The following is a 72089-nucleotide window of genomic DNA, read 5'->3' as shown; positions in this document are numbered from 1 at the left end:
AAAAAGATACAATCATTGCACATATCAAGAAAACATTATTGCACTTCACTAAATATGAACAGTATACTACCAGAAACTCCATGATTATTTCAGATGTTAGGTGTCTCTATCCTGTTAAATGCACATCTTCAACATAGCAAAAACTGCATCACAATGAGATTAAAAGAATGAAACAAGAAAACAAACTGAAATTTAAATTTAAAATCACAAAAAAATATTATTATATTTAGATATGCTTGAATTTTATCTTCACCCAATCATTTTTATATAGGGAAATACTTCGTCTTCATTTATTTGAAATTTCAAACCGAGACAAAAAAAGTTTAAATTGATAGTGAAATTTTTTTTTTTTTCAATTTTTTTGAGGTTACCCTAGTCTAATGCATGCCTGCATTTATGGCCAGCTATCAACTGTAAAAATCCTGTGCAAAAATGGTGCACTCTATGAAGATTATGATTTGGGTGGTACTACTCCATTGCATTATGCCATTGACAGCTGCAACTGTGATCTCATTGAGTGGATGATTGGAGATGGAGCAAATGTGAACATTCAAGACAAAAATGCTGGTTGGACTCCATTGATGCGATGTGGTGAGTTCTGAATTTGTAGTTGTAAATCAGAAACAGTTGTTAAAGGTAGCAAGCTGACAGAATTGTTAGAGATTTGGAAGAAATACTTTGAGGTATTTCTTTCAGTTCTTTACATTCTGAGTTCAAATCCTGCCAAGATCAACTTTGCCTTTCATCTCTTTCGGGTCAGTCAAGTAAAAGTCTAGAACTGGAGCAATGGTATTGAATAACCCCCTTCCTTAAAATTGTGCCAAAATCAGAAAAAGGAGGTGAAATGGCATGATTGTTAGAGCATTGGATAAATGATTTGCCAATGTTTCTTCTGACTCTACAATCTGAGTTCAAATCCTACAGAGTCTACTTTCATCTTTTGTGGTTGATAAAATAAGTACCACAACTTTAGGGCCAATGTAATTAACCTGCCCTTTCCCCAAAAAATTTGGCCTTGTGCCAAAGTTTGAAACCAACAATGGTGAACAAGCAGAATCATTAGCAGTATTTCATTCATCATTACATTCTAAGTTCAAATTTCACTAAGATTGACTTTGCTTTTCACCTTTTCAGGGTCAATAAAATAAGTACCAGTTGAGCGCTGGAGTCAATGTGATCAACTTATATCCTCCCACAAAATTCAAAACCATTATTATGATCATCATCATCGTCATAGAATTTTAGAACACTGAAATGCTTGAAACAGTGGATCATCACCAATCTGTCAACTGTTAACATTTTGTGGTCTAATTTCACAGATTTAACTGGAATGTTGTACCAGAGTTCTTTTAAAGAAAGAATGGAATGCATCCTGTTTCTGATGTATCTCTAGTATGATTATCAAGAGCATTTCTTTCTAGAGTTAGCACTGTATATAGTTTTTACTGTATTGTTAAGTCTTATTGAAAAATAATGCATTGTGAGCATTTCAGGAGCATCAGCAACTGCTCCAAACGTGTAAGTCTTACTTTGTAGAGAGTCAGCAACTGATAAGAACTAAAGTATTTTTTGTCCTTAAAGCAGAATGCTAGTTTTGGGGATAAAGTATTAACTAAATTGTGGTCATCAGGGAAGACCATCAGAGATGGTGAGGCTTAATTTTTGTAGTATGTTTGAATGTTTTAGTGGTGTGTTGTTCAAGACTTGACAGAGCAAAGTACACAATTGCTTCCTTGACATGAACAGTGATTGAGTTCTTGTGCTGTTGAAAGAAATAAGATTATCTTGTGCCAGTTAAAATATATGTACCCATGAATAAGCAGCATGTTTGTTAAATTAAGTAATCTTTCTACTAAGAAATACTTATCTATGCATATTTGACATGATGCTTACTATTTTTTCTAATATTCTCAGCTTCTCTCCATGGTAACAAATTAGTTGCTTATACATTGATCCACTGTAAAGCCGATATTGATGTCAGGGACATAAATGGGAAGACCTGCTTAATGATTGCTGTCGTCAATGGCCATCTACAACTTGTGGAACTGCTCTTGGAGTACAATGCTAATGTTACAATATACAATACAGTTAGTAGACTGCCATTCTATTTATTTTTCATGTAAGATCATAATTATTGTTGTTGCTATTTAGTGATGCAAAGTATTCCAGCTTGTCCAGCCCAGCATTTTGTATGTCAGGGACTACATTATTCATCTTCCCTTCTTTATATCAGATGGTAGAGTCTAATTTAATGAAAATTTGGCTATTACTTCTAGCAGTTCAACTAACAATATAGAATCCTTCTCACATATTAGTCAATATTATTGCTGTACTAGAGAATTGTAGGAAATGGAACTTAAGATTAAATATGCACATTACATCATCTAATTATTTTTTAATTTTCTAGGCCTAGTCATTAGAAATTTTTTATTAATTTCTTCTACTATCTTACAACCATTTTCCTGCCCATGATCCCATTTGTGGGTATGACTCCTGTTGGAACAATTTTCACAGCTAATACTACTCATACTATTAACCACTCAACTGAGAAGTAGACGTGAGAACTGCTTTCTGTTTTGTTCAGTCAGGCAACCTGATGCTAGGAGAGTTATGTACCTTGCTCAAAAGCATAACACTAAGGCTACACTAATTTTCATTTGAACGATAATCATGTGGTATAGCTTACATTTATTATATGTAATAATAATAATAATAATAATAACTGGTTGTCTCTTGAGGTCTCTGGGTGAGACTTCGAATCAACTTGTACAAATACAAAGGAAAAGTCAAACATATACTAATAATGATAATAATAAATGCCTTGATGCAGTACCAGACACTGGCTCTCATGGCTTCTGATCTTAACTGATTGGAAGTTTTTGTACATGTACATGTTTTGTCTTGGTATAAAAGATGGGCTGCAACAAATATTCTGCTCAGTACCACAGATTTGCTTGTCAGTTATTTGACCTTAACCATTTGAGTGTGTCCCTTAGTGGCTGATGGTATGTGTATCTCTGATCATGTGCAAGAGTAGTGGGGGAGCATCAAAGCCATGTGTTGAGAGGAATTATTTGGGGTTTGAATAATTCACCTCTGGAAACATGGGTGTTTTGTTCAACATCCTGAAACAACCCTTATTCAGGGACCTTTTGAACGGGATGGGCTATTTGACCTAAAGAAAATTCTAACTGGGACTCCCACCTGCAAGGTCATGCACTGTTTATCTTGATATGAGATCACCATGTTGCGCACATATGGTTGTGATGCATGTGCCCGATGTACCCTTATCAGACAAGTAGTCATGATGAGTATACTGGGCTTTGTATATTTTACCCCAGTGTCTCTTTGATGGCATGCACTGCTCTCTCTCACTCAATAATAATAATAATAATAGTGAGAATTACATAAACACAGGGAGTTCAGGTGGTTGCATTTCAACAAACTAGTATATGACTGGTTCTTTATTTTATTGATCCCAAAAGGAAGAAAAGCTAAATCAACTCTAGTAGGATTTGAACTCAGAATGTAAAATAATATAACTAAATACCTGCAGTCTCAATTAGTGAGGGTGTCAGCTGTGGTATTTAAAAGACTGTCACTATTAAAAAATATATACTGAATTACAGAAAACTCAGTTTAGTTATATAAGTGATAGGCATGGCTATGTGTATTACTGAGTTATCTTTTACACATATCACTGTAAACAGCCTTCCATTGTCAATGAGTTTTCCGATACTTAATGATGATGCATATTATCTGTGACAGGTGGAGACAAACTGACTATCCACACCACTGATTACCATATGGCATTTTTGTCTGGTGTTTTGATACTCATTTCCTCACTAATAATACTTATTTGAACCAATAAAATTATAAATTGTTGCTGTTATTATTATTGTTGTAATTGTTGCTGCAGCTATTGTTATTGTTGTCAATTAGTGTAATGGAATGGTAGACTTAATACCTTCATGGATTTCCCTATGTCCCTTTATTTAATAACTTCAAATAAACTCAATGTCAAGACTACTGTTATTAAATCCAAGGCCTATAAAATCAGTGCTAGTCAAATACTGAAGTTGGTTTGTTGACTGTTCCATCTCCTGAAATGTGTGGCCTTGTGCCTATGGTAAAAATCATTATTATCATTATTACTATTATGGAAGGGTTGATTCAACTGATACATTACCCATTCTGCTACTAAAGATGGCCTTAACATTTAGAAAAAAATCAATATTATATATGAACAACCGTTATCTCTTGTATTGCATTTTTATCCTTATCTTTTTCAGAGTGGCCGTACTGCATATCAAATAGCTGTTTCCCTTGAAAGAAGAGTGAGTAGATACATCATTGAAGTTAAATTTTACTGGTGGATTGGATCATAATTGTCATGGTTCTTCTCAACTTCAAATCTAACTCTGGGAAAGTACAGCTGCTGCACATACACTGATTACCAAATATTCACTCAGCCAATATTCTGTTACCTCTAGCACACTGAGGTACTCTATCCTCTCACTCTCTACATATATTTATGCTCTGTCCCTGTCTTTTCTACTGAAATAGCAAGATATGTACAACTTCCCTTGTTCTGATACTCTTAACACTCTTAATGCAACCTTAAATGTCCTACTCAGATTTATAACTTTTTGAACCCACATTTTTCAAGACAAACATCACCACATTGATTTAACCTACATCAGGAAGGCTGTTAAAGACAATGATTACTGTCTCTTCTTCCTTGTAGTTCATAATAATAATAATAATAATTCTTTTATTAGCTACAAGGGCTCACATACAATAACATTAAATGACATAACACAGACATTAAAGACAACACGAGACAAAGGGTTTTACAGCGTGTAAACAATATATTACAATAAAAAATTAAACAAATTAAAACTCCTAATAGGGGAGGTGCTTTAAAGTCCTCATGGAAAAACCCACAAAACGCATGGGTGTTTGATCAACAGGGCAAGAGCCCTTCCCTTTTAATTTTTTACTGGTGTATATTCAGAACCGGTCCCTTCACACTGGCCATTCTTCCAACATTCACCCACCTTTCAACAAACTTGCTAGAAGGCAACACATCTCTCTCCACCCTCAACTTCCTTTTCAAGTGAAATTTGAAAAAGTCGTTGAGGGCTTGGCCAAAGAGGAAAGTGTCTGTCTTTAGCCCTTTCAAGCAGGTCTGCCATACTACCTCTTTCACTACAGCCACTAGACAAAAAAAAATTGCTTGCCCCTCTCAGCTAAAAGAGGGCAGCGGGGCAATCTTCACAATGGATTCAACTGATAGTTGGATCCATCCTATATGTGACAGTAGGTGGTCAACATAAACCCACAGGTCAGCAATACTTAGACACTGGACGAGGGCATGTAGAGCAGTTTCATCATTCTGCATACACCTCAGGTAGGCCCGGCTGATGGCATTTCCGTGCCTGTACAGTTTATCTCAAACAGGAATAATCCTTGGTAGCACTGCCAGGCAAGGAATTTCAGAAAGTTATCCATAGGCTCAGGCCTGAAAGTTCTCCGAAACAAACCAGTTAGTTGATCTTCATCAACACCCAGTTTCCTCAAGAATGTTGACACACTTTCCCTCCACTAGCCCTCTATAGAAAGCTAGAGTGGAACTACTACCAATGACATTGCACGCCTGGCAGAGAGCTGTGAGCGCTTGACAGCACTCAAGGTGCCAAGTGCACCTCCTCAATCTACGCCTAATCCAGGTTTGTAGCTCAGTCAAAGAGACGAGCTGTAGAAAAGTGTGCCTGACAAACGGTGACCACACCTGCTTACCATTAAGGAAATGCTGGAGATGCTGTAGCCTGAGTGCATGAACAACTACAGCATGCCCAACCCTTCATTCAGCCACTGTTGACAGCAGATGGAGCGCTTAACCAGTGGAACGTTCCCCTTCCACAGAAAGTGGAAGAGTAAACACACCAGCCACAAGGCAAGTGACGATGGTCAAGCGATAATAGATGATGGATAAGATGTACACATTTGCCACCTTGGCTTGACCTTTCAGCAACAGATTCCTCTCAGCCCGTTTCTGGGTGAGATTAGCTACCCTGCTCATCACTTTGTCCCAGTTTTTCTCCACCTGGAGGTCTGGACCAAAGCAGACTCTGAGCAATTTAACTGGACCATCTGTCCAGTGCCCCATGATGCTGTTGGACAGCATGGACTTGCCTCTCCAAGTGCCGAGTTGCAAGCCCACTGACTTTTTCACATTAATTTTTGCTTAATGTGAAAAAGTCATATTCTTGTAGTGTGTTGTCAATTCTTCATATTCTTGTAGTGTGTCGTCAATCAGGTTTATATGCCTGTGGCTCAGCACTATGATGGTGACATCGTCAGCGTAAGCAGACACACACTCCCACATCCTAGATCATGTGGGACACCCTTCAAAGTCTCTGACCTCCTCAGTAATGGCTCAAGAGTCAGTACATACAGAAGGGAGGAGAGAGGGCACCCTTGATAGATCAAACGCAAGATGCTGAATGGCTCTGACAGGTGACCATTCACCCAAACAACCGAGCAGATGCCACTATACAAAGCAGCAATCCAACCGCAGGAAACTAGACCAAAACTGGATACCCTGAGGACAGTTGCCAAGTCTTGATGGTTGATTCTATCTGATCAGAGCTCCACCCATGCCAACTTCGTTACCCTACCTCTCTATGATGTAGCGCATAAGACAGAGGTTGTCCTGAATAGTCCTGGTTGGGATGGTGCATGTTTGCACCTCGCTAACCAGCTTGTCCACAACAAGCACCAACCTCTTGGCTAACACCCTGGCCAAAATCTTCAACTCTGCATTGAGCAGAATGATGAGCTTAAAATTTTCTATAATGTCCCTCTTGTTTGAGTCCTTTCTCAGCAGTGTCACTGCCCCCCACCCCCGACATACAAAAGTAGAAATTCTCCTATTATGCTGCTAGTTGCAATAGACATCTGCTAAGAGTCCTGCAAACAAGTCCGGCATCGAAATATAAAGCTTGTAGGGCAGACCATCCAAACCCGGCGATCTGCCTCTCGTGGATTCATATAAAAAAGATTGGAGGTGGTACAGGATAATACAATACATATAGAGCGGAACTGAATCATGCAAGAAAGGGAATAACAATAAAAATTATAACAAGTAAATCCCCAAAGGAGAGAGACTTCCAAGGGCTGCTTGTAGAAACCCCACAAAAACCATGATCACCCTGACCTCTAGAGCAAGTGCCTTCACCACTTCATCTACTTTCTCTAGAGGCACAATGCTCAGAGCAGGCTCATTCACTTGGCCATTTGTACTACATGTGGGATGGGTCTGGTTATCAGCTGAGTCCATCACAAAGATCTCCTTGCCACCTTCCTTTGGCCAGGAAGGGCAGGCAGTATTTTTGTCTGATGGCCTTAGTGAAATTGGTTGTATGGTGGACTAGGTTGAAAGGGCTAAAGATAGACACTTTCCTCCTTGGCCAAGCCCACTTTTTCAAGTTTCCCTTGGAAAGGGAAGTGCTACCACCCAACAATTTTGTGCTTGTGATAGTGGTGGTGGAGGCAATGGGAATGATGTTGACAGTGCTGGGGCAGGTATTTGAGAATTTGTTTTGATGGTGTCTCCAGCTGTTCTCTTTTCTTGATGACCAATTGTTCCTTTCAGTGGACAGACAATTCTCATTCACCATCTTTTTTTTTAGCAAATATCAGAATAGTCCCCAAGGGCTACAGATGGAAAAGAACTAACCAGCTCTCCAAGGTCCTGGTTAGTTTACCTAAGTAACGAAAACAAATGTACAATGCATAACAATGTGTAACAATATGAATAACAACAAAACTTACAGAGTGATGTGCAACACATGTCGGTGAACGTATAATACTAATACTACTACTACTAATAATAATGATAACAATAATTATAATGATTTCTAATCCAGGCACAAGGACAGCAATTTTGACGAGGAGTTAGTCAGTACCTTTGATCTCAGTATTCTTGATATATTATTTTATCAGCCCTGAAGGTATGAAAAGCAAAAATGACCTTGATGGAATTTGATCTCAGAATGTAAAGAATATAAACAATGTTGTTTTTTAGTCTCAGGTCAGTGGTGATCTAGCAAACCTTCGATGAAAGGTATTTGAAGATCTGACTACAAATTTTACCAAGTTGAACAATCACTAAATGCTGTCTTTTTGGCTTGCATGGTTCCTGTATATGTTGGTTTATATTATGATTAACTACTTATTCAAATTTCAGAACTTTATTAAATCATCTTTTTTTTATTATTTTTTTTTTTGTAGACCATTAGTTTATACTAATTCTGGTTTTTATTTGTTGCTAGTCAATGTTAGTTTTAGTTGATATGGTTTTCCTCTTCATTTGTCAGACAATAATAGAATGCATGAAGAAGTATATGAAAAAGAAAGGAATAAAGCATGTATAAGTAAATCACTAATGTTAACAAGCATAACTTATGGTATTTTGGTATGTGCCTGCTTACATATTTTCCGGTGTGTCTAACAGCTACTAACATCTTTTTTTTTTCTTCTGTAAGTTGTATATTATCATCATCCCCATCATTATTTAATGCTTATGTTTCATGCTGGCATGGGTTGGAAGCTTTGACGGGATCTGATTGGTCTGCAGAATTGGTATGGAATGAGAATGAGACCCACAAGGAGGGGTTGAGTGTTGAAGTCACCAAAGGTGACAACTTCAGAGGGGGCAGAGGTGAGATATATGCCTTTAATGCTGGAGGAAGTATTGTCAAAGAATTGCTGATAGTATGAGGAGTTGGGAGAGTGAAAGAGGGAACAGATATATTTGGGAGAAAGTGGAAGGGAGACTTTGACCCAGAGTAACTGGAAAATGTTATTACTGAAATCCAGGTGAATAACAAGGAGAGTGGAGTCTACATATATGCTGACACTATGTATTGGGCAAGCATGGATAAGTCTTGGTAACCCTCTACCAGAAGCCTTGTTCAAAATTTATGAACACAATAAACTCCAGCAAAGTTACGCATAGATCAGGTGGTTAAATATGACCAGTATATGTGTCCTTAAGCAAGACACTTATTTCATGTTGCTCCAGTCTACTCAGTTGTAAATCAGTAACTGACATGAAAGTTCATTTTTTTGCTGTTATTGTTGTCGGTGTTGTCAATGCTGATAATGTAGTTGATTGTTATGTATTGTAGCAAAAGATTAAATGATTTTTGTTTTTTTGGTTTTACCCTTGAAGGAAACTTGTTTGTAATGAGTTCATCATTCTACTCCATCATTTTCTGTAACTGTTCATTATTTTTTCTTTCTTTTTTTTAAATCTCTGTTAATACTTTTTTCACAGGTTTGTATCTGAGAGGGGAAGAGGTATATCTGTTTACACTAGTGTTATTACTGCTACAGCAACTACCTCTTCACCTTTCCCTATTCCTCCATAAGATGAAGCTATCTGGTATTTCTTGAGAACTTTATTTACAAAATAAGAAAACATAGATGTTAAAATTGTTTTTTTTTTTTTTACCAACCCAAAGAAAGCAATGTGAACACTGGAATGCTTCAAAGTGTTCTGATCAGTAAAATACACTGAAAGTAACTATTTCTATTGAGTACCAAGACCAGTTGGTTATTGAAGTGACTTAACATAACAGCTTGCTGTCACCCTTCAGCTAAAGTATACCATCGTTCCTGAGCCTGAAGTTGCAATTCATAGCATAAAACTTAGACTGTTATAAACATTCATGGTAACAAGTTGGGTAATAAAATATCCATAAAGTGGACAAATATATTTTCATAGATGTTGATATTTCAAATAAAATTAAAAATAAGTGTCACAATTGAATATCAATTAAAACTTAATTTTACAAAGTAATCGCTGGTTGCCAGCTACCAGGTAATGTATACCATAGTACCTCAACTGGAAGTAACATTTCATGACACTAGTCTAAATCTGTTATAAATACACAAGCTGAAAAGTTAGGTAACATATATCTACATAGCTGTATGTGTATGTATGTATTGGGTCATCCCATAAATAATGCATTTTTTCAAGTGTATGAACTAAAAGTTGGAGTATCAACTTATGAAAGCAGGTAGTAATTTTACCTTGTCCTTATGTTTTTTAAAGAGTGCAGTTCGATTTTAAGTTATTTTTTTCAAAGCTATAATGGAAGTGACAAAGGAAAATATTCAGCATATTTTGCTTTATGAGTTTAATAAAGGTAACAATGCAATGTGCAAGGAATATTAATGCAGTATATGGGGATCAGATCCCCTGTCCTCTACCATGCAAGACCCAAACATATACATATATACTATTAAGTACATAAATGCATTCTCTTAGTAAAACTAAGTTTTAAGGATGTATAATCCTGCTGGGGGTGCAGAAGCTAGAGATAGATGAGTGGTTGGTGAGAGCTGTGCAAGCCATGTATAAGGATGCTGTCAGGAAGGTGAAAGTCAGCAATGTGTATAGCATTGAATTCAATGAACAGGTAGTTCACCAAGGCTTGGTTCTCATCCCCCTCTTATTCATCATAGTCTGCTTGGCCAAAACAGGAATTTAAGACAGAATGCCCTTGGAAGCTCCTCTATACTAATGACCTTGCTCTTATAGCCGAATCACAACCAAAATTAGAGAAGAAATTTCAGGTATGGGAGTAAGATCTGGAATCAAAGAGCCTTAGAGTTAATTTAGCAAAGTTAGTAGAAAAACAGACAAATCACAGATCCCTTCAGGGAGATGCTCCTACTCAATATGTAGATAGAAACTCCATAAGGTATACCCAGTGCAAGCTATGGACACAAAAGTTGCAGCCATATCAGAGGGAGATTAGCAAAAAGTCTTGGTGTGTGACACCTGTGTAAAAACAATAAACACTAAGGATGTACAAAGATTAGACTTTGTCAAATGCCCAGAGATATATAGCTTCTGTTAGGTAGGTTACCAAGTCAGCAGTGGAGGAGATTGCTCTGAAAGCATAGCTGCTAGAATAAGAATGTACTAAGCAGAATTCATAGAGCTACCCTTCTTGGTAACAAAGGGCCTCTCACTCTAAGTGAAAGGCTAATTGCATGATGCCTGCGTGTGAACAGCCATGCTACATGACAGTGAAACATGGGCTGTGATTGTAGAGGACATAAAAAAACTTGAAAGAAATGAAGCTATTATGCTCCACTGGATGTGCAATGTCAGTGTGCGCATACGACAGTGTAAGTATCTTAAGAGGAAAACTGAGCATAAGAGGCATCAAATGTAATGTGCAAGAAATGAGACTGCATTGGTATGGCCATGTGATATACATGAACAAGGGCAGCTGCATAAAAGAAGTGCTGATTTCTAACTGAGGGAACCTGTAGAAGAGGTAGATGTAGGATGTAGATTTCAATGGTGATTACGATTGTACAACAGCTCGGAAATCTCACTTTGATAATTCTGATAAGAAAAGAACTGAATTTGTTGGTGAGATCCAGGCCATGATTGACAACAATCCCTCCAAGTCAGTCAGGTCCATCGCCAGGTACACTGAAGTGTCTGAGTTTCTTATCAAGCAGGTGGTGCATGAAGACATTTGGTATTCCTTATACGAAATTAGAAAGGGCCAAAACCATGAAGGACAAGACCACACTACGAAGCTTCTGAACAAGCTCAAGTATACCCTCCAAATGAACATGCTTTGGTTAGCTGTGCAAGCATGCATTCCCACACACTATCCACTGATTTTCAGCATAACACCTTTTTGTAAAGTAACGAACATCGGTCCGTAAATAAACATGATAATAAAATCTAAATATTGTGATTGACCAATCCAAATAATCCAGTTTCCAGCAACCAACCCTACAGGTATGCTTGGAAGTGCTAAATTAAAGAACCAGGCTTCAGCATCTAACAGAGAGAATAGATTGTTGCCATCCAGCATCACCAATTTTCTCAGTATTACACTGGATAGAATTTTCAAGTTTGGTGTGACAAAGTGTTTATTTGTATTATGGAGCATTTCAAAGATTATACAAAAGTTTTGTCGCTGCAAAGTAGTTCTTCAAGGGGAAGAAGGCTGGATGTTCACCACTCAAATGCAGTCTGCTTGTGAATGTTTCAAGTGTTGGATTTGAAGCGAATCGCTTTCTGGATTCTTCTTAGCTAGGATTCGAAACTCAGTCTAGATTCTTCTTTAAGTCCTTTCCTATTATTCTTGGCATTTGCACTAAGAAAATTTATGAGAGTCAACGGTCATATTTAGGTAAGCCCTACTATTTCCTGAAGATTCTTAGATTAAATACAGTTAAGACCAGATAACAGACGAAAAATCCCTAGTTTATCCTGACCTAATTTAAGTAGGAAAATATTACAAATACAAGAACCCAAACTCAATTCTTCCTCCTTAGCCTGACGGAAGAAGCACCTTTTGTATGTTACCGAAGGAATATACAACTTTCACCCTCTCTACTCATCAACCGAGAGAGGCAAATTCTCTTGCTCTTTCTCTCTCCTTCTTCCATCTGTCTTCTAGCAGTCACGTAGATGAACACAGCTACTTAAGAAATCAACAACAAAACTTCGACTAATCTTTGTATTCAAAGAAATTGCTTCTTATATTGTAAACGGTAAAATAAGGGTCATTCAACTATTATATTTCTCATGCCACTCATTCCATGGAAGTCTTCAAACCATAACCATTACTCACTTGGTGACACTTGAGAATCAATCTTTTATCTGTCTATATCTTGACCAAACACGATATATCAATAAACAACTGTATATAACCACTACAGATTCGTTTGATTAGACAGTATGTGAAAGAATCAGTGGACCAAGGACCCTGTTGGACGTCAGTGGATGATGATAGAATAATATCAGTAGTATGGAGCATGTTTGGTGATTCATAAAATTAACAGGTCAATGGGTTGATGGTCAGGACTACACTAAAGTAGTAAAACTTCCAATGTGACCTCGATCCATGCAACTGAAAGCATTACTCATATCAAACTTCACAGTAAGACGTTGGGAGTTCGTTGATTGGGCTTCGATAGCATTCAATGAATTGTCTAGCGCTGATTTTTTCACCCAATCAACAGACAACAAACTTGGAAATATATTTCGCAAAGAATCTTCTGAAGATGTTGTCCACATTTATAGGACAAATGTCACTGTCCTTCTCTAAGTAGTCAAACTAGATGGAAAGAAGCGCGGAAAGACTACGAGCATGGAGTTGAAACCACCGCAAATAATCAGTTGGTGAGACACTATCGCCCTCAACAGACTATGATCAGTCTCTGCCTCATGGAATGACAAAGTGAGCAGGACAAAACCCATCAAAACCTCTACTAGTCGTTACAGGGTAAGGAGGGGTATTTAGTGGGGAGGGGATGGGTCTGAACTCTGCAGATGAATTAGGATGCTTGAACCTGAGAAGTGGTCTATACTTCCTCACTGGGATAAATTTCCAAGTTGTCCAATGAAATTACCCTTCTGGCTGCGCCTTTAATGAGACTTACGTTTACGGAATCATGTGAAGGTTCTGAATTACCAGGTGCCCTCTATGAAATCATTCAACGACCTGCTAGAAATAGAAGCCAAATCACCTTCAAATTATACCTTACCGTTTTAAGAAAGAAAGAACATATATAATAATTATTTCAAATTTTTGCCACCGGGGCAGCTTGGGAGAGGTGAGGATGAGTCGATTACATAGACCCGTATTCAACAGGTACTTATTTTATCGAACGACAAAGTCGAGCTCGACGTTATTTGAACTCAGAACGTAACGACAGGCGAAATACCGCTCAGCAATTCACTCAGCGTGCTAACGATTGTGCGAGCTCGCCACCTTAAAGAACATATGTAATAATGTAATTTGATATACACCAAAACAGAAAAAAAAGAAAATGAAAATTGCGAGAAAGTTTTGCTCATACTTCGGCAAAATACAACCCAGAATAGGGAAAATATATAAGTTTATAAAAGGATGGAAAATTATCAAGGAGAAAGTAAATAATATAATGGGTTCTCATTTAAGAACAAGGCCAGCAATTTTGAGGTGACCATCGATTCTTGTACTTGGCTAGTACTTCATTTTATCGACACTCGGCTGGAATTGACCTCGCGGGAAATTGAATCCAGAACAAAATAACATATCACAATGTATTCTCCACCCCCACTTACGTTTCTAACTGCCAGCGCGTAGTTGGCTGTAGTGTTAAATAAAATAATGGTTTCTAATTTATGTACAGTTCTGAGGGGTGAGATTTAATCGAGATCATCGATCGCAACACTTGCCTGCTGTATTTTATCGACTTAAAAAAAATGGAAGGTGAAGTTGACCTCGGCAGGAATCGAACGTAGAACATACAGAACCAAAAAGACACCTCAAAGTATATTCTCCGACGCTCTTGCGATCGTCATATTTTAGAGAATGGAAGTGAGCGATTTTTCTTTTCCTTTCCCTAGGTCTAAGTAAGTATAATAAACAACGTGCATGTTTTGTCTTTTCAAAACAGCGTCTTGTTTGTAGCTTCTTGAATAGATTTTCATCGTTAACTCTCAACAGTCTACAGGTTCAGTATCATTCGAGCGAGTGTTAATAGACTTATTTCGTGTACACTGCAATTTCAACAAGTAGGTCAAGTTCATGTTTTTGTTTTATTTTGTTTCTTACTTATATATATTTAATTTGAAGTTCGCTCTCAAAAGAGAAAAACAAAATTATGGTCTATTGTAATTGTTTCATTTTACATTTTTGCATAGCCAAGGCCTCTCCTTCAGAATAAGGGGAAGATTGCATGCGAAGGCAAGTGCTATATTGTAGTGGTTTGGAAATGATGATTCACTGAGAATTGTTGCAGCCAATCATTCCAGAAGATGGTTGAAGTTGCACTTCATAAAATGCATCAAAAGATAGATATAAAATCTAAAATATAATTTTGCTCTTAATATTAAAAAAAAATTTCCTGGAGAACATGCATTTTTTAAAAAACTAGAATAATTCATGCTATTACTTTAAAAAAGTTATTTTTCTAATCAGTAATGTTTTGCAGTGTTTGAGGATATATAATATTTTTAGCTTTTGTGTCAGGAGCTAAAAAGAACAAATTTCAGAAACAGTGTTATATAACCTGTAACACCCCTTTAAAAAAATTTCACTTTGAAGACACCAAAGTGCAACCCAAAATGCGGAATATACATATATACATTCACTTCTATGTGTGTTTGTAGGGAAAGAAAGAGAGAGAAGGGGAAAACCAGAGTTTCCGTGGAACAACCTGCTGAAGTCTCAGACCAAACGTCATCCAGATGATGAGTAACTGAGTGTTAAATAGGTTTATAAAAATGAGACAGACCCAGACAGACTGAAAGAAGTAAATAGCGTAGCCAGAAAAGAAGCTATATGTGCAGTATACTTAGTAAAAGAAAGGTAGAAAGAATGGTTTTATATCATTTGGCATGAAGGTTAGAGACACTAGATGCTCAGAATATTGAGACAGTGTACGAGAGGAAATCAAAATGTTGCTGGGGAAAATTGTATAGGGGGTGATAACGGTACACTTGCTTTCGATGACACTCAAGAGAAAGAGACATGGAAGTGCTAATCTGAGAAGCTGCTGAATGTGGAGAATGCATTTGAGAAAAGAAGTTTACCACAACTAGATCAGAACTATTCTTCTTTCAAGTTGACTGCAGTGAGGTAGTGAAACTGTTTTACTACGCGTGTGCAACTCGAGGGGCTTCCGGTGGTGAAGTCCCCTGCGCATGCGCAGAATAGTACTTCCTCATTGGCGGCTATAATTTCGCGCCACTACAAAGGATTTGAAGGTAGGTGGAGCTGTGGGCCCATTGCAGAAAGTCATGAAGAGTTGCTTCAAATGTCTGGCATAGAAGAATTTGGTTCAGTCAATCAATCAACCAAGTAATACAAAGTTGCCAAGTTATTGCAAAATTGATTAGGAATTGGATTAGAATAGAAGAGGTGTATGTTCCAAATTCAAATCCAGACAAAGTAGACTTTGAACTTCATCTTTCCCAAGAACAATAAATTGATACAAGTGAAGCACTGTATCTATTACAAAATGCTTGCTCTTGTGCATCTGTTTAAAAATCATTATCATTAGTTCAGTTTCTGTAGGAGTTCACTCATCCTTCAACCCTCAAGGGCTGATAAGGTAAATTTCAAGGATGAACTCTAGGAAGTGAGATGATTCTATTTTCTTTCCCTTGAAATCTGCAGTTGTCATGTATATCTATGATTATAATTATTCATTGTGTCCTTTATATCAAGTAGTGGAATGTGGGTAGAAGTTTTAACTTCTATTTCTAGTAAACTGAATGACTTTATTTGGGCTCCTTCAGCTTGACAAATTTGTTTTTTTTTTTTCTGCCAGTGTAAAAAATTCTAGTTAACATTTTATATATTTTTTTTTTTCTTAGAAAATATGGAAATCTTAGCGGCTGAAGTAACTTCTTCAGACCATTATTCTGTACATCTTAACTGGTCTTCCTCTCTGCTTCAATTCAAATATAAGCTTTTATGTGAAACAGAGAGAATCTATACTGTGGTACAGAAAATCGAGGGTAGTATTGCAGAGGAGGACAAGTGGCAGATTGCATATATGTGAGTACCTCTACTTGTTATGATTTCACTAGTAGGATAGATAACTTTCAAAAATAAAGGAAAATTTCATTTGTCTGAAAATCAAAATTGATGTCATTGGGATTTTTTTAATAGTCTAGTCAGGAGGCTATACCCTTTGCACATCCTCCAAGACTGGTGAGAGTGATGTGGTTGATGTTCATCTTGAACAACTACATGAAAATATGGGTGGGATCAAATTTTCTGAAGTTTGACACCCCAATATCCAATCTGTCAAGGGATTGGTCATTGTAGTTACTGTGGGGCCTGGTAGGGAAAACACAATATGGGTGTCAAGAGGAGGAGAGACAGGTATGTCAAGTGAACATTGGTGGATGTGATATGCAACTAGCTCCTCTCCAAGAAGAAACTGTTATATAAAGGTAGAGAAGAATTTCAACCAACTCATCATTCCAACATCCTCAGTTATGACACAGCTGAATTATTAAGACTACTTATGTGTGACAGAGAAAGAGAGAGACTCACATACAATACCCATTGTAATAGCCAAACTATACTGGCTTGTTACTTTTATTACAGAGGATATGGTGAACATACAGTTGTGATGAATCTTAATCCAAGTCAAGAGTACCTGTTTAGAATTCGATTTCATCGAAGTGATGATAATTACTCTGCCTGGTCACCTTCAACAAAAGCCATCACAGAAAGTGAATAAACATCTTAAATTACTTTTATTTTACACATTTTCATTTCTCTTATATTTTTACTGGTTCCAATCAGCTGAGTGTTGCCATGCTGAGGCTCTGATTCATTATTGTAATTTTTTTATTCTTTTATTTTTTACATTTATGAATTTTTAACAATTTAGTTTTAGTATGGTATGGTATGTATGTATGTCTCTGTAAAGTATGTAAATTTGTATACCTGAATGGTTAGCATTGTTATCTTTGAAATCATCATCACTACTACAGTAATCCTACTTATCATCATAATCATCACCATTATTTTCCAATTCATCACTTCCATCTTCCTCCCTTTGCCTTTCCTTCCACATCATTATGATCATTAAGCTCATTATCTTTGCTCTGATCATTAATTTAAGTTTCTTTTACCTTTTTAGCATGTATTCTGCTGGTTTACAATACATCAGCCTGCCATGCATCTTGGCTCTTCCTTATCTCTTCTGTAAGAGGTTCCATGTTCTCAGTCAGCAACCTGAGCTGCTTCTTCTCAAGTCTTCTTTGTACCTCAACTGTCTCCTGTTTCTGCTTTGAGGACATATCTGAAGACATTTTAGGGACACATGCGAGCTGGCAGAAACATTAACACACTGGGCAAAATGCTTCACGGTATTTTGTCTGTCTTTACATTAAGTTCAAATTCCACCAAGGTCAACTTTGCCTTTCATCCTTTTGGGGTTGATGCTATGTTTATATCTTTTTTAAAATATAGTAGAAAGATCCTATACAACCACTCAACTTGCTAGATACAGCAACTAAATTTCACTCAAATCGCATAGTACCATCTAATTAAAAGAAAGGACACATTAGATACTGTATCCCTTGACACCCCTAAAAAAACAAGATAGTCTGGTCACTACTGGAATGCCTTTGGTAAAAAGTCACTTCAAACCACAACTATAAAATTCTTCTTTTTGCTTTATTTTTTTTATTTGAGTGCATGTGCGTTTGTTTATGAAGGGTTAATAAATGGATTGTTTCCAGTACAAGACTCAAGGAACAGTCTCTTAAAATTCTAGTGATAATATTTATTTAATCAAGTAATTAAATAAAGAAAGGACTAACTTGTTAAATTCAGTTCCGTTTCTTTTTTCTACAGAAGAACCATACTATGGTGAGAACTTACATGACGCTGTGAGCCAACAGAAATTTCAAGAAATTCATGATGTGTTACAATCTGGGTGAAATACCATGTTTTTTCATTTATTTTTTTACACCAACCACTTTACAGTGTGGACTGGGTGCTTTTAAGTAGCACCTGCACTGACAGGGTCACCAAGTACTTGCAAGACAAAAAAAAACTTTCAAGAGGGGAGGAGGCATTGGAGGAGGTGGTCTTATGTTCGATGATGAAAAGGTTATAGTGAAATAGACACAGGTGTCTTGCTGTAGAGGAAGTACAATGTTACCCGGCCAGAGAGAGGAAGATCAGGAATGAAGACAGAAACAGGTGTACTACCGCAAAGGAAATACATGGTTTCCCAACCTGAAGGAAGTGGAAGACATCAGGATACAGATGGTGGCAAAATGTTGGGCATACTCACAAGGAACAGTGATCAGAATATATATGGGATGGTTGAGTAAAGGAAGAGAGAGATATACGATGGTGGCAAGTGCCAGGGCATACCCTTGAGATTCAAATGCCATAATATAAGTGGCAGGATATTGCAATGGTAGTGTGATTAAAGAGTGTGAGTAAGTGGCGAAAGACCTAGAGATGTATAGAGTTAGTGGGGCTACTAGTAGCAATGACACAGAATAACAGGGTTGTGAGAACAGGATTGGGGAGTGAGAACTAGGCATAGTGTATGAAGGAGTTAGGTGTGGGTGGAACACACAGGTTGGGAGCTAGTAGATAGCAATAATAGAGTGAGATGGAGCATGTGAGTAGAACACAGATCAGAGGCAGGCAGAGAGCAGTAGGCACAGGGCAAAGAGGACAAGATTGGGGAGTGGGAGGTAATCAAAGTACATGAAGTGGAAATGTGAGAAAGAGAAGAGATGTAGTTTGGTTTGTTGTGGCAGAGTGTATGTGAGAAGTTTTCTTGTTAGGTGTGGGTGGGACACACAGCACTTCTAGAACTCAGTTTCGCTGATGTGGGTGGATCTTCTCAAGAACTTCATATTGCCAGATATCTTGGTCCATTGTCATTTCCTCCATGAGGCCCAACTTCCTGAGATCGGTTCCTAACACTTCATCCCATATATATATATATATGTATATATATATATATACTTAATTGCTTTATCTACCCTGGTACTACCCTGAGTTGATAGTACCAGGGTAGATAAAGCGATTAAGAGTATGAAGACCGGGAAAGCCCCGGGCCCATCAGGAATCGCTGCAGAGATGCTCAAAATATCTGGCAGTGTTGGCTATAGCCTAGTCACCCGTATTACGAACCAGGTGATACACGAAGGAGTAATCACAGAGGAGTTCAAGACAGGTTGCCCCTGGGAGCTCCTCTATGCTGATGACCTTGCCCTAATTGCGGAGTCACTATCAGAACTAGAGGAGAAGTTTCAGGTGTGGAAGCAAGGTCTAGAATTGAAGGGCCTTAGAGTCAACCTAGCTAAAACCAAAATCCTAATAAGTAGGAAGGTAGATAAAACACAAACCCCTTCAGGTAGATGGCCCTGCTCAGTATGTAGAAAAGGAGTAGGTAGTAACTCTATAAGATGTACCCGGTGCAAGCTATGGACACATAAGAGGTGCAGCAACAACAAAGGCAGGTTAACTAGCAAGTTAGTTTTTGTTTGTGGCAGATGTTCAGGTGCAATAAAGACTGTAAACAAACAGGAAACAACTTCTATCTCATTCCAGGGTGAAAAACTAGAGGTAGTCGATAGCTTCCGCTATCTGGGCGACCAAGTTAGTAGTGGGGGTGGGTGCGCTGAAAGTGTAGCTGCTAGAATAAGAATAGCCTGGGCAAAGTTTAGAGAGCTCTTACCCCTGCTGGCGACAAAGGGACTCTCACTCAGAGTAAAAGGCAGACTGTATGACGCATGCATACGAACAGCCATGCTACATGGCAGTGAAACATGGGCTGTAACTGCTGAGGACATACGTAAGCTCGCAAGGAATGAAGCCAGTATGCTCCGTTGGATGTGTAATGTCAATGTGAATACCCGTCAGAGTGTAAGTATCTTGAGAGAAAAGCTGAACATTAGAAGCATCAGTTGTGGTGTGCAAGAGAGACGATTGCGCTGGTATGGACATGTGGTGAGAATGGATGAGGATAGCTGCGTGAAAAAGTGCCACACCCTAACAGTTGAGGGAACCCGTGGAAGAGGTAGGCCCAGGAAGACCTGGGCTGAGGTGGTGAGGCAAGACCTTCGTACATTGGGCCTCACCGAGGCGATGACTACTGACCGAGACCTTTGGAAATGTGCTGTGCGTGAGAAGACACGGCAAGCCAAGTAAGATCGTTGCCAGTGCCCCTGGACTGGTTCTTGTGCGGGTGGCACATGAGATGCACCATTTTGAGCGTGGCCGTTGCCAGTACCGCCTGACTGGCTCCCGTAGGATTTTCGAGCGAGATCGTTGCCAGTGCCCCTGGACTGGCTTGTGCGGGTGGCACATAAAAGACACCATTTCGAGCGTGGCCGTTTTCGTGCGGGTGACACGTAAAAGCAGCCACTACACTCTCTGAGTGGTTGGCGTTAGGAAGGGCATCCAGCTGTAGAAACTCTGCCAAATTAGACTGGAGCCTGGTGTTGCCATCTGGTTTCACCAGTCCTCAGTCAAATCGTCCAACCCATGCTAGCATGGAAAGCGGACGTTAAACGATGATGATGATGATGATATGTGTGTGTATATATCTATATATATCATCATCTTAATGTCCACTTTTGTATACTTGCATGAGTTGAGTGAGATTTGTTGAGGTGGATTTTCTACAGCCAGATGGCCTTCCTGTCACTAACCTTTACGCGTTTCCAACTTGTTGTTTTTAAAAACCTTTTAGCAAAACTTGTATCAGTTATATGAAGGAAAATAATCTAAGAATTCAGAGAAAATATGTTATTATCAACACATGCTATTCTAATAGCCTTCTTATTGTTATTTCCTTTTCTAATGTTTCTGCTTTTTTTTTTGCTTTCTTATGTTTGCTATCTTCCAAGGACCTTTATATCTCATCCACACTCACATCAGAATCACTATTTCTGTTGTTATTATCATTTTCACTGACATTTTTATCATCACTGCCAGCATCATCATAGACATTTCCATTCTGGTGGTATTGTCAGCAGCAGCAACAGTGGTGGTGATGGCAGCAATAACATTGATGACAGTCATCACATTGATTGGCCTAGCAATTAGGATTAAAATGAGAGCAATGGAGATGAATAATATTGATGATCATGATCATAAATAACAATAACGATGATAAATATTTTAATAAAGATAACAGTATTTATGAAAATTAAGATTTTGATTATGTTACTGATAAGTTTCCATAATGCATTACAGAAATGTCAAAATTGATGTGCCAGATAATGAAGGTCTAAGTGCATTAATGAATACAGCAAGACAAGACCAAACTGAGTAAGTAGTCACTGTATATTTACAGTTTTATAGTGTGTATAATGCCTGGTAATGTAAATGAAATGGCAAAGTGATAAGATATAAAACTACCAGTCCATACATTTTGAGTTCAAACCCACTTCAGATATTTTATTGTGTTTGGACAGGAGAGTAAATTCAAGTCTCCCTCAGTTCACCTATATATTAAAAGTAGAAAACAAATCATACACAAATGTTACTGTTACCCAAGATAGACTGGCATCATTTCCAGAGGCAGATGTAGCTTAAATCAATATGTGACATGAACCCAAAGATATATAGTGAAAGTTAAAATACACTGGCTTAAAGACATTTACATTTAAGAATTATGTTGTCTTATGCTTTGTGTGTGTGTGTGTGTATTTGAATTGCCTTGTGCTTATAGTGTGTATAATGCTCTGTTGTTATGGGAAGATTTTGTAGTTATTGTGTATGCATATATGTGTGAAAGTTTTTGTAGGTATGATATGCATAAGGAATTGTGTTTGTTGGGTGTGTAATGTCAAGAATCTCTGGTCTACATAATATTTTGTATAATGTCATGTATTTATGACATTAAAGGTCTTGTACTTAAGGTGTATATAAGGTCTTGTTGTTATGCATTCACACTACACACTGTCCCCTTGTAATGGTTCTTGCTTCATACTTTTGCATGAATGTTTGCAGTTTTCTCAGGTTACTTAATTTTTGCTGCACTCTTCTTTATGGCATAAACAACATGCATACATCTACTGCTTGCTTTACACCCAATTACATGCAAGCATCCTATGATTTGTGCCTTCAACAATTTGTTCCCATGTCTGTGTCAACACTTCTTTTCCCATCCACTAGTTGTTGGTATTCAGCACAACAGTTTATGTAAGGTAACTATTGTAACATCAATCTGTAAATAAACATGATACCTAAAATCAAAATATCACATTTGATTTTATATGGGAGTAGCAAACAGCCAGGCCAGATAATATAACTCCCAGCAGACCAAGACCACAAAAGTATTGCAGTGTGTGTATGGATTTTATTGTAGTGTAATGTGTACATATACAGACTGTAAATAAAATCCGTATGCTGGATTTTACCACATTCCAGTATCTTTTGTCATATATATGAAGCTTGGTAACATAAAATATTGTAGTGTAATTTAAATTTAAGTCTTTTTGTATCATTTAGTGGTATATATCATCTTACAATACCTATTAATTTCTTATATTGTTTGCATTTTATATTGCATGTATTATATAACCTTACAACAGCACATTATTATTATCTTATATCAACAGAACAAATCAAGTACTTCCTACCAGTGACTAAATGATTAGAATATCTCAACCCAATCTACCACATAGTTGAAAATTGGCCTTACTAAATTCTGGATTGAATTTTGTGCAGAATAGATCTCTGTTTTAACTATGAGTGGTCCAGTTTTTCAATCAACAGAACCACCTACTCACTAACTTATAGTGAAGGAGATTGAATATTCTACCGACATTGTACCATTAATGTAATTTTCATGTTGAATTAGCTTAGTATAACACTGTCAGGCTCCCACATGGTTTCTGCTACTCAATTTCATTCACAAAGCTTGGGTTATTCACTGCCCTTTGTTTTTCATTCTAACAATCAATCTGTATTGTATTGTAGCTATGCTAAGTAATCATATCCTAAAGTGTTTTCTTTCTTATTTTAGAATTATGAAAATACTCTTGTCCTTTAATGCTTCTGTTAATGCTAAAGATGATAGTGGGAAAACAGCGTAAGTATTCAGAAACTGGTTTTATTTATTCACCAATAATGATAGCAGGGAACAGGGGTTTAATGAATGCATTTTTGCATCTTAGCACATTAGTAGTAACAGTAACTTCACAAAACGTAGCAGTCACTGACTGTTTTTGTTTTTGCACTAGAGATTTCCTCCTTTCTGTAGGTAAAGATTCTAATTTGGAATAAGGTGAATCTAGAGTAAAAGGTAAACTAACATATATTTCTAAATAGCTAAAACCAAAGTTAAAAACCAACACTTCTGACGATCATTAATATCTTAGACTATACCTGTCTGACACTTTCAGATACATAACCATTTGTACCGTTATTAAATGAACAACACTAAACATTCTCTCCACATATACATAGACCCCCCATCAGGCCTGTAGTTCCTCTGCAGACCTATTTAATAAGGTATCTTAGTGCTATGGACATTAATTTTAATTTTTAATTTCAATCTAAATTTAATTTTAAGCATTAACTTTATTTGAACTTTAATTTAATATTAACTATTTTCCATATTTTATTTTTCTACTTTTCTTAATTGGCTGGATTACCTCAGTTTAATGCATGCCTGTATCCATGGTCAGCTGGCAGCTGTGAAGATCCTGGTCCAAAATGGTGCACTCTATGAAGATTTTGATTTGGGTGGGTCTGCTCCATTGCATTATGCTGTTGATAGCTGTGACTCTGACCTAATTGAATGGATGATCAGGAATGGAGCAGATGTGAATATTCAAGATAAAAATGCTCATTGGACTCCATTGATGCGATGCGGTGAGTTTTAAGTTTGCAGTTTCACTCACTTATTCAAATCTGTTGGGAAATATATGTATGTGCATAACTGTACAGTTTAATTCATAACCTGCATAGTTACATATTCCTCAGTCAATGAAACATTCACTTTCACTCTTTATGAAGGAATGGAAGTGTAGATATCAAATGATGTTGTGAAGTTTAATTACATGGACAAAAATTTATGCCTACAGAGTAGTTGGGCAGTGAAGTAATTGTGGTATTATTGATTTTGCAAGCAAGCAGTATGGAGACAGCCTCAGTCCCACCCAAGATACCTGTGTAATCCTCCTCTCTATTTCTGCTGACATAGCGAAGACAACCTTTGTATCAAGTCACATCAGGTCACCATATTCCTCTCGTTTGGTAGATAAGATCTTCCTCCTTTCTCTAACCAATGGAACCTACAAATGAGATTTTACAAGCTGCATCACAGGTCATTGATGGATGTGGGGAGTAACCTTAGATAAGAACTGATTTATGGGAGAGAGTACTTTTAATCCTTCACACATGAGATAATTTCTCTACTACTGATGCTATGACAAAAATGCACCCAGTACACTCTTGAGAGTGATTAGTAACAAGAACATCATCATCATCATCATTTAACGTCCACTTTCCATGCTCACATGGGTTGGATGGTTTGACTGAGGACTAGCAAGCCAGGGGGCTGCACCAGGCTCCAATCTGAGCTGGCAAGGTTTCTACAGCTGGATGCCCTTCCTAATGTCAACCACTCCAAGAGTGTAGTGGGTGCTTTTTATGTGTCACCAGCATGGGGGCCAGTCAGGCAGCACTGTCATCGACTACACTTGAATGGTGCTCTTTACATTCCACCAGTCAGGTGACATTGGTATCAACCACACACAAATGGTACTTTTTATGCACCACTAGCACAGGAGCCAGTCCTGTGGCACTGGCATCAACCATGCTCGAATGGTTTTTTACATGTTACCGGCATGGGTGCTAGTTAGGCGGTACTGGCAGAAGCCACAACAATGATTTCACTTGACTCAACAGGTCTTCTTGAGCACAGCATATTGCCCAACAATTGAAGGGTACTTTTAAATGGGCCAGTTATGCGACATTGGCATAGGCCACGGCTACGGTCTCACTCGGCTTGCCGGGTCTTCTCAAGTACAGTGTGTTTCCAAAGGTTTCGGTCACTTGTCATTGCCTCTGTGAAGTCTAGGTCATACTTCATCACCTCATCCCAGGTCTTCCTGGGTCTACCTCTTCCACAGGTACCCTCCACTGTTAGAGTGTGACACTTCTTCACACAGCTGTCCTCATCCATACGTAACACATGACCATACCACATCTGATGCTTCTTATGTTCAACTTTTCTCTCAAGGTGCTTACACTTTGTCATGTATGCACATGTAACATGTAACTAAAATGAACTGTTTGAGAAAAACATTGACTCTATTAACTGTATTGCAGGATACCAATTTAGAAGGGCTTATGAAAGACTAAAGATATTTTTGCCTCCATTGAAATATATGTACTCATAAATAGTGCCCTGTTGGTTATATTAAGTAACTTTCCTCCAAGTTGCTATCAAGTAATACTTATATATGTATTATTAACATGATGCTTGCTTTTTCCCTAATTGTTTTTTCAGCTTCTCTAAATGGTAACAAATTAATTGCTCTTACGTTGATCCGCAATGGAGCTGACATTGATCTCAGGGATATTGATGGCAAGACTTGTTTAATGATTGCTGTCATCAATGGCTATCAAAAGTTGGTGGATGTTCTCTTGGATAACAATGCTAATATTGTAATATACAATAAGGTTAGCAGATGGTCATTTTCTTTATTTGTCATCATAGATCATCACCATTATTACTGCTACTGCAGCATCAACTGGACTTACCTATGATCAAAGACATTCTGACAGTAATCAATCTATCATTTTGTATCTTAGGAACCACATTCAATCTTTTTAAGATGACAGAGGATTACTTGACGGCAATTTAGATACTATTTCTATTTGTTCATCTCTCTCTAGCTCTATCTCTTTGTTAAATAGAGGCCCAGCGGTGTGCTGGTGCAGTTAGTGTGGAGGCCCTCATTACCTCATCACAGCAGTGCAGGACATGTTTACAGGTTGGAGAGCAGCAGGTCCCCAAGTTTTCTATGGTGAATTGTGTTAAGGACACAATAGTAGGAACCATGGTGACCAGAGGTTGTAATACAGGGATGTGCTGAAAAGACATGAAGAACTCCAGCATTTTGTCAGACACCTGGAATGAGAAGGCTTTGCAGTGCAATAAATGACACCAATCACTGAAGCTCGTAATTCTAGCAATTGAGGAGAAACAACAGGTGGGATAAGAAAGAGCACGTGAGAGATATCACTTAATCTGGAGCACATGTCATTGCTGCTGCAGATCAAGAACTGGCCTTGTTGCCTGCTGGGGATAATTTCTGAATAGATCAATTAACATTGACTTGTGATGGACAGCTGATGACAACATTGATGATGCATGTGTGTGTGTGTGTATGTGTGTGTGTGTGCATGTCCAACCCATGCTAGTACGGAAAGCTCTGAAGTACATATGTATGTATGTTCTGAAGTACATATGTATTTTTGTAATGCAATGTGTGTGTGTGTGTGTGTAAACATGTTTATACATGCATATATATATGGTATTGTCACTTTGGAAGAAACCAGTACTATATATGAAAAAAAACATTTTCACTTTTATCTCTCTCCTTTCAGAATGGTCATACTGCATATGAATTGGCCATGTCACTTGAAAAAGATGTAAGTAGATTCATAGTCAAAGTTAAATCAAATGTGGAATAGATCATCATCGCCACACTTCTTCTCTTTCTCCTCTTCTTCCTCTTGTTTTTGCTTGCTGTAGCTTACTTTTTCTACAAACTCCAGTTCTGATTGAGTAACTCCTAAAGCATGTAGGAAGCTAAACAAAAACAAAAAGGTGTAAAGTGCAGATCAAGAACATCTTGAGTGTCATTGTTTGACTAGTGGTTTAACCATGATCATCCCTGTCTTTTTTTCTCAAGTATAATGTATATAGGACTACATTAGCCAATATATACTTTTTATAAAACACTAGGTGTGAGTTGAGGTTAATTTGACTGCTTTTAACAAGTCAAGTAACCGTTGTTGCTCCCTACCAAATATATTATAACCAATTGTCAATATCATAACAACTGCTGCATCATAAATGTTATGGCTTTCTTCCACAAAGATAGAAACTAATCCAACATTAACCAATCGCTTACTCCCTACAATTTACATGTACGCTTACATTAGATTTATGTTAGAATCATATCTGGGAAAACACAGCTGCTTCATATTATAAGCATGCACACAAAATAAAAAGAAAATTGGTAAGGAAGCCATTATATGGTCACTTGATCTACAAGAAACAGCAGTCAAATTGCTCACAAATAATATACTATGTTTTAAAAAATGGAAGTATGCATTTCATAAATAGTACTAGATATCCTAAAAGGGATATTTTAGTAATACTAGATATCCCTAAAAGAGACATCTAGTACTACTAAAATGGCTGATGATCATACTGAAATGCTTTTGATCATTACAGTTTTTCATTTGGTGTACTAAAATCTCTAAACATTCTCTCTCTCTTTCTCACACACACACACATACATACATACATGCACATACATATCTTCATAATTTTTAACATCTACTTTTCCATACTTGCATAGATCAGATGGATTTTGTTGGAGCAGATTTTCTAAAACCAGATACCCTTCCTGTTACCAACCCTCATTTTGTTTCCAAGCAAGGAGACATTTTTCTGTAGCCCAACATGTTTTCAAGAAACCATAACTAGTTTCTCCATACATATTTGGATTAGTTCATGTTTCTTTTTTTCATTTGTTAGTCAATAATAGAGAGCCTGATGAAATTTATGAAAAAGCAAAAAATTGAGTGTTGCTAAGAAGTCAAGGTGTAATGTGAACATTGCACAACTTATGAAATCTAGGTGGGTACCTGTTTACATATCCTCATGCCTTTTTATTTTTCTTACATGCACACACACACACACACATTCTTTGTATTTGGCTTGCAAAATTCTTGGTGTAAAAATTGGTATTGAAACAAATTTGTTGTATCTTGGGTGAGAATGTCATTATGCTAATAAAAACACGTACTAGTGCATGTATTTTTTGGCATAATGACCCTCTCAAGATAGGACAATATATGTATGTTTGTGTGTGTGTGTGTATAGGAAAAATATCAATGAATTTTAAATATATCAAATAATTATAATCATATATCTCCTTAGTATTCTAGCATAAAGTCACCTCCCTCTCTATTATATTCTCACTCAGTTGAAACAGTCCTTAGTCTTGTGAGTTACATAATGACCTCACTTGTGCTGGTGCAACAAAAAAGCCTCCATCACATTCTGTTAGAGTTAGAAAGGACATCCAGCTATAGAGACCATGCCAAAGAGACTTCGGAGAACTACACAGTCCTCTGACTCACTGGATTCTGTCGAACCATCTAACCTATGCCAGGGTCTTCTCACACACTGCATATTTCCAAAGGTCTTGGTCACTAGTCATTGCCTTGGTGAAGCCTAATGTTCAAAGGTTGTGCTTCACCACCTCATCCCAGGTCTTCGTGGATCTACCTCTTCCACAGATTCCCTCAACCACTAGGGTGTGGCACTTTTTCACACAGCTGTCCTCATCCATTCTCGCCATATGACCATACCAGCGCAGTGGTCTCTCTTGCACACCACATCTGATGCTTCTTAGGTCTAACATTTCTCTCAAGGTACTTACACTCTGTCGAGTATGCACACTGACATTACACATCCATCGGAGCATACTGGCTTTCATTCCAAACAGACACAGTCCTCTAGTCTTAGATTTAGTAGTTGATGAAAAGACAAATAAATTAGAAATGAACCACAATCCTTTACAAGCTATGACCCCAGTTTGCTTCATGCCTTTCTTGGAAGTGTAGTCTATACTTAGCTACAATAGCGACATGGATTTCTTCTATCTTCTTGCTCTGTTAAAGTATTTGAGAAAAATTATATTAATGTGTCCAACTGATTAAAATTCTATTTATTTGTGCAGCTGATGATAGCCCTGCATTTAAATTGATGTAATGATTGCATTGTTCAATTAAACGGAGCTGCTTGAAACGGTCGTACTGCATCACTTCTTGATATCCTGTTGCTTATTTTGATATATATATATATGAATTGAATTGAATTGAACCAATTTCATTGCATGAGCTGTGGTCATGCTGGGGCATTGCCATGTGGTTTTGGTACATAACTTTTACTTCACTAATTCATTTTGGAACTTGACATTTGATGTTATGATATGTATATTTTTGTTTACTCATAAACTTCTTTATTCTAATTTATCAGAATTGTGATAACAAGCTGGAAGTGGATTTGGAGTGGCCTTTCCATATTTTTCTTTATTTCTGTGTCTTTATACCTTACAATTCAATGTGCACATGGATGGACAGAATCATCTTTTGCCTGCTTTGTCTCTCTTAAATAATCTACTAGACATTGGTGAGAGTGTTACGTCTTTGTAATTAGACCTGTGCTTCTGAAACATATTACTTCAGTGTCACTGAATCTTGCATACTTTTCTATCCTTAAACTCAAAGTTGAACAGAAGTGGACAACTTGACCTGTAATATAATTCTATCTTGTAAAATTCTTACAAAACCAATTGAAACAATTTTAACATATTTCAATAGTATTGTTGCAAATAAAGTTATTTTTCTTCACTAATAAACTACCATATTCATCTGGAACTTACTATTATTTCTGTTTTGTCAATGTTTTTCAGATTTCTTTCTCCTTGTCTTCCTTCTTTTTCAATTTTTATTTCAAATTCTCCTTCTGTGCTTCATTCTTTTAGTGGATGTGAGTGGGATTGGTATAAGACTGTGTTGCACTTACACCTTTTTTACTTCCTTCTCATACATAGACACATATACTCTCACTCTCTCTCTCTATTTATCTATCTATCTATCTATCTATCACACACACACACACAATAAAATCATAGCCATCATTTACAAGCAGTATGACTTAGGAGCATGTATCATACCTTCATTAATTGTTTTAAGTGCCTATGCAATTATGAGCAACCATAAAAATCTCTCAGCTTTCCCACCCTTGATCTCACTGAACATCCAGGATGTGACAGCATGAAGGAGAGAGGGCTGCACCCTAATCTGCTGGTACTCATTTTCAGCAAAGTAAACTGGAGATACTTGAAATGAAGCACTTTGCTCAAGAACACAATACACAACCAGTTGCAGGTATTGAACTCTCAAATTTGTGATCATGAACCCAGTACCCAAACCAGGTTAGAATACTGGGCTAAGCAAATAATTTTTCATACTGATGTTTGTGTGTGTATATGTGTGTGTGAAGGTATGTGGTCTAATTATTAGGATGTTTGGCTCACAATCATAGTGTTTTCATTAATAAACTGTGGCATTCAATTGGGACTTACTACTCAGTTGTCTCTACAAAAGCAAACGAGTTTTTCTGTTTGTCAGTAACTGAGCTTAAACCATCTCATCTGAAATAAGTATGCAAATCTCTAAATTTCACTTGTATTCTCTGATCAAGAATGCAGTATTGAATCATATAAGGTGTCCCTTTAACATGTTTTAGTCGTTGTTTTGAATCATCTATGGAAACTGTCACAAAGTTTGTCTCAGTCAGACCTTTAACAAACTCAGATTAGAGTGACTTTTTAGTTATAGCATGGCAACATAGCACATTGTGAAAATAACCATTATATCCAACACAACTTGAGTGGCCCTCATTTGGCACTTTACAGCATTGTACTGTACATCATGGTTTTCAAAGAAAAGTAATAATCTGAAGACAAAGCATGTGGTCCTATTTCTGAATCCAAAATTGGAACTTACAAAGAAGTTAGAGACTAGTGTTTCACTGGCAAGTGTTTCTGAAGATTATGATCTTAAAAGGTAAATAGTTTCGGGTATACACAATGCTAGAGATAAATTCATTGCATTTTCCTTGGAATATGTTTGCAAATTCAAATTTTTAAAAAATATAATTGCAAAACTTGGTGCAAATTTTAAATTGTTGTCTGTTGTTATGAGGGCTGCAAAATATACTAATTGGGAAAGCACTGATGTTGTAGTTTATCCTTCAAAGATTCTACAGTAACAGCATCTATGGTATAGAAATTTAAAGTGCAGCTTCCAAAGTAGCTAGACATATGGTGGTTTTGGTAAAATAGAAATTGCTGTAGAATAGGTATTTGAATACCCATGATGAAGTAGATAATACACTAAGTGAAACAAGCACTCAAGAAGAGGTTAAATATAATGGCTCTTAATTTCCTAAATTATGTGTAAAATGAGACTAAACATGGGTTGCATTAATGGCAACTATCTTGGAATACTCAAACTTTTAAGAATGAAGCTACTACACCTGATTCCAGTGTTTTGTAGCACAGAAGCAGACATACATACACTTTTAAAAGTTAGTGCAGATATCAGTATGACTTTGAGTTTTGAAAGAGATAATGCACCAGCTACCAGTATATTACTGTATTTCCAAAAAATCATGGGAAATCCTTGTTCAGCATGCATATCTTTAATTACTGGGGTTTTTTTTTAATTCATTCTTTGGTGCATAAAAACCTGGAAAATTTCTTCAAACATTCTGCTGGTTAAGTGGAGGTCAAACGATGCTGATATCAGAACCTAGTAAGATGATATGGAGAGTAACTTCAGACACCAAGTATTATCAGAAGAGATACTGAGTGAAGTTCTTAACAGCAGAAATGGTGATCTATTGCTCAAGAAGCCCAAACTCGCTGATATATATATGAGAATCCTTCAGTCACCCGAGATTTGTATGAGTGTGAGGCAAGGTACTAGTGTAGCATCATAGCTCTAATACAAAATGACAAGTTATACTCCCTACCATCACCTCTATCACAAAATACTCATCTGTCGTTTACAATGGGTAACAATACTCTTTGATTTTCATACATTTAATGTTAAATAATTTTATAAAATATATATTTTTAATTTTATATATCTGTACGGTATTTACAGTATTTCCTGTAATTTTGTTGCTGTTTCTCATGTTAAAACCACACTGTATATTTCCAATATTGTATATGTACACAATATTAACCCATCTTTGGTTAACTCGTACAGTTGCCTTAACTTCACATTCTTCTTTTCACCTTATAACGGGCAGTTCAGTTCATGTAGTGAAGCTGCAATGAGACTGTTGCTTTGTTGACATATAGTGACCTCCCTTAGAAACCACAGGACAACCTGAATGACATGTATAAGCTGACAAACAAACAGATACAGAGAGAAAATGAAAGATTAAAATAGAAGAAAAATGTAATGTGTGAAAGAGATGTGTGTGCATTTACATACGTCTATGTCTACGTAACATAACACGTGCATACTTTCTTAGCGTTTTATTAGGGATTTTCTGAGTAGCTTTTGTCATTAACTGCCAGTAATGTACAAGGTCTAACGACTAAGTTTCCAGCTCTTTACGGGTGGGAAAAAAAAGATTTGTGATTGTCATCTTTATCCACTTACTTAATCTCCATAGGAGTTTATATATTCTCTTGGTGGATTTTTCTGTACCCCATAATGTCAGCAAGTAGGTCGAGATTATATTTTTGTTTTGTTGCTTATTTATCTTTAATAAGTAGTTCTCTCAGAAGAGAAAGCCAAATCACTAACGGTTTACGCTGGTAATTTAGTTCATTTTACAACGTGGATCTTTTCAGAAAAGATCCTAGAAGATATTTTTTGATTGAACCAATGAAGGAGCTTCTATGGCATCACCAGAAATATCATCTCAATTTCCAACATATCACCCTCTGAGTCTTAAAAAAAGATGGAGGAAGTACACATTCCGTTATCCTTTTTTCTTTTAATCGAAGCACATTCGTTAACGCGTAATCTTGCTGAATGCGTTCGTAATTAGAACGTCCTTGACCTCCGGTACTAATCGAAAGTAATCTAACACATTAATCAAAACTGACCCAAAGGAAATAACACGTTATAATAATAATAATCCTTTCTACTATAGGCATAAGGCCTGCAATTTTTGGAGAGGGGGCTAGTCATTACATTGATCAGTACTCAACTGGTACTTATTTTATTAACTTGGAAAGAATGAACGGCAAAGTCGACCTCGGCAGAATTTGAACTCTGAACGAAGAACGGAAGAAACGTCACTAGGCATTTTACCTGGCACGATAACAATTCTGCTTGCTCACAGTCCATCAGGTCATAACAGAGGGGTGCAAAGCGAAAGTTTTAGTAAGTAAGAAAGCAAATTTGTATCCATATAGAAAATGGCCTTGTTCAATATGAAGAAAAAAGTAAGCAGAAATTCTTTACGCTGTAGTTAATATAATCTGTGGACACAAGAGGTGCAGTGGTATCACAGAGAGATTAACAAAGAAAATATACTTTGTATGTGGCAAATGCACAGGAGCAATAGAATTTAAGAGTACAAAGGAAATAGATTTTCTCAAATGCCCAGAAAGATTCCTAGACTAGAAGCAGTAACACAAAAAAGTACCCATTACACTTTGTAAACTGGTTGGCATTAGTAAGGGTATCAGCTATAAAAATGATTCCAAAGCAGAACACAATCCTCCAAACCATCAGATCTTGTCAAATTTCCAACCAGTGCCAATATGGAAGATGCACATTAAAAGATGTTGATGATGATCTTCAAATCACACCCTGCTGTCTTTTTTAAAAAAGACTCATTGGATAATGTAGCCTAAGTACACTGTTTGATAAAAGATAGAATGATCAGACTGGAGTGATTCTGATTGTAGGTCTGTTCAATCAGAAGCTAAACAGTGATAAACTTATTCTCACTAGTTCTATACTTATCAGATAATTATTTTCTTCCTTTGTAGGGTTTTTTGAAGTGTTTTCGGTGTCTATATTTCTTGATCCTTCATACACAACTTCTGTGCTAGATGGGATATATAGAAGAGTGTGTATTTCTATGCCCCTTTTCTAAATTCTCCTGGTAGTGCTAAGCACATTTGTTGGCATCCTTTTGTCTCGAGAGACAATGGTAGTTGTGCATAAAATAATCCAGTCCAGTTTTTACATTTCCTGTCATTTACATCTGCTGTGGCTGTGTAGTCCTATTCTGGACAAACACTCCCTCTGGCAGGTGACGCAGATGTAGCGAAGACTTTGCCTGGCTGGTTGTATAATGTCATAGTTTCTTGTTGTTGTCTTTTCTTGTCTTTCCATTTCTCCTGTCCTTTTGTCACTCGTTTGTGTTCCCTCTCACTCGCCAATCTCCACGGTTGCTGGCAACCGCTTCCCAGTTGCTAATATTGATGTCACAGGCCTTCATGTCCTTTTGCAGACATCCTTTTCCCATAAGAACAGTCTTCCAACAGACCTAGTGCCCCTAGCAAGCTCTCCGTAGAGTATGTCCTTGGGGATTCTGCCATTTTCCATATGACTAACATGTCCAAGCCATCTCATACGTTTTTGTGTGAGGAGTAAAATCATGCTTGGTATTCCTGCTTGCTTGAGGAAATCTTTGTTGGGGACATGATCCTGCCATTTGATGCCAAGGATTTTCCGGAGGCAGCACAGGTGAAAGATATTTAGGCGACGCTCTTGACATGTGTATGGCGTCCAGGTCTCACTGCCATACAGTAGAGTGTTAAGTACACATGCCTGGTAAATCTTCATTCTTGTGGTCTTGGTCAGCTTGTTGTCCCATGCCCGTTTGGAGAGTTGGGCCATCACAGCAGCTGCTTTGCCAATGCATATATTGAGCTCGGCATCATGGGATAGGTTGTAGGTGACAGTAGGGCCAAGATAGGTAAACTCCACTTCTTGTAGTCTGTGGTCTCCAATATGTATGTTTGGGATGTCTGATGTAGCCTGACCCATGGTGTTGGTCTTCTTGAGGCTGATAACTAAGCCAGTCTCTACATACTTGCTCAAAGCAGTTGATGAGCCTTTGCAGGGCTTCTTCTGAGTGTGATACCAGAGCAGCATTTACCCTCCATAATGTTCAATCCAGCAATGAGATTGCCAAAGTGTGCGGCAGCCAACATAGTCTTCCATTTTTTATTGGTTGACATTACTCCTTTTCAAAGTTGACTTCAGTTGATCTTTGAGCTTCTCTTTGGTTCTCCAGTCATGTGTTGACCATGGTGTAGTCGATCATAAAGGATTTTTCAAGGGAAGACACGAGCTAGATATAAACATTGCATATCTACGAGGGGGTATTCAAAAGTAACGAGAAATGTTTTGTGGGACAAGCCCATTGTAGTTCAGGCTTCAACCACTAGAAGCCACTTGATGTGACCCTCAGGCATCTGTCTGCCGACCAGTGGCATCATGTGAAGTTGTACTGTCATGTTGTGCTTCCATGAAATTCTGTTTTCTGCTGGGGAAAACAGCAGCTGAAACAGTTGTCATACTTCAAACAGCTTACAAGGATGTGGCCATGAGCAAAAAACAAGTTTACAAGTGGTTTTCATGCTTTAAGAATGGTTACTTGTTGCTTGAAAACCAACCTCGTTCATCTCCTGAATGAATGAAAACATCACGAAAATCCATGACGAACTTGTTGATAAGACTGGTGTGTTCTGTAGCTCCTGCCAATGAATTTTGAATGAGGAATTGCAAATGCGGATGGATACATGAAAATATTACGTCTTTTATACATGCTTGTCTATATATATGGGAGCAAATATGGGTGCATGTAAGAATAAGCATGTATACACAAATGAATGTGTGTGTGTGTGTGTGAATGCACAAGCAAATGAGTGCATGAAAAATGTGTATACATGAGGGAATGTTGGTTCATAACTGGTCTGTATCTTGAATTTGTGTGAACATATATATATGTGTGAGAACATTTAATCCACCCCACCGTACTTCTTGAAAACAGAATGGATACATTAATTAATATAGTCATAGATGTCTGTAAGAAACAGGAAGATTATAGCTAGAATTGTTTTGATAATAGCTCAACTCAATTAGCTTTGATTTAAGATTAAACATTAACAACACGTCTTCTTTTGCCTTCATTTTCACATTTTTTTCTATAAGTTGGTTTTTCTTTTATACATCACCCAAACGCTTATATCTCTTCAAATTACATAATTAAATTTCTATCATCTATCTATCAAGTACAACCTCATCTCTGCCTTTTCTACAGATGATCTACAAAAATATGTACAAAACCGAAATTTTTCTGAACTTGAGAAACTGGTTACTTCTAGGTAAAGAACAAAGTTTTATTTATTTATTGTTTTCACTTTCATTGTTATTATTTTACTGCATAAAGGAAGTGTATAGGATGGTTAAAGCAGGAATGCCTTTGATGATAGGGCTTTTTGATTAAAACTCAACAGTGGCTAAAGAATACCAACAGCTCCTGAGAATGAAAAAGTCAGGTATCTGAGTTGATGGTCAAAGGTGGTCAGGTAAATTTGGAGTAATTCTTGTGCAGCTCAGCTACAAACTCTGCAATTTGAGGTATGATTGTTGTACTGTCATTGTTCTGTATGGTGGTATCTGGATTACAATAATCTTTTCTGAGTGTATTATTTTGTTCATATAATGGAAGCCTTCTATTGTACATACAATTTATTATAGTGGATATAGCTTGTTACAGCTACATTGATTTATCACCTAGTAGAGAATATAAGTAAAATCATTGTTAAATGTTATCCTGCAGTTTTGTTAATAATGAAATGAATTTATAATTTTCTTACATTAATGGATCTGAGCAGATGAATGGGCAGTTATACCAGTTTATTGACCCAAAAAACATGTCTGTTGATGAAGCAGATGCACTAGCTGATTGGTCTAAATTGTGATGCTGTAGCCAGGTCTGTTGATACCAGCCTGTCTCATGATAGATGGTTCTTGACAAAAGCAAACTATCAATTTGTGGATCAATATTTGAGCTATTATATGGTATAATAACATTCTTGTTGTTATACCATATGTATACTAACAAGAGATATTTGTTATAACCAAACTCCCTACCTTATTGTCTTTAATATTTGAGACCACATTTTGTTTTTAAGTTCTGAAATTTTATAATTCTTGTAAAATTGACCAAATGCTTTGTTTAGAATGCATGAGAAGTGGGCAGAAATTTATTACTTTTCCTTTTAACATTATGAACCTTGAATTAAATACCAGCCTTTAAGAATCATCCTAAGGGGCTATTGGGAAAATATATTTCTATGAACCAAGTTAAAAATCATTGATTCTTTGTAAATGAATGATAAGGATTATGAGGATGTTGAACAGTGATGGTGATGAAGGTGCATTCAAAAAGCATCTAACTATTTTCCTGTCAAAACACAGACAAAATCTTTTGGGTGGAAGCTGTTACCACCCTTCCTGAGCATGCATGAAAATTTCACACCAGTAAGCTGTGTCAGTTCCTGGCTGTTGTGCCTAGAGTACAGACATGTAATGTACATTTGTCAGATTTTTGTTTTCACACAAGATGACCAAATGCATTGAGCAGAGATATTGCATCACGTTTTGCCAAAGGCTTGGTGATATTCAAACTCAAAGCATCCAGAAGATTCAGCAGGCCTTTGGCAATGATGCTATGAGCAAAACGAAGATCAAGGAGTAATACAACTGCTTCAAACATGGCCACACCTAAGTTGAGAGTGATGTATGCTCAGGCAGGTCATCCATGAGATGAAATGAGGAGCTGATTGAGAAGATTTGGCAAATAGTCATGGAAGACCATTGTGTAACAATCAAGTTGGTCACAAAGTAGGAATAGGCACAGGATCAGTGCATTCCATTTTAATGGAGGATCAGTGCATGTGGAGAGTATTGGCAAAATTTGTCCCCAAAGTGCTAGCAGAGCAGCAGAAGCAACTCCACATAGAAATCGTTCAGGACATGCTGGACTGTGCAAACCATGACTCAGACTTCATGAAGACCATCATCACTGGTGATGAGACATGTGTTTATGATTTCTGTTCAATGCATTTGGTCAACTTGTATGAATACAAAAAATCCAATGAGTGCACACTGCATATCTGTACTCTAGGCATAAAAGCTGGGAACTGATACAACCTATGGGTGTGAAAATTTTCCCACATGCATAGAAAGGGTGGCATTACTCTTCCACCCAAAGGATTTTGCTGGTGCAGCATTAGTTTTAGCAGGAAAGAAATAAAATTAGATACTTTTTGAACATACCTTGTATAATGATCATCATAATGTAGGCAATGATGAATAATGACAACAATAGTGATGATTTAAAAAAGAGCAATGAAATATGATGATAACGATGACCATGATAATAAATAATAAGAATTATCAATCATGAAGTTGTTGGTTATGTATTATAACAATTTTCCATAATGTGTTACAGAAAGGTCTTAGTTGATATGCCACTTGATCAAGGTCTAACTGCATTAATGATTGCAACAAAACGGAATGATATTGAGTAAGTACTCACAATATATATATATACATACACACACAAATATTACCTCTTTTCATGAGACACAAAAAAACCTGTTCACTTTTTAAAGAATTGATTTTAGTTGATGAATACTGTTGCTGGTCATCTTAGAATTTCTTTTCATGGAGAAGAGTGGTGGATGACAATAGGTAGAGCAACAAATTAAATACCTGGATGGCCAGATAAAATACTTCATGGCATTCCTCCAACTTTACATTCTGATTTCAAGTGCCACTGAGGTTGACTTTACCTTTCTTCCTCTTGCAGTCAATAAATTAAGTACCAGCTGAGCACTGGGTTTAATGTAATTGACTAGCCCCCCTCCCCTCAAGTTGCTGGCTTTGTGCAAAAAATTAAAAAGAATTATTTATTTATGTCTTTTTGTATTGTGTTGAAATCCTATTGTAGAAGTCTTTATCATTCATCTGTCCAAGGTAAATATAATTTATGGATTTGTGCCTCTATTAGAAATTAATATTTAGTCAGAGTAAAGCAGTGCCCATAACCCTTGCTAGTCCTCCTTGACTGTGATCTAGAATGTTTGTGTGCAATAAATGTAGTCCTAAATATATTTGTGAGCAGTACTATAACGTAGAGAATAGCTGAATTTTGTAGAAACTTAGAATCATAAAGACTGTCCCACTAGCCCTGGTACTTAGCAGGTACATATTTTATCCACCCTGGAATACTTGAAAAATGGAATAGTCTTGCAAGCTTGAACAGAGAGTATAAAAGAATTTCTCTAAATGTAGTACGTATTATTTAATCAGCTTCATGTACTGAGTTTGCAATTCACTGTCCTTTGGTATTTGTTTTATGTTGCTACAGCAACTATACATATCGTGAAATATTTCCCTACATATTTCAGGATTATGGAATTACTGTTGTCCTTGAAAGCATCTGTCACTGCTAAAGATGAGTCAGGAAAAACAGCGTGAGTATTTAAAATCTAGTTTTATTTATTCAACAATAACAAGGGAAGAAGGACAATGATTGGATGACTGCATTTTGTGTCTTGACTTATTAATGGCTAGCTATTTTCTTTCACTAGATTTTCTCATCTCTGTGGTAAAATGCTAAATCAGAATAAGGCAATATTATTTTCCAAAGGTGCAAGGTAGAATCACATAAAGCATTTGTTTTCCATGACTCTGTGTGTATGTGTTTTCATATCTCATATATATATATATTTAAGTACTATAACAGAAACTAAAACTTGACTAAAATTTTGTACACAAAATTAAACTTGAATTAAAATTTCAAATTAAATAAAATTCAAGTGATTCTATCACTTAGAAAAATCATTTTAAAACTGAAATTAAAATTCAAACTTAGGCTAAAATTTATTGTGTTTTAAAAAAATACAAATGGAAATTTGAATTTCAAATTGAAATAAAAAAAAAGTTTTCAATTTAAAATTTGAATCTTTTTTCCACTCCATCTTACCCTCTCAGTACAGTTTTTTTTAATATTTCAGCTTTATTAATTTAAAATTATAAATAAAAAATGATAAAAATTTATATGCTAAAAAATTTTTTTTCCTATTTTTTGTGGGGCTGCTACCTCAGTTTAATGCATGCTTGCATCTGTGGCAATCTGCAAGCTGCAAAGATCCTACATAAAAATGGTGCACCTTTTGAAGATTTTGATTTTGGTGGATCTAGTCCACTACATCATGCTGTTGACAGTGGCAGCTGCGAGATCATATCATGGATGATAAGGGTTGGAGCAGATGCGGACATTCGAGACAAAAATGCTGCTTGGACTCCACTGATGCGATGTGGTAAGTTTTAAGTGTAGTTTGATTCTTTTTATTCTTTTAAAAGTAATTGTAAAGCATGTGGGGATAGGTTGTTCATGTATGTGTGTGTGTGTGTGTGTGTGTGTGAGCATGAATGTGTGTGCAAGTGTTCTAACCTCACTGAAGATTTAAAGTTCTTACTGAAACATTCCACTAGCGTTCCTTATTTTTCAAGAGTGAATATGTTCTATATCTATTGGACCACAAGTATTTTTGGCCAGGGTAATTTTTCCAACCAAGAAAGGACTTACAGCACATCAGTAGCACCATTCCAAATTTAGGAGTTGTACTCCATTGTGAATCTTGTGCTTTGCAGAGAGTCAGCAGCTTATCAGAACAAGTATTTTCTGGAACTGAAGAGCAAGTCTTGACTTTAAAATGCAGTTGTAACTATGTTATGTGTGTATGGTTGTCAAGAAAGATCATCAGAGGTTTTGAGGCTTTGTATTTGTAGCAACTTTAAGGATTTTAATTGCCTGTTGTACAAGACTTGAAAGGGTGACGTACAAAATTGTATGCTAGAGATGTGCAGTGATTGTGTTTTAGTGTTGTTGAAAGAGACAAGATTTTTATATCCCTATTGAAATATTTGCACCCATCAACGTCTTTGAGTAGGAAAACTGAATATATTAACTGAGTTTCTATTAAGGAATTCATATGTATGGATTGACATGATGTATTCAGTGTTTTGTGTTTTCTTTTTCTTTTTTCCTCAGCTTCTCTTTCTGGTAACAAATCAGTTGCTAAGACATTGATCTTCAATGGAGCTAATATTGATCTCAAAGACAATGATGGAAAAACCTGTTTAATAATTGCAGTCATGAATGATCATGAACAATTAGTAGAATTTCTCTTGGAGAACAACGTCAACATCAAAATATTAAATACGGTTAGCAGATTACTGTCTCCTTGATTATTCATTGTAGATCATCATCACTGACATTGTTGATCAATTTTACTAGTCAGACAAAAGTGAACCAAGAATTTTTATGTGCATTGTTTTAGGTTTAGCAAGGGAAAGTGATGTGCCTGTGGACCTGGTAATATTATAATCTGGTTTCAAACGAGTCGTGATTAAGAGCGCCAAGAAATACAAAGACAGGTTAAAATTGACAGCCAAACTGGTACAATATGAATAATACTGTTAGTAAAAATACATTGGTTCCTCGTGCAGTTTGTACATGATGATGTGCGCAGGAAAAGAACAAAGTATGTTAAAGTCTTCTGCTGACAATTCTCTCTCCTCTGTGGATAGCTTAGAGGAAATTATTTATAGTGGTAGGTTGACTCAAAACACACAATGCTTTTCTGGTCCGGCAAGTAGTCTGATTGGATAACTTAAAGCATCCAATCGGCACAAATGGGTTTGGTCATGTGACCACTTGCATAAAACAAGTGTAGAAACTGTTATGAGCCTATTTAAGCTTAAGCAAACCAAATTGTGAATATATACTTGCTACAAAGGGTAAACAAAACGGCTGTTGAAATTTTCAATTAAACTTGTGATCACCAGGATCAGCCCATACTGTTATGATAATAATAGTGATGATGATTTCCAAGATAGGTACAAGGAGAGTAATAATTTCATTCAACTTCCTTATATGGCAAATACTTTTCTTTCCTTTTTTTTTTAATGAATAAAAATAATAAAATCAATCCTGGCAAGAATTGAACTTGAAAAGAACATAGCTAAATACTACAAGCCATTTTGTCAGGTGTTCTGCCACTCACTGTCTCACTAATAATTAATGCTGGTTCAAGCCAGTAAAAAAATAAGTTATTATTAATAGTTTTGTAAAATAGTGTTGTGTTATGAACTGAGTTTATTAGTTTTGATGCCTTCATAGATTTAGTCATGCTAAAAAAAAGTACCAGTCAAGTATTGGAGTCAATATAATTGATTGTGCCTTCATTCCTGAAATGTGTGGCCTTATGCTTATGTTAGAAATTGTTATTGTGATTCAAGACAGGAGAGGGTATGAGGGAAGAAATGAATCAACTGGCTTTCTTGAATAAACATTTCTCAGTATTTAGTTTTGTCTCTCAATGTTCCAGTTCTAGACCTCATGGCATTAACTTTCCCAATGATCCTTTGGGTCTTAAAATATATACTAAAATTAAACTGGAACCTTGTGGCTCTGTGTTCAATAAAATAAATATATTGGAGTTGATCCAGTTGATACATTCTCCTATCTCCTACCATAAATAGCTGTGTTACTTAGAAATTAATATCAATGTATGAACAACCATTTACACTTGCTTCATTTTTTTTCTCTTTCTCTCTCTATCCTTTACAGAGTGGTCGAACAGCATATGAAATAGCAGTTTCCCTTAAAAAAACCGTGAGTAGATTTATTGTTCAAGTTAACTTTTGAAAGCTGTATGGTTTATCAGTTTCCTCTTCCTCCTTATTCTTCTTCACTATTTCTTTCTTTCTTCTGGTTTTAGGTCAGCCCTGATTCAGTATCTCTATAGCTCAGCGAATTTTGAGAGAATAACTGTGTGATCCGTAGATGGAAAATGTTTTGGATGTGTTAACTGTTTTCATCATTTAACTTGCATTCCAACCATGATTATACCATCTTTTTCTCGGGCACAATATGAACAAATAAAAAACAAAACAGTATCCATTAATATAACCTTCTTTCTAAAGTTAAAAATGACTAGAATATTCATCTGTGACCACAATATCCATTACTCAGTGTATCTAGGATTCTATTATCCTATTATTCATTTTTAAGATTTGAATTGATCCCTAATTTCAGCCATTCCATAGATTTTGTTGTTTAACCATAGTCAGCCTGAAACAGCAGATCCATGGTGAAAAGTATTTTGGTTATAAACCATCCTTTTTTTTTGTCTGTTGTAGACTACTACTAGTTTCCTCTAATCCTGGTTTTTATTATAGGTTGGTTATAAGTTTGTTTTTTTGTTGAAGCCATTTTTCTTTTCATTTGTCAGGCAATAATAAAGATCTTGGATAAATATATGAAAAGTAGAAAGAATAACATTCCTTAGGAGGAGACCAGAAATGTTAGTGTTGCATAACTTATGGAATTTAGGTATGTGTCTCTTTGCATCTTCTCAGATGTTTACAGTTTATTTTCTTCTTTATATCATCATGGCATGCACACACATGCTCCTTCATGCACATATATTAGGCAGCTACTTACTATAGTTAAGCACAAACTAGAAGTGGCTTTAGTGCGATGCTGATGTACAAAAAGTACTTCCTCCCCACACCATAGAAGAACCAGGAGGAGGAAGATAATCTGGTTTAACCCATCATTCAGCATGAATGTACTTGCTAATAAAACCAAGAACTTACTAACTATTGTAGGGCAATATTTCCTACTGGTAAACAAATGCAACAAACTCTTGAACATCAATAACTTGATAACTTTAACCTTGATTACCCACCAAAACTACTAAAAACATTGACCCAGACAGCCAACTTGTAACTTGAGAAATTCCCCTTTCTAAAGCAGTGATATACAGCACATTTATGATACCCACAGATAATTGAAAGGAATCACACAGTACTCACTGTGAAAACATTCAAAATCTGTTATTACCAGCATTTATGCATTAAGATCAAGAGATAGGAAAATTCCATATCCTTGCTCTAATTTATCTGGAAACTCAAGGACCATGAATTGGAATGTATTTCATTAACACAGAGTATCTTTAACAAAACCTCTCCATTCTTTAGTGGATTCTCAAACTGAAGATTGTGCTTATCTGAAATCTTCCAGATATTAAAACAACCAACAATGTAACTTAACTGGAGATCAGAAATATTATTTAGCTGTGGCCACCAGAAAAAATTCCCCCTGGATAGCTCCCTACTGATTCAAACTCATGGTCAACAAGCTTGAGTTAGTAGGGAGGAATGAGTAAGCATGCATAAAAAATTTACATGGCCCAACTAATTAGGGAGCGAATCAATTTAGATGAGATGCAGTTTGGGTTCGTGCCAGGTAAAAGCACTACTGATGCCTTATTTCTAGTGAGACAGTTGCAGGAGAAATACCTAGCTAAGGATAAACCTCTGTACCTGGCTTTCGTTGACATGGAGAAAGCCTTTGACAGGGTCCCCCGATCCCTTATCTGGTGGTCAATGAGGAAACTTGGGATAGAAAAATGGTTAGTGAGAGCTGTGCGAGCCATGTACGGAGATGCTGCCAGTAAGGTGAGGGTTGGAAATGAGTACAGCAATGAATTCCGGGTAGAGGTAGGGGTCCACCAAGGTTCCGTCCTCAGCCCCCTCTTATTTATCATAGTCCTCCAGGCAATCACAGAGGAGTTCAAGACAGGTTGCCCCTGGGAGCTCCTCTATGCTGATGACCTTGCCCTAATTGCGGAGTCACTATCAGAACTAGAGGAGAAGTTTCAGGTGTGGAAGCAAGGTCTAGAATTGAAGGGCCTTAGAGTCAACCTAGCTAAAACCAAAATCCTAATAAGTAGGAAGGTAGATAAAACACAAACCCCTTCAGGTAGATGGCCCTGCTCAGTATGTAGAAAAGGAGTAGGTAGTAACTCTATAAGATGTACCCGGTGCAAGCTATGGACACATAAGAGGGGCAGCAACATCAAAGGCAGGTTAACTAGCAAGTTAGTTTTTGTTTGTGGCAGATGTTCAGGTGCAATAAAGACTGTAAACAAACAGGAAACAACTTCTATCTCATTCCAGGGTGAAAAACTAGAGGTAGTCGATAGCTTCCGCTATCTGGGCGACCAAGTTAGTAGTGGGGGTGGGTGCGCTGAAAGTGTAGCTGCTAGAATAAGAATAGCCTGGGCAAAGTTTAGAGAGCTCTTACCCCTGCTGGCGACAAAGGGACTCTCACTCAGAGTAAAAGGCAGACTGTATGACGCATGCGTACGAACAGCCATGCTACATGGCAGTGAAACATGGGCTGTAACTGCTGAGGACATACGTAAGCTCGCAAGGAATGAAGCCAGTATGCTCTGTTGGATGTGTAATGTCAATGTGAATACCCGTCAGAGTGTAAGTATCTTGAGAGAAAAGCTGAACATTAGAAGCATCAGTTGTGGTGTGCAAGAGAGACGATTGCGCTGGTATGGACATGTGGTGAGAATGGATGAGGATAGCTGCGTGAAAAAGTGCCACACCCTAACAGTTGAGGGAACCCGTGGAAGAGGTAGGCCCAGGAAGACCTGGGCTGAGGTGGTGAGGCAAGACCTTCGTACATTGGGCCTCACCGAGGCGATGACTACTGACCGAGACCTTTGGAAATGTGCTGTGCGTGAGAAGACCCGGCAAGCCAAGTAAGATCGTTGCCAGTGCCCCTGGACTGGTTCTTGTGCAGGTGGCACATGAGATGCACCATTTTGAGCGTGGCCGTTGCCAGTACCGCCTGACTGGCTCCTGTAGGATTTTCGAGCGAGATCGTTGCCAGTGCCCCTGGACTGGCTTGTGCGGGTGGCACATAAAAGACACCATTTCGAGCGTGGCCGTTTTCGTGCGGGTGACACATAAAAGCAGCCACTACACTCTCTGAGTGGTTGGCGTTAGGAAGGGCATCCAGCTGTAGAAACTCTGCCAAATTAGACTGGAGCCTGGTGTTGCCATCCGGTTTCACCAGTCCTCAGTCAAATCGTCCAACCCATGCTAGCATGGAAAGCGGACGTTAAACGATGATGATGATGATGATGATCTGACAAATATATAAATCAATGTAATATACAAGTATATTTACATTTCAGTTTTGGAAGGAGGACTATAATTTTTGCAGAAAATATCTCATAGACTGGCAAAGTCGTTGTTCAGATTGAAATTGTCTGGTTGTTGCATACAAATAAAGTGTGAGTAGAAAGTGAGTTCCAGGAAGTTGTAATTCTATGGACAAAAGTCAGTTTGTACAAAATTTTGTTGATGTACAAGGTGGAGAAGAGAACTGTGCAAATATAGATGATCTGTGTGAGTTTGGGTAGTTCACAGAAGTGTGGTGATGATAAACAAAATAAAGGAGAGATATAGCATGTCAACATTTTAGTGGTTGTTGCGACAAGTGACTTTTGGGGGCTACATATTCTAGTTTGTTTGCATGCATAGTAAGACTTTAAGAATATATTTATTCATTATTTGATAATAGAGAGAGAGTATAAGTCATCAGCTTACCAATTTCAAGGAAGGTTGAAATCTGGTGGTCTCATCCCTGGAGGTGATAAGGATTTATCTCACCACTAGTAATATAAACAAGAGTCCATTTTGCACATCAAGCCAATATGAGAATTTCTCTCATGGTAACGACTGCAGTATAGTTTGTTCTAACAGAACATCCTTATTTAAGTGGGGATAAACATTACTTCTAAATATATTTTGTTACTTCATAAACCTCTATATTTATCAGAATTGTAATGCTAACTAATTCCAGAAGCTGAACATGCATTGGGAAAAGATCTTCAGATAATTCTCTGTCTCCATGATGTCATCATACCTTGCAATTCAATGTGCTGATACAATGAAAAGAATCAGGCTTTTGTCTGCTTGCCTGAACTCATAAAACAATTTATGTTGTTAGACTATTTTTATCTTCTATGATTTCAACAAAACAAATGAAAACAATTCTGACATATTCCAGAAGAATTGTTACAATAAAGTTACTTCCTTCTCTCAAAAACTGCCATTTTGAACTGGACATTATTGTTGTTGCTGTGATGTTTCAATCTTCTACATTTTTTCCATTTCATTTGTTTCAGTTTTATACCTTCTTTTTCTTCTTCTGCGGTAATTTTTATTTGAAGATTGGGGAGAGACAAGAGCTTGTGACATTAGCACATAAGCTCTTTTATTTCTCCTTCATATCTATATATATAAGAATGAGAATGTGTGTCTGTCTGTCTGTCTGTCTGTCTGTGTGAATCCCTAAAACTCGAGAACTACGCAACCAATTTCATTCAAATTTTACACGTGCCTTACTTAGGGTTCCAGTTGTGTTTTAGTAAAAAAAATTATTAACTTCTTGCAAAGTTCGAGCACACGGCAACATAATATCTCCTCCACTATTTAAGTATTACGTGTCAAAAGTGAAACAAAAACACTCATGTCAAATACTTTCACTTTAAAAATGAAACTATTCCACTAACTGAAACAATCACATTTCGATACTGTAGTGACAGATACTTTCACAGAGAGAGAAAGAGAGAAAGAGAGAGACAGAAAGAGAGAAAGAGAGAGACAGAAAGAGAGAAAGAGAGAGACAGAAAGAGAGAAAGAGAGAGACAGAAAGAGAGAAAGAGAGAGACAGAAAGAGAGAGAGAGAGAGATGTATATGTATACATATACATGTATATGTACACCATTTCGATACTGTAATGACAGATACTTTCAGAGAGAGAGAGAGAGAAAGAGAGAGAGAAGGAGAGAGAGAGAGAGAGATGTATATGTATACATATAGATGTACACGTATATGTATATAGATCTATACATACATGTATATGTATACATATGTGTAGATGTATATATATATATAGATGTACATGTAATATGTACACATATATACATATATACATGCATACAGATATCTATACATATATACACGCATCACACACACATACACATGCACACAAACACACACATTTGTTTTCTTATCCAAAACTACGTCAAAAGTACTGAATGGATCTTTATGAAATTTGGAAATTATATTCTTTGCATAACGGCCATAACTCCCATGAAAATTCATATATTTTTGATGTTGATGAAATTTTAACCCGAACATAACAGATGAGCATTATTTAGAAAATGATGTCACACGTTATCGAGGCTACCATTCTTTCTGGATGTGCAAAAGGGGATGACGTCTTTATTCCAAGAATTTCTCTTACTCCATCAGGAGCAGACATTCCTTTTACATTCAGAAGACTACAATTCCCCCTTCGTGTGACTTTTGCCATGTCCATAAACAAATATCAGGGTCAAACACTGTCTGTAGCTGGTCTTCTCTTGGAAGAGCCCTGCTTCTCACATGGACAACTGTATGTTGGCTGCTCAAGAGTGGGCAGCAACAAAAAACCTATTTGTATATGCTCCACAAGGGAAAACAAGGAACATAGTTTACAATGAGGTGTTATAATCACAACAGCAAGAAAGTATGTACATGATCACCTTCTTTTACGAAACTTCATTGACTTTCATATATTTATATTGATATACATATATATACGTGTGTTTGGGTGCGTGTGTGTATATACATCTCTATATATAAAGATGATGCGTAGTCTAGACGGCGTTTTTAGATTTCATTATTCTCTTTAACCCGGGCAACGCCGGGTATTTCTGCTAGTATATAAATATATACATATGTATGTATATATGTATGTGTGTGTGTGTGTGTGTGTGTGTGTATATATGCACAACTAAGTAAGATATGGGTAAAAACCTTGTAGAATGCTATGCAAAGCTTGTCCATAGTTATTGGTTACCTGATGTCATCATACAGAGGAAATGCTCCTGCTACTGGATTATTTTGGAATAATCCTTGGAGCTTAGGTTTTCGATGACTGAGATTCCAAATATGCAAAAAATCACGTTTTCAAAATTTTAAATCCTGCCCCTTTTTTTTTATTTTTAGCTTTTTTGAAATTTTTTTTTTCATTCTACATGGAAAAATACAGAGATTAATAATATGGCAAACAAAAAATTAATTTTAAATCTTATGTAAAAAGCTCCAAATTTGATCCACACACCCCTTGCCACCCAGCAAAAAAGAGTGCGTGCGCAACAAGCTCTACAGCTCACTGAAAATGAACAACTGAAACAAGTGAAACAAAATGTTTTATATACCTGTTGTATATGTTGGTCTTGTTTTTTCGCTTTAAAGGTAAATGATTCTCATAGAAGCAAACACAATATAAAATAATTCTGTAAAAAATCAGGCTTTCAAAATTTTACCCCCCCCCCCCGCCCCATTGGTTTCAGCCATTTATTTTCAGTGAGCTGTAGAGATTGTTGCATACACGTACCCTTTTTCGCTGGGTGGCGAGGGGTGTGTGGATCAAATTTGAAGTTTTTCATATAAAATTTGAAATTAGTTAATTTCTTGTTTGCCATACTGTTAATCTCTGTATTTTCCACATAGATTTGAAAAAAAAGTTAAAAATTAAAAAATTGGGGGTGGGATTAATTTAAAATTTTGAAAACATCATTTTTTGCATATTCAGAATCTCCGTCATCGAAAACCTAGGAATCCACTGAGAAAAAAAAAATTTCTGAAAGCTTGGTTTTTGTGAGGGGGGGGGGGTGACTGTCGTACAGCTCCACCAATGATTCTTCCAGCTCCCTGCCCTCAAAACATTCATTAATATTAATGAGTGAGATGTTCTTATGAAAGTTTGCTGCTGTCTAAAATAACTTGACTGCCTGACCCTTGTTGAGGCATAAACAACCAGAAGACTCAGCTTTTACTGCTGCAAATATCTAGGATTCCATACCATCTAATTTCTGAAAGATCAGCTTTACCTGGAGTTCCAAAATCCTTCCAGAACAATCATTTATTTATGTGAGGTGTAAGCTTAAGATCATGCAACGCAGAAACATTGCTCTTACATACTGTATTTTCTTGCATACAAGTTGAATTTTTCAGATCAAAATTTACAACCCCCCCCCCAAAATAGGTTGACATATACATTAAAACAACTTTGAAGAAGGACAAAAGATTCCTTGTGATATGCTGTAGGATTTAGAAAGACAATGATGGTGTTTGAATGTTTACACCACAAACTATGCCAGTTTGTATACCAGAAAATGTGATATATGTTTAGTATCTTGAAGTCATTCAGTATGTGAACCAGCTTCCAACCACTTGCCTGGGCCACCTTGTGCATTCATACAAACCACACTCAATGCTGCTCTAAGTAAGAGAAAATACCACTTACCTTATAGTTCATGTTGAGGTGCATTGTACATTTTTAATTCCTTAAAATACCTCTCCAGCATTTTTAGTGCTGGGGTCTTTATAAATAGCCCAGGTCCATTGGTAATTTCTCTTTTATAGTTCTATATACTCCAAGTATTGTCCTCAGTAGGAGTTTCTCATTGGGTTACTTTTAGGAGGAGTTGGTTCCTCTCACCTTCCTATTTGCTTTATTTTTGTTTGTAATTTTTTTAATTCTATCACTGCTACGATGTTCTCGTGAACAACATTGAAGTTGAGAAGTGTTTGTCCAAGTTCTTGCTATTGCAGCTGTTGTTCTTATTTTTCCATCTTGCAGATCAGTCACACTCCAACCATTCTCCAGGTGACTTTAGACCTACAAAGTTTTCAGGTTTGGAGGATCTTTCTCTTTTTTCAGTCTGATTAAAAGCTAATCTTCAGATTCAGTTTCATGGATAGATGAGGTATCTGAGAAAGGCAGATATGTCAGCAAGAGTTTTATTGTTTGTGTTGTTTAGGAGAGGGAAACTTTCACAGCCTTTGGAGGTAGTACAAGTGTTTGTCTTTTGAGCAATTTATTTAGCTGTTTAAGCAATTTATTTTGCTTTTTTTTTTTGAGCAATTTATTGTTGTGGCTGTTGATGTCGATTTTGTTATTGTTATTTTCTTATTGATGTTATTAAGGAAGTTTTGTTACATGACAAGGAAACTGAAAATGCATAAGTTAGTTAGTGACACTGTAATGAAATCCCTCTGGTTTTCTGTTTTTTATTATTATCATGTTTTGTATTTAGAATTAGAATGGAATTAGAATGGAATTTCTACAAAGTTTTACATGTAAGAACTTCCATCTCTGGGTATTTTTCATGTAAGGAAGATTGAATATTACTTCCCCCTGTTCCTCTATAACTTCCACCAAAATTCCTGATTTAAATTTGGTGGTACATTATGAATATTCACTTTAGTAGATTAACAAAACATGTTGATAAGAATTAAAAATATTACTCAGGTACACAGGAGTTAGAGTTTTTTTTTCCTTTCTCTTCCTAACTTCAGAATAAACTTCCATTAGCAGGTGAAATTTTTGAAACAGCTATCACAACCTCACAGGGAAGGAAAAGAGCACAGAATGATGTTCAGGGAGCTAAAATGTAAAGCAAAAGATTTCTTTCTGAATTATGATCTCCATTGTAGAAAACAAAGGAATAGTGAAAAGAAAAAAAAAAAGAAAATTCTGGAAACACACTGTTTGCTTTTGTGGCACCTCTTCCATTCTTCAGGTACTTTTCTAACTGCAACAAAAAAATGGCTTTGTCCCCGTCCACATCATTTTTTTTTTTTTATCACACAACTGCAGATAATAATTCTGGGGTACCAAATGCACCACCTCACTCTTCAGGTACTTTTCTACTCACAATGAAAAATGGCTTTTGCACCTTTGTCATCTTTCTATTCAAACAACTGTAGGTGAATTCACTTCTCAGTGAGCAATTAATTCGAGATGGCCGTTGATGTTGCTGTCGCTATTTCGGAGTCATTGTTATTATTACTATACTATTCTTATCGACGAAGTTGTAGTTTGTGTTAACATTATTAATTTTCTTCTTGGTTCTTTAGTTTCTGTTGTTGCCATTGTTGTTGGTGGTGAGGGAGATTTTTGCTGCATTTCGTACCAGCACTTCTCTCAGTCTCACTATTGCGCTGCGCCATATCTGCATGTCTTGTCCAGAGTGTATGAAGCAGAAAAACAATTCACTGAAGCAGACGACAGCTTTCGTATGACATCTACCACGCTTGTCATAGCTGCCTCCTACTGCACCTCCTTTTTCAAAGGTCAAAGTTCAATCAGCTTTAGACATCGGTGAAAAATAAATAAATAAAATAAAATAAAACTTTGCTTCACGAACGTATTTACTAAAGCAGACGACAGATCTAGCTTCGCAGCTACCACAATGTCAAAGCAGCCTCCCACTGCGCTCCCTTCTGCAACGATCAAAAGTCAGATTTTTGATGTATCGATGAATAAAAAATAAAGCATTTATTCGTTTAAGCCAGTAGAGGGGGAAACTTTTTAGTGTGGCGGGCAGATCACAAGTTCTAACCCTTATAGCTGTGTAAATCTTGTATATACATTAATAAAGATAAGTTTAACACATTAAATTAACGCGTAACATCTACATTAACGCCGCCATTGAATTTAGGACTTTTATATCACTTATGGGGTATTCTATATTTTTCAGCTATTTATAGTTGGGTCTCAAGGGGGTGGTACAAACCTAGCAATATGTGTTTTTTAGTGAAAATTAAAATTTCAATTCAAATGGTAATTACCGGATGATTTTCTGTTCGAGTCTAACCGTTTTAAGTCGTAGTGGAAACGCGACCTATGTTGCAAAGAAGCATAAGAATATTGTATAAATTTTATAATTGAAAAATTGAGTATATTTTGTACATACGACTATACCAGCCTGGGGGCGCAATAAAATGGGCGGGCGGGGGTTTCCCCACCTTTGGTTTAAGCATAGACTCTTTAAATTTCTTCCCGTAACACTTTTTTTTATTATGTATTAAAGAAAAAAAAAACTATCTTTGAATTCCAATCAAAGATTGAGAATCAACCAAAAATTAAATTTTCTCCATTTTTCTTTTTTTTTTTTTTTAAGCAAAGTTTTATTTTACAATTATTCCATGAAAATTGAGATCTGAATTTAATAATTACATATATAATACGTATGTATATGATACAATTATATTACAAAATCACATTAAAATACAAATCCAAAATCGGAGAAAACACAGACATGAACGAAGAAAATGCTGTTTTTAAAAAACGACAGAAAAAAGCTAGATGCTTACTAAATGGAAAAAAACTTTCAATGAGTGCAAATAACATTAAAATTAGTGAAAAAGAAAATAATGGCATCCTCATTCCTTCAAATTATACACCGTACCAAGAAATACTTTCTAAAAATTTTGACGTTGTCATACACACAAGATGGTTGTTTAACCTTTTTATATTTATTATAAAATAAAACTCGTAAACCCGGGGTCTGGCAAAGTGGATCATCGCAAAGTGAGGTATTACTGTATATTAATTTTCGAAGTTATAGAAGTAATATAAAGAAGGCCATGAAAATTTGTTATAGAGGCAGCAGGTTGCCTCAAGGTGGTTATGGTTAAGAGATGTGGCCTCTGAAAAATGTTATGCTTCTTGGAGTAATTGTTAAGTGGACACAAGTTGGGGGTTTGCGCAACCTTGGCTGGGTCGCCTGGCTGAGGGTGCCTAATTGTTGACAGACTCGAGATACCCAATGACCCCAAGAAACATCACTGATGATGTGTCTAGGTGCGTCACTATAATGTATAGAAAAATTATACTGTTCTGATTCCTAATTAAGACACAAGTCTAGAAGTGATGAAAGGTAAAATTGATCTTGGCAGGATTTGAATCCAGAGTGTAAATAAATGGAATACTGCAAGACATTTTCTCTTTAACGATTCTGAAAATTTTTAATTTATTAAGGGTGAAAAATGTAATGAAAATATATGTATACATTGGCATATCTACACAAGGGTGCCCCCACCCAACTTTGTTTTTTCCCATACTTCTAAAAAATTGTTATTTTTTAATTAATTTGAAGTGGTAAAAAAAAATGGTGAATACGCACTGACATCAGTTTTTTTTTTTTTTCGAAATTTCAAGTTTCATTTTATAGATACATGTGATGTGTCGACATATATGAGAGCGAGTCCAATGCTTATGTATATATACATACATAATACTGGGGGAGGCCGGTTTATAGGGTTATTCTGGGTTTCTTGTCCATAAGGGGTTTGGCCCCACGGTGCATCGTCAAACCAACATTATAATATTTATTTCTTTATTGCCCACAGGGAGCTAAACATAGAGGGGACAAACAAGGACAGACAAAGGAATTAAGTCGATTACACATGTATGTATATTGTTATAATTGTCATTTTAGTAAATAGATAAATAAATTGACATAATATAATGTCTATAAGTTGATGAATACCACCTATTAATTCCCTCCATTTTCTTATTGCTCTGGTAAAATAACTGTTTACCCTCACTCATTTATTACACTTGATAATGTAATTGTCATGCAATGAAAAAACACTTGTGTAATAATAATTGGGTATTCTACCAGCAGTATATTGGACAGATATTATCCTTTAGTGGGTTGGATTCACAACCGCTAACTTTCTTGGATATATATATATATATATATATATATATATATATATATATATTAAATTGGGTTAATGTTTACATCTTGACCCAGAAATGAAAATCCAAAAAAATTACTGGAATGGGTGTAAAATAATGTGTAGGAAACGAATATGAAAAAAAAAATGCGAGCAAAGCAACGGAAGGGTGGAGGAGAAGACTTCGGAAAATTCACAAGATCCAAGTTTTTCCCTCAACTTTTAGGAAAATGGGGTTTTTTCATTGAAATTTCATAGAAATACCTTTCAAACGGCATACATTACGATTATAAAGTAATTTGTGGGGTAAATCTTGAGGTGGGGAGAGGACTTCGGAAAATGTCCCAATTTTGTTGTAATTGTAACAAAAATGAATCATATCTCCAAAACCTGAAGTGAGAAAGTTTCTAGAAAAATCTTTTTGTTTTATAATGAGAATATTAATTTATTTTATCGCATGTCTTATCTTTTTATAATATAATTGTGTTCTCCATATAAATAGATTCAATAAACCTTTTGAATTCAAAGAATCTATGATTTTTTTCCTTTCAAATCAAGAGGGTGACGTCGGCGTAAATAATATATTTTGGGGTAACTGGTTAAAAAGTTCCCCGAGCCCTGATCTAAGGTGCCTGACAGCATGACTTCTAACTGTTCAGTCGTTTTGCAATGTTTATCACCTTCGTTTTGCTTATATCTCTCTTAATAGTTCACCGAACTCGTTTTTCTATGTATGTTTTTCAAGGTATGTTGTGTGTGTGCGTGCGTGCATGCATGCGTACATGTGTATGTGTGCGTGTGTGTATTCGTGCATGTATATGTATGGTTGTATGGTTAAAAAGCTTTGTTCTGTGACAAAAAGTTCCTATTTTAAAGTGAACTAAATTAAAATCTTCCATTAAAGCTTCATGTTAATTTATGCTCGAAACGCCAGCAAGGTGTTTGCAAAGGTCTAAGAACTTATGGTGGTTTCCACTAACATACCAAAAGGACGGTAAGGCATCTTGAAAAGACAAGAAGACTGCTCGGAAAGACAAGCTGATAATGGGAAATACTATTGACACCAAGCAAGACTGGCAGAGGCTACGGATTTACAATAATCACCTCCGTAATCTTTTGTAATATCTACCAATTCACATTGGTAGATGTTAGAACCCCATGCTTGGTCGAGAATCAATCAAATCCAATGACCAATATGGAAATGAACTTGGCAAATACCACCACGAGTGATATCTCGAGTACAGTGGAGAAGGCAAGCCACTGGATTTGGTTCTAAAGAGATGATGAGAATGGTTAGAATTTTTTAAAACGGGGGCCACATTTTTCATTAACGAAACACTTTGAAACTTGGAACACTGGTAGAATGTGTCATATAAAACATCTTTTTCTCTTATCTTCTTTAAAAAAAAAGAAATTCATAAGTTACTCCATGTTAAAGTTGTCGTATTTCTGTAATTTCAACCAATCACTGACGTCCATTTAGCCGATATACATTAAGTGCCGACTACATAAACAAACGATTCTGAAACAATTAACCCTAACCCTAGGGTTAGGGTTAGGGTTAGGGTTAAAGCAAATTTAAAATGAAAAAAGCAAATAAAACGAAGGTATGGAGATTAAATACGCTTTACATCGCTTAATCAGCCAAAGGAGTAAATATAAACAACTGAATACTTGTCAGTGATTGGTTGAAATTATCGAAATAAGACAATTTTTTACATGAAATAAATTCGAATACAAAAATATTTTTCTGTTCTATAACACAAAATAGATAAGTATACGAAGTTTGAAAGTCTTTCCGTACCAAAAACACTACGTAAAACATTAATGAAAAATGTGGCCCCCGTTTTAAAATAGATCCGCGAAACCTAATAACCAGTTGATCTAGCCAACGAGGACTCATTTCAGGGAGGTGATGTTGGGGTGGAGGGGATTGCACAATGATGCCGTCGAGAGGAAGGCCCCTGAAACGGCGCGTATTCTCTCCTGGTGACCCCTTGCTAGCATCTGGTATGCTGAGCTTTCAATTGGCAGCACTTGCATATGCAAGTTTTTTCAAAACAAAAAAAAAATGCTCCAAACGCCAGCTTCATAATGACAAAGTTATTTTACTAAATTCTTCATTATTTCAAAACTTAATTGAAACAAATGTAATATATCTTAATAGAAACATGTTAACAAAAGGAAACGTGATACATCAAAATGTGTGTTGTGTGTGTGTGTGTGTGTGTGAGAGAGAGAGAGAGAGAGAGACAGAGACAGAGAGAAATGTGCATATTTTTACAAACGTGTGTGTATCAGTGAGTGAGTATATGTGTGTAATAAAGCACGTGCGTGTTTTCTCAATTCAAAACAGCGTCTGGTTTACGATTTTCTGAATTGATTTTCGTCAACTGTCAGTAGGTGAGAGTGGCGGATTTTCTTAAAGTCCCCGACCTCACAGGGTGGGGAAAAAGTGATTGTCAACTTCGTCTACCATAAGAGTTTATATACTCTGACGGTGATTTTTTACTGTATCCTGTAATGCAACCAGGTAAGTTGTCTGTGTATGTATGTATGTGTATTTAGATTCTTTATATTTAATTAGTTTTTCTCTCAAAAGAGAAAATTGGGTAATATGTTTATAATTATTTAGGTTTATTTTCCATTTTTGTGAACGAGGCGTTGAGGTCTCACGAGCTGTTACAAAAATAGCAGCAAGATCTCCTTCAAATCGCATCTTATGTAATACCTTTTTCATACTAAATAGTTGGACTTCTCTGATAATGTAAGAAATCCTAACAACTTTTTTTGTTTTTGTTAATTTCTATTTTTTCTTGTCAGGGCTAACTAGAATCTCAGAGTTCGATGTGATTGCTAAAAGCTATTCTACTGTGCATCTTGACTGGTCTTCTTCTCTACTCGAATACAAATACAGCATTCTAAATGAGACTGACAGGGTCTACTGCATCGTACAGCAAATAGTTGGGAGCGACGAAGATGAGGCTGAATGGAATGATATATATATGTATGTACGCCTACGTCATAATTTGTCTAGTAAAGAAAATAACTATCAAGATTTCATTTCTCTGAAAATGGATTTTGTTGTTTAGCTCCAGGTCATCTTTGATCCAGCAGACCTTTGATCAAAGATGTTCCAGCCACAGCCATTCTGTTTTTTTTTTTTTTTGTCTTTGTTTTTGTTTTCATTTTCTTTTAAACATATTGTATTTAGGGCCACATTATTCAGTGTGTTGTTTTATTCAGGTCTAGCAACAGCATAGAGATTTTCTCATTGATTCATCTTGTGCGTTTTCAGTTTAGCCACATATCAGTCTTTATTAAGCAAACCGATAATCAAAGACATTCCAACCATGATCATCCCTTGCTCATTCAAAAAGAATTCATTGAGGCAGATTTTCTATGGTTGGATGCCCTTCTTGCCACCAACCATCACCAGTTTCTAAGCACAATAATACTTCCCATAGACAGACATGTTTTGCTTGTTTACAGCAATCACATATCAAGTCAGTGACATCATGTAATATCACACACACATGTGCACACATGCACCCCCACCTACCCACACACATACACACATGAAGGCTTCTTTCAGTTTCCATCCACCAAATCCACTCACAAGGTTGGTCCATGACTATAGAAGATACTTATTGAAGGTGACATGCACTGTGCTTGGGGAACAGACATAACCATACAGCCTTGTTTATGCTTATTTGGTGCACTCTGTTCTCAGAATTGCAAGCCTTTGCAATTATTTCCCATCCTCTGATTTTTTATGAAGGCATCAACCTGTAGAAATTCAAACTGAACATCAACTACATCAGTCTCACCTGTATGGGAGAGCTTCTGTCCAGAGGCATAGCCAGGTTCAAAAGTTAGAGAGAGTCAGCACATGAAAAAAAGGTGCTGTGACACATACCAAGCAATTTTTAACCCATTTCTCTTAAATTGCACGAAATATTTGTTCATTAGTTTAATGTTTTAGTAATAATGTCATTATGCATGAAACTTATGACTACTAATATAAGTGTAGCATTAAAAAGATGAAACTCCACAGGATTGTCCAATGTCAAGAGGTTATGACATATTTTATGCAAGGAGCATTTTCTTTGATATTAAATAGAAATGGGTGTGTAGTGAGACAAATAGAGAGATAAAGAGGTAAGTTGGTGTTAACATAGTCAATAGATGAAAAAATTAAATCCAGCCCCATGACAGCATGGAAAATAGACATTAAAAGGTGGTGATGACAATGAAGAAGAACAAATACTTTAGTGATGAAACAAATAAACAAACAAATGGATAGGTGAGTGTGTACTAACATATGTATGGACCATTAAAAAGCTAATTAACAATAAATATATATTGATAAAAAAATCAACAACTAATATTTTCTTTTTATATGTAGTGGATATGGTAAAAGTAAAATTGTTGAAGACCTTCAACCAAAGAAGGAGTACAAATTCAGAATTCGCTTCCACCGAAGTGATGACGTTTACTCAGCCTGGTCACCAACAGTACAAGTTATTACCGATAGTAAGTCAACATTTTTGTTTTTTATTTCTATTTTATTCCTTTTACTTTGACTTTTTTTCTTTTCATCATTTACAAACTTTTGATTTCTTAACAGCTTCAGTTTGAAAGAAGATGATCTGGTGCAGCCGCCTGGCTTGCCAGCCCTCAGTCAAACCGTCCGACCCATGCCAGCATGGAAAGCAGACGTTAAACAATGATGATGATGATGATGATCTCTCTCTTTCTTTTATTCAGATGAACCATACTATGGAGAGAACTTGCATAAAGCTGTACGAAACCGATCTATGGCTGAAATTAAAACTGTTCTAAACTCTGGGTAAAGCATATTGTTTATTCATTTAATTTTTTTCGTTTTCTTTTTACCTTCTTTATTGTATCTCTACTCATATTTGCTATTTTTGTTGTCATCATCATCAGCCATCATTATAAACACCATCACTATCATCATTGTCAGCATCAACAACAGCAGCATTATTATCAACATAATTATCATCATTGCCATCATCTAAAGCCAAGAATGATATATCTAGTCATTCAAATTGCTCAGTATTACAAAAAAGGAAAAAAAAAACCCAATTTTCCTCAACCAACATCCTACCTTTTGTCTTTTAGGGAGTACATTTTGTTCTTTGAGTCCCTAAATCTTACACCGCTCCCCATAACATTGACAAAATGCTTTAATCTAGAATCCATGAGGGATTTCTTGCTTTTCCTCTTAATGCTACAAACCTGGAGTTAAACATCAGACCTTACAAATCCTTATTAGGATTCTTAAGGGTTGGTGATAGGGATGATCACAAGGTTTCTTCTGAAGATAATAATTATATTGAGATTTATGATTTATAATGATACTAGTGTTAAATATTGACAATAACGATGATTATTATGTTGATAGCAATGATGGTATTGGTGTTGTTGTTGTTGTTGGTGATAGGGAAGGAGAAAGGATATTGATAACAGTTTTTCATAATGTGTTACAGAAATATCATAGTTGATGTGCGAGATGATCATGGTCTAAGTGCATTAATGAATACGGCAAAACTGGGCCAAACAGAGTAAGTATCCATTGTGTATATACAGTTTCATGGTGTGTATAGTGCCTAGTGTTGAAATGAAATAGCAGAATAAGATAACTACTTGCTCATATGCTTTTGTGTTCAAATCCACTTTAGATATTTTGTTGTGTGTTTGGACAATTCTAGTCTCCATCAGATCACCTAGATACCAGAAATAAAAGTCAGATCATGTACAAATGCTACTGTTACATAAGATAAACTGACATATATCCTGAGGTGAACATCAACATGTGGTTGCGAAATCAAATATAGTGGAAGTTAAAAACCACTCTGAGCTTGGGACACATTTACACTTGACACTTACAATGTTTTGTGGTGTATATAAGGTCTACAGCAACCCTCATACAACCAGTAGAAGTTTTAATTTTTCTCTGTTTTCTACAGACTTATTAAACTAATGAGAAAGTCATAATTCTCAGCCTTGCATTAATTACATAAAATTCAAAGCTGTACACCTTTTCTCTTCATACAGATCTCAACCAGAGCAGAATCAATCATTGACTCCTGGTGCCAAATGTTTCAGCTAAATAAGGCACCCATTTGTCATTTCTTTAGTGTATTTAAATGTCTGGTGGTCAAGAATATATCTGGAGATTTTTCATTAAAGTTTTCTTTAAATAGTTTGGTGTAGAGTTCAAAGTGTTAGAGAGTGAGAGAAGATAACTAAACTACATCCTTTGTATTTCAGTGTTATGAAAATGCTGTTGTCCTTTAATGCTTCTGTTAATGCTAAAGATGAGTCAGGAAAAACAGCGTGAGTATTTAGAATATCTTGTTTTATTTTGTGGTGGGGAGATAGGTCTTGACACATTAGAGCAGTAGTAGTAACTACTCATTACTTTGCAGTAGCTAACTTCTGTCACTAGATTTTATTGCCATCCATAGTAAAATACTAATTTGAAATAAAAAGTTTAGGGTGACCTTTTTCTAGATACACACATATGATTTGTTATGAATGATTCCTATGCTTTCAAAAAAACCCAAAAAAACCTGAGTTTCAGTAGCAGATAATAGCACCTTCTAGACCAGGGGAAGTATATATTTATGCCTGTGCTTGCAGGAGTAAATTCAACAGATGTTATGGAATTTTAAGTGAGTAATAGAGAATGTGACACATTTGAGTTTTCAACAGTGAAAATGCTAGCATATCATTCAGCAGTAAGTTCTGCACACTCTTTGTGGCCTGTTTTGGGATTATGAAGAGAACCATCTGGAGAGTAATGCTTTTGTTCCAAATACACATATTTCCAGAACACTTTATTATCCTGGTTGGTTTTCTTTTTAATCAGTTGATTGATATGGTTTTATCAGCCCCTCACTATCTATCTATTTAAAGCTATATATGGCTATGTTATGGCCAAACTTACAGTTTGTTTCTCCAGTCTAGAACTCAAATTAAAATTTAATAAGATAAAGAAAAAATAACATTTAAATTTCAGTTTAAAAAACAAAAATAATTTCAATACTTTAATAAAATTTTAAATTTCAGTTTCATTTCTCTCCTTCAAAACTCATCTCTGGCTTTTCAGTTTAGTGAAATATCTCAGTTTCATTAGAACAAATTTTCAAAATAGAAGCATACATGTAAAAGAAAGCATATATGAAATAACGGGGGTTTTTTTCTGTTTTTTTTTTTTTGTTTTTTTTTGTGGTGTTATTTCAGTTTAATGCATGCCTGCTTCCATGGCCAGTTACCAGCTGTGAAGTTACTGATTGAGAATGGTGCACTCTATGATGATTATGATTTGGGTGGATCTAGTGCAATTCATTATGCCATTGACAGCTGCAACTGTGAGCTCATCGAGTGGATTTTCAAATCAGGAGCAGATGTGAACTGTCGAGACAGAAATGCTGGCTGGACTCCATTGATGCGGTGTGGTGAGTTTTGTGTTGATAATTTGATTATTTTCGTTTTCTTTTTCCTTTTACAAATTCATTGGAAAGCACACATGCATGTGTTCCCTCTCCTCCTCGGAACTTTCCAAGAAGTCACCCTTCCTTGGACTTTTCCAGGTAATTTCGTACCCAACCTTGAAAATTTCCAAGAAGTCCTTCCGTGGAATTTTCCAGGTGATTGTGTCCACAACCACGGAACTTTCCAGGAAGTCGCCCTTCCTTGGACTTTCCAGGCAATCTCTTCCCTGTTCATGGACTTTTCTAGGTAATTTCGTCCCCAGTCTCGGAACTTTCCAGAACATGGACTTTTCCAAGGTAATCCCGTCCTTGGGCTTTTCTAGGTAATTTGTCCGCAACCACGGGACTTTCCAGGAAGTCTTTCCATTTCGAGGAAGTCCAGCCCCTGCCTTGGACTTTTCCAAGTAATCTCTTCCCTGTTCATGGACTTTCCCAAGTAACTTCGTATCAAACTGGAACTTTCCAGGACATGGAAATTTCCAGGTAGTTTCGACCCCAACCACGAAACTTTCCAGGAAGTGTTTCCTCCTCGAAGCTTTCCAGGAAGTCACTGCTTCCTTGGACTTTTCCAGGTAATTTCGTCCCCAATATCGGAACTTTCCAGGACAGACTTTTGTAGGTAATCTCGTCTGCATCGTTGGACTTTTCCAGGTAATTTCGTTCATCACCACGGATCTTTCCCAAAAGTCCTCCCCTTCCTTGGACTTTTCCAGATAATCTCTTCCATGTTTGTGGACTTTTCAAGGTAATTTCGTCCCCAACCTCAGAAATTTCCAGGAAGTCTTTCCTCGGTACTTTCCAGGTAATTTCGTTCCCAATAACCTGGAACTTTTCAGGAGATCCTTCCTCACCTGGGAACTTTCCAGGAAGACCTTCTGGAAACTTTCCAGGAAATCCTCCCCTTGGAACTTTCAAGTCCTTCCCCCTTCTCGGAACTTTTTAGGAAGTACTCTCCTTCCTTGAAACTTTCCAGGAAGTACTTCCCTCGTCTACCTCCTTGGAACTATTCAGGAAGTCTCCCCCTCTCGTTCTTTGTAAGATCATTATATTGTGCACATGTAGTTGTTATGCATGTGCCTGGTGCACCCTTTTCAAATGGGTAGTCATGATGGGTATAATGGGCTTCCTAAATTTTACCTCAGTGTCACTTTGATGGCATGCACTGCTCTCACTCAATAATAATAATAATCCTTTCTACTGAAGGCACAAGGCCTTGAAATTTGGGGGGAGGGGACAAGTCGATTACTTGATACTAGTAATGATAATATATTAGTAATGGTTTCAAATTTTGGTACGGAGCCTTCAGTTTTTTGAGAGGAGGGGCTAGTTGATTACATTGACTCTAGTACTTCATTGGTACTTATTTCCTCAACCCTGAAAGGATGAAAGACAAAGTCAACCTGGGTGGCATTTGAACTTTTAATTGGAAAAAGCAACAATTACTTGCTCAATTTAATACATAATGTGAAAGGAAATCAACCACTGTATGTTGGATGCTACATAATGGGCTTATACCAGGCACCTCAAAAAATCAGACTTTACATAAAGACCACATTAGTGGTCTTTGAATTTCAAAAACCTCAGACTATATCAGTGAAATGATGCACACATTACATTTTTTCTATCTGTTTTGATAGCCTCTCTTACTGGTAACTCAATAGTTGCTATGACATTAATTCACAATGGAGCCAATGTTAATCTCCAGGATAGTGATGGGAAGACCTGTTTAATGATTGCTGTCATCAATGGTCATCAGAAATTTGTGGAAGTTCTCTTGGAGAACGACGCTGATACCACAATTATAAATAAGGTTAGTAGATTGTCATCTTTACTTTTTTATCTTAATATAATCATCATTATTGTTATTATTCATTGTGAAGGTTTACATAAAATGGGATGAGGAGGAAGCAAAAACAATGAGATAAAAGGTATATATACATAGTATACAAGTACATGAATGATACAGTCCTCCAATAATGACAATGGGTTCTGATTTTGGTACAAGGCCAGCAATTTTGAGGGGAGTGCAAGTTACATGGCAACCTTACTAGTACCAGTGGCATGGAAAAATTTCAGGCCTTTACCTATAATAGAAAGGACTATGAGAATAGTGGATTAGTAGAATGGGTGGCAAGTTGGACTTAATTACTTTACAGTATTTAGTTATACTCCAAGTTCAAATCTTCACACTGCATTTTATTGCATTTTAGCTTTCTAGGGTTGATAAAATAAATATCAGTCAAGTACTGGGCTAAATATAATTGATTGTACCCCTTTTCTGAAATGTATGGCCTTGTGCTTATGTTAGAAATTATTGTTGTAGAAGATGGCAGAATATGATGGAAGAAATGAATTGATAAGCTTCCTGACTAATGTCTTTCAGTATTGAGTTTTGTCTCTTAATGTTCTGGTTCTTGATCCTACTATTTCTGTTTTCTTGATGATCCTTTTAGGATTAATGAAATAAGGACAAAAAACAAACTATGCTCTAGAGATCAAGGTTCAATAAAATAATTAAATTGGGGTTAATTCAATTGATATATTACCCATTCCTCTTCCAAAGATTGTCTTGACACTTAGGAAGAAATCAACAGCCCTTTATATTTTGAGTTCAAATTCCACTCAACTTTGCTTTTCACTGTTTCAAGGAGTCAATGAAATAAAGCTATTGGAAAGTACTGGGAGCAGTTTAGTGGACTATATTGAATAGACTGTTCCCCAAATTCAAAGTCTTTATTAAAGAATCACTAATATATATGAACAACCATTTACATTTATTGTTTTTTGTTTTTCTTTCTCCCTTTTCAGAGTGGCCGATCAGCATATGACATGGCTATTTCCCTTGAAAAAAGAGTGAGTAGCTTCACCATCGAAGTTAATTCTTTATCTCTTCCTCTTACTCTGTTACATCTGTCTTCTTTTACTTCTACTAGCCCCATTCTGATCTAATTAAGCAGCTCCTAAAATATGGATTTTTTGGAACCAGGAAAAATTAAAGGCCAAGTTGACCTCAATGGGATTTGAACTCATAGCATGAAAAACTGGAATATTATTGCCAGGCATTTTGTTAAATGTTTTAATGATCTTACAAATCCACTGTGTGATTAGGTAGGTAGGTTGGTAGGAAGGTAGGTAGCTAGGTAGGTAGATAAATAGGTAGGTAAGTAGTCAAGTGGCAAATATATAGACAGACGATGGCCTGGCAGTAACATCACTTTGACTAGACATGGTTCTTCTATCCAAAAGCACAAAGATGATCATTGTGACTGATTTTACTGTGCTTTGGGAGGACAGACTTGACATTTCTCAGTAACTGAAGAAATTCTAACACCAGGACTTGGTTAATGAAGCAATTGTCAAAGAATGGCATGCAGCCTCAGTCCCCACTGAAGTCAGCTGTCATGTTTTCCCAGCAAGATCAGTGCACTGTTTCATGCAGAAGATTGGTTTGGAACCCAAACATCAGAAGAAAGCCTCAGAGGAGATCACCTCAATGTGATCCTTTTGTTGACAATGATTAAAACTATCATATTGTTTGAAACCCTTCTGTACCTTCAGCAGGTATCTCAAGGTCACAAAAGTTTCACCCCTTACTCTGTATACTTCTCCTGAGCGGAGGCAATGAAGACTGAACTAGTTTTTACCTACAGAAGGGCCCTATCTGCAGTCTTTTCTCAACCTCAACCGCATTGAGGTGATCTCTGCTGCCATGTCAATTCTTATTTGGAGTTATTGCTTTCCTAGGCAGGTAAAAGGACTATTGTTGTTGGATTGACAAAATCCTTAGAGCATCAGACAAAATGCTTTGCAATATTTAGTTACAGCCCTTCACATTCTAAGTTCAAATCCCACTTTGTAATTACTTTGCTCTCCTTCCTTCCAAGATCAGTAAAATAAGGAATCAGTCAAATACTGTGGTTTATTTAACTGATTGTTCCCTCCTCCAAAATGTGTGATATTAAATCAGTGTTAGAAATCAATACATAAAGATGTTTTAAGGTCTGTGAATATTTGAATGGACAGCAGCAACTGGCCAGTACTCATCCCATATAAGGTGGTCTTTCATTGCAATATGATTGAATCCCCTGTTATCCAGCCAATTTCATGATAATTTATTGAAAATGTTACTAATATCTATAAACAGCTATTTCAACTTAGCATGGCATGTTAGCAAAATCAGATTGTTGATGTTCAGCACCTAATAAGTTCAACACTTAATAACAGCAAGGATGTCTATGTATACATATCTATTTACTTTTAGGTAGGCTGCTGCAGTAAGAACTGAGTGTTTTGAGCATGAACATCAAGCAACTAATTGAGAGGCTGGCAGTTCATATCCTATCACAGGCAAAGTGTTATATTTTCAATCAAGGCACTTAACTTACAAATGATTCAGTCTGTCATTTTTTTTTTCCATCTTTTAATTAGGTGATAATGCAATGCTCATAACCAGTTACAAGGTCATTGAGAAGGAAGGAGAAACACATCTTCAAATTGGAAATCTGGCCTGAAAGCTTTCAAAACCACTAAAGACATTTAAAGTGCCAGGTGGTGCTGTTAAACTGGGCAAGTAGGCCATGGTGGGATTTGAACTCAGAATGCAAAGACCTGGAACAAATACTGCAAAGTATCTGGTCCAACATTCTTACAGTTCTACCAATCCACCACTTTGGACTCTTACATTTTTATTGACCCCAAAAGAGTTGGAAAGTGAGCTAGCCAACTTCTTAACTAGACAGCAAAGTCTGTCCCTTGTAAAGGAAACTAGATAGACAGAGATTCTGAATTACAGGTGCACACGAAACAGCTAACCTTGTCTGGCTCTGGCTTATTGAGTGCTTGCAGATTACTGTGTTAAGGAATACTCAACTATTTTCACTATAGAGTTCTATATTTAAGAGATGAGGAATTATGTACATTATTTACATTTGATGGATATTTGTCCTCATCTTGTTTGTTATTAACACCATATTTCGGCTGATATCAGAGCACTATCAGTGATTCAAAAAGTACCTTAAGAATGAGAACCCAGGTTCGAAATTTCCCCAAGACACTCAATGAAGGCTGGAGAATATATCAGCCGAAACGTTATGTTAACAATAAACAAGATAAGGACAAATATCCGTCAAATGTAAATAATATAAATAATGTATTTTCACTATAACTGAGCAAGTAGGTACTTCCATTGAGAAAACAACTGAAATATTCATCTTGAAAGTGATGTAAAATCCATATCATCATCATTTTAATGTCCACTTTTCAATGCTTGCATAGGCTGGACAGAGTTAATTGAGGTAGATTTTCTAGAGCTAGATGCTCTTCCTTTCACCAACCTTTACCTGTTTCCAAGCAAGCTAATATTTCCCCATTGTCAGACATATTTTCACAGAATATTGGAAATGAATGACCCTGTTTGTATGACAGTGAGATTCATCTACAACTATCGTGATATCAAGACAAAGCAACACAAACACACACATGGGTTTCTTTCAGATTCAATCTACCAAATCCATTCACACAAGGCTTTGGTTGGCCTTGGGTTAAAGTAAAAGACACTTGTTCATGGTGTCACACAGTGTGACTGAATCTGAGACCATGTGGTTGGGAAGCAAACTTCTTAGTCACACTGCCATGTCTAATATAACTTTCCAACATTGGCACAATGCAGCAGATTATAAGAAGAGCACAGTGAGTTGAATTGATCTCTAATATAGAACCATTGCATTGCTGTTATTTAGTGCCAGGTCAGCCCACATTGAGCAAATGCCTAACGAAAGACATTTCAGTTGTGACTAGCACAACATTCCTAAATTCACATTATCAGTATGTCTTTGTCTTTTAAGATGGCAAAGTATGCTTTTAGAAGGAATTTGGCTGGTATTTTTAGCATATTGAGCAACCACTTACAAACTACACCTTATTGATTCAGGAGTCCTCAGAATATGTTGATTAATATTTATGCCCTTCATTAAATGACTTCTTTTCTTACTTTCACAGACTTCTGATAGTTTTCTCTGATTCTAGTTTTTATTTCATGTTCATTTGTTAGAATTTGTTTTAGAAGACATGTTTTTCATCTTTATTTGCCAGGCAATACAAAAGATAATGAACCCACATGATTCACTGAATATAGAAGGAAGGAAAGTTAGCTTTGTATAACCCACAGAACCTAGGTATGTGTCTGATATTTGTATACCTACTAACACCTTTTATTTCCCTCATCACATCTATGTAGATATATATATATATATATATATATCATCATCATCATCGTCGTCGTCGATAGACAGACTCTTATCAACATCATGTGGTCTATTTTGGACAGATTCATTCCATTCATTAATAATTCAAAAGAATGCATTGAATGTTTGACTGAAAAGTATATTGTAAACCATGCAACACTAATAATATAGATGCACAGGGCTAATGTTGACCTGCAGACATAGTATGAAAATTTTGTTATCTCTTTTCAGGGCAACACTAAACATTAATGATATTGGACATCATATGTTGCAAACTTGTATTTATCAGACCAACATTGATGAAAGTCCAGCAAAGAATTTTTGCCCAAATTCCAGGATAAAAGCTAGGAACTATGGCATGGACATTACTAAAGACATTAAAGTAAATACATTATATATTATAATCTAAAAGAATCTATGTAAGTGCATATTGAGTATTTTGTTGTTTTGCATAACATCTAACACTACTGTTTGCAACACACATGCATGCACACGAACATGCATACATACGCATGCACACACACGCACACACAAACACATATATATGACTGAAACTAATTCACAAATTATATCTTTATATATAAATGTATGCAAACATCTCCATAATACAGAATGCTCTTGTTCTGCACTTATAGGAATTATAAAGCATGACCACTAATTTAGTGGGTATGGCCTGTGTTATTCCACCCTCACAGTAACTCAGGTAAGCTGTAACAATTTTGAAAACTAAAATCACAATCCATATATATACAAATAATTTTTTTAGAGAAACAATATATATTTAGTGTGACTGTAAAGTGTTCAACCACTCTGCTTTTCATTTTTCTGCTGTCATTCGTTGTACATTTTACAGTCTAGTAATGACAATTCTTTAAATTTATTTGTACAGTAATGCCTTGATATACAAGTTTATTTGTTCCCCGGAGACCACTCATAAAGCGAAATTTCATTAAGTAGAGAAATAATTCCCCATAGTAGCAATATAATAAATCGTAATTTGTTCCCAGAAAAATATTTTACCCATAAAGTTTATAATACTCGTAAATAAATGGCAATAAAACAACAGTAAAAACTATTTTATGTAAAGTAAAAAGAATGTTAAGTTCATTTATAATAATAATTTTTTTCGCTGCATTGACATCAGCACTTGATGCTTCTCCTTGCACTTTGATGGAATGTCACCCATGTTGATTTTTAAATCAATCAAACCATCCTCTGCTTGCAACAAAAGTTTGTTTGTGTCACCTTTCATTTTTGTAAGCGTACTGAAAAGAAGCAATGCTTTGCTACAAATCGATGCTTGATTAACATTTATATGCATGCATTGTGTTTTTTCACTTATCCATCCATTTAAAAGTTTTTCCATTTCCAGAATAATGCTTCCAGCATCTATTTTACAAGCCCAGGTTGATTGTAAAGGCTGCATATTTCTCACTTGATATAAATATTTTTGTTTTTCTTTAAGAATTGTGCAGACAGTTGATGAGTTAAGTGAAAATTTGTCACAAATGTTTTTCACAGTTGTACTGCTATCATGCATTTTACAATTTCATAATTCATTTTCAAGGTGATGACTTTTCATTTCTTTTTGTTTGCGTTGGTATCTGTTGTACACTTTCGTTTAGACATATTTGATGATCATATATCTTAAAACCCTAACCCTAAGCCCTAACAGTAAAACTTAGCTCTACTGCCTAACACCTAACCCCTAAATCTAAGCCCAACCCCAATTTTAAGCTCTAAATACTAACAAACTCTTAACTAGTAACATGTATCATAAATTATACTGAATTTTTGTTTTAAATGCTGTAAAATGAATCAGGCTGTCTACTATATGCTTTAAAAAATTTTCTGTTTCAGACAATAAAGTCAAGGATTCCCAGTCTTTGCTGTTTAAAGCAGAAATGCAAAGAAATTTTTTAATAAAAAATGAAACTAAAAGTTACGGGTTTGGTGGAACTTATTTTGAAATAATCATGCTTTATCTTATAGCATCAAGATTTTAATGATATGATTGTTTACTTTTTAGAATGGTGTGGATGGTCAAATGTGGCCAGTTTGAAAATAAGACAGAGTTCTTTGGCCTGATATGACCATTTTAAATGCTATAAGGTTAATCCATAACAGTGATTCATTGTTAAGGAATAAACTTACCAAATATATATAAATTTTGTATTTCAATAGACATAAGAAAATGTATAATATATGTATAATTGTGAAAAAAATCAGCTGTATGGTTACAAAAATGGTAAGTAGATCATTGAAGCTAGCTGTCCTTTACTTGTTAAATACTCAACAGAATACAAAAGATTATGGATTATTTTCATCGTTCTGTTTTATTTTGTAAAAAATAAATACATACATCAAATAAATATTCAATTAAAAGTATAAAAATATAGCATATATATATTTATGAAAATGGTATCTAATAAAATGTGTATAAATGCATATATAAAATTAATATCAAGTATTAAATGAAGATCTATATATTTATACATTATATAATAATTACTTCTTTTATTAGCTGCAAAGGTCCAAAATAAAAGGGACGGTATAATACAAAGGGAAACAAACAGTGGACATGGGAAATTTACAATATCCAGAAATAGGGTGAGATCAATGAAACAATAACTCATTAATAAATAGATGATTAATAAATACTAATAACAGTATTGGACAGAAAAATAATAACAAAAGTGGATCATTAAAACTGAGGCGGGAGAGCAACCAGAGAAAGTGAATTTAGGGCACCCCCACATATTATACAGCTGCAGAACTATATGTACCACATGAATGTGCCATGGTACTGTTGAAACTATCAACAGATCCATGGTTTCAGATATTGTCTACCTCTGCTTAATTGAGGACCATACTTCACAATCTGGCATGCAGTAGTTAATTGTATATGATGAAGTGATGCAGTCTGGGCATGTACTATATATCTAATGTCTTGTCTGGTTACAATGGTAGTGGTAGTAATGATGCTGGTGATAATGATGATGATATCAATGAGTAAAACATTGAAATAACAATTACAAAATGGTGATGAACCATTAAAGTTCAGTTTGAATACAACAATGTCCTTAGTCAATTTTATAAATGAGCGTAGTTGAATTGGTTGCCAAATTTATCTCGAGCTTTCTTTGCATCCATCATATCTAGAGTAGCATTGACTCTTTTCATGGTTTTTCTGCAAACACAAAGCAAAACAAAACTAAAATATAGACAGCAATTGTGCAAACGGTGAACTTTTTAAAGATAAGGATCAAATTAAAAGAACATGTATATTAGGATTATTTAATGTTACAAACAGTTCTGAGCACAAATCTACAATTTATCAGCTAAGATTCTAAGAGACAACAGTCATGATATCATATTAACGCAGAAGTAGAGTGTACTTGTCTTGCCAGCATGCAAAAACAGGCAT

General features: G+C 36.2%; 5 protein-coding genes across 23 annotated transcripts in view; 4 read left to right on the top strand and 1 right to left on the bottom strand.

The window, feature by feature from the left end:
* The window catches only part of LOC106868549 (fibronectin type 3 and ankyrin repeat domains protein 1), a 20827-nt gene extending 11040 nt beyond the window's left edge, over positions 1-9787 (top strand). For 2 of the 10 annotated variants that reach the window (XM_014913855.3, XM_089362977.1), the window contains 5 exons: positions 377-591; positions 1915-2087; positions 4293-4337; positions 8385-8482; positions 9347-9787. In XM_014913855.3, coding sequence (XP_014769341.1) covers positions 377-591; positions 1915-2087; positions 4293-4337; positions 8385-8441 — 490 coding nt within the window. In that variant the 3' untranslated portion in view covers positions 8442-8482; positions 9347-9787. Of the gene's footprint in view, positions 1-376; positions 592-1914; positions 2120-4292; positions 8285-8384; positions 8483-9346 lie in introns of those variants that run through there. The other 8 variants (XR_001409307.3, XR_016244350.1, XR_016244351.1 and 5 more) reach the window with 8 other exon arrangements.
* Positions 9788-14457: 4670 nt separating this feature from the next.
* On the top strand, positions 14458-30242 carry LOC106868556 (fibronectin type 3 and ankyrin repeat domains protein 1). Of its 5 annotated transcripts, XR_008265500.2 has the most exons (12): positions 14458-14614; positions 16421-16604; positions 17163-17290; positions 18423-18504; positions 21798-21872; positions 23575-23640; positions 24211-24425; positions 26068-26240; positions 27171-27215; positions 28333-28434; positions 29543-29738; positions 29842-30242. XR_008265500.2 is itself a non-coding variant. In XM_014913870.3 (11 exons), exons 2-10 carry the CDS (start codon positions 16426-16428, stop codon positions 28387-28389), a joined length of 1020 nt encoding a protein of 339 aa, XP_014769356.1. In that variant the 5' UTR covers positions 14458-14614; positions 16421-16425; the 3' UTR covers positions 28390-28434; positions 29842-30242. The 5 variants fall into 5 exon arrangements, 4 of the variants coding, with proteins under 4 accessions (XP_014769356.1, XP_089219099.1, XP_089219097.1 ...); XM_014913870.3 differs by lacking the exon at positions 29543-29738; XM_089362971.1 differs by lacking the exons at positions 14458-14614; positions 29543-29738 and adding an exon at positions 15265-15410.
* A 2681-nt stretch (positions 30243-32923) lies between these two features.
* On the top strand, positions 32924-47433 carry LOC106868558 (transient receptor potential cation channel subfamily A member 1 homolog). 3 transcript variants are annotated; one of them, XM_014913878.3, is made up of 9 exons: positions 32924-33111; positions 36679-36742; positions 38878-38952; positions 39839-39904; positions 40539-40753; positions 41488-41660; positions 43069-43113; positions 43733-43833; positions 47170-47433. In XM_014913878.3, exons 1-8 carry the CDS (start codon positions 33102-33104, stop codon positions 43787-43789), a joined length of 705 nt encoding a protein of 234 aa, XP_014769364.1. In that variant the 5' UTR covers positions 32924-33101; the 3' UTR covers positions 43790-43833; positions 47170-47433. The 3 variants fall into 3 exon arrangements, with proteins under 3 accessions (XP_014769364.1, XP_014769365.1, XP_089219095.1); XM_014913879.3 differs by having other exon boundaries at positions 32924-33779; XM_089362969.1 differs by lacking the exon at positions 47170-47433 and adding an exon at positions 46499-46517.
* A 9794-nt stretch (positions 47434-57227) lies between these two features.
* On the top strand, positions 57228-70603 carry LOC106868555 (fibronectin type 3 and ankyrin repeat domains 1 protein). Of its 3 annotated transcripts, none has more exons than XM_089362967.1 (14): positions 57240-57427; positions 57718-57901; positions 59303-59430; positions 59665-59746; positions 60411-60485; positions 61195-61260; positions 62170-62384; positions 64058-64230; positions 65229-65273; positions 66682-66767; positions 68511-68593; positions 68894-69044; positions 69298-69365; positions 70523-70603. In XM_089362967.1, exons 1-10 carry the CDS (start codon positions 57418-57420, stop codon positions 66703-66705), a joined length of 1002 nt encoding a protein of 333 aa, XP_089219093.1. In that variant the 5' UTR covers positions 57240-57417; the 3' UTR covers positions 66706-66767; positions 68511-68593; positions 68894-69044; positions 69298-69365; positions 70523-70603. The 3 variants fall into 3 exon arrangements, with proteins under 3 accessions (XP_014769354.1, XP_089219093.1, XP_089219094.1); XM_089362968.1 differs by having other exon boundaries at positions 66682-66792; XM_014913868.3 differs by lacking the exon at positions 66682-66767 and having other exon boundaries at positions 57228-57427.
* A 369-nt stretch (positions 70604-70972) lies between these two features.
* Positions 70973-72089, bottom strand: part of LOC106868553 (UV-stimulated scaffold protein A) — a 24322-nt gene continuing 23205 nt past the window's right edge. For both annotated transcript variants that reach the window (XM_089362965.1, XM_089362966.1), the window contains exon 16: positions 70973-71852. In XM_089362965.1, the coding sequence (XP_089219091.1) occupies positions 71756-71852 (97 nt within the window). In that variant the 3' untranslated portion in view covers positions 70973-71755. The remainder of the gene's footprint in view (positions 71853-72089) is intronic.

The sequence above is a fragment of the Octopus bimaculoides genome, chromosome 14 (genome assembly GCF_046866305.1).
Source record: "Octopus bimaculoides isolate indiv1 chromosome 14, ASM4686630v1, whole genome shotgun sequence".
NCBI lineage: Eukaryota > Metazoa > Mollusca > Cephalopoda > Octopoda > Octopodidae > Octopus > Octopus bimaculoides.
The sequence above is the reverse complement of the archived record's forward strand: the minus strand, read 5'-3'. Positions and strand labels throughout refer to the sequence as shown.

Bases quoted from the DNA above. Each gene is read 5' to 3' on its own strand.
- LOC106868558 (XM_014913878.3), top strand. The intron at 39,905-40,538 runs GTGAGTATTTAA...CTGCTACCTCAG, and splicing joins GATGAGTCAGGAAAAACAGC to TTTAATGCATGCTTGCATCT. The intron at 40,754-41,487 runs GTAAGTTTTAAG...TTTTTTCCTCAG, and splicing joins GACTCCACTGATGCGATGTG to CTTCTCTTTCTGGTAACAAA.
- LOC106868556 (XM_014913870.3), top strand. From the start codon at position 16,426: ATGGAAATCTTAGCGGCTGAAGTAACTTCTTCAGACCATTATTCTGTA. The intron at 26,241-27,170 runs GTTAGCAGATGG...CTCTCCTTTCAG, and splicing joins ATATTGTAATATACAATAAG to AATGGTCATACTGCATATGA. The intron at 27,216-28,332 runs GTAAGTAGATTC...TTCATTTGTTAG, and splicing joins CCATGTCACTTGAAAAAGAT to TCAATAATAGAGAGCCTGAT.
- LOC106868555 (XM_014913868.3), top strand. The intron at 59,431-59,664 runs GTAAGTCAACAT...TCTTTTATTCAG, and splicing joins AGTACAAGTTATTACCGATA to ATGAACCATACTATGGAGAG. The intron at 60,486-61,194 runs GTAAGTATCCAT...TTTGTATTTCAG, and splicing joins GCAAAACTGGGCCAAACAGA to TGTTATGAAAATGCTGTTGT.